Genomic DNA, 57,761 nt, shown 5'->3' on the forward strand with positions numbered 1-57,761 from the left:
ATTTATTACATACAATGAATATTCCCTTGCTGCTGAATTTACTCAAAAGATCCTTGATGGTGGTGACTTATTATGCTTTCTGTTCGAAAGATTTAAGTCTACACTCACTCTTCAAGAATAGCTTAAGTATTTTACTATAGCTTTAAATCTTATCCTTAATATAACTACTCTGGGTCTGTAAAAGGATTGTGAATTAAAATCTGCATTTTTCAGCATAGTTACTTAATGTGTCTTATATGAAAAGATCATATGCCTATTTATTTGTATTTCATTTCATCTATACCTATTACAATATTATTGGCAAATATAATTGATTTTTTTAAACATACAAGTTGTACAAAATGTTTGTTGTGTATCTGTATGCATGTATGTATGTGTGTACACACAGATGAAGTATATATATATATATATATATATATATATATGTATGTATGTATGTATGTATATATATATGTATGTATATACACACACACACGCACACACACGTGTGTGTGTGTGTGTGTGTGTATGTGTATGTGTACTTACACCAGACCAGTACTCAACCTTGACTGTTAATGTTCACATGCCTTTCATCTTGTACCTTGATAGAACATTTTTCTCAGTGACTTGGGCCAAGATGGTAATCCCAGTTCTTCTCCTGGCTCTATGTCTCCAGTGCTGGGCTGTCAAGTGTTCATCTCCTGACCCCAATTTAAATATTATAGATTTTTTATGAGAAAAGAGTTTTTTCAGATAATGTAGTCTGATTAGGGTTTTCCCTTTCCCTATTCCTTCTAGTTCTTCCTCACCTCCTACTTCATGCAGATCCACATCATTTTTTCTCTGTTAGAAAACAAACAGGCCACTGTGCACACATGTGCATTACCGGTGCCCACAGAGGTGAGAAGAGTACATGGGATTCCCTGAAACTGGACTTACAGCTGGGTATAAGGAATAATTCTGCACAGTGCCAATTAATTCTTTCTAAAGTACAGCTTTTAAAAAACTCTATTCGTTCAAGTAGTAACAATGAAATAAACAGGACCTGACACTAGAAATAGAGCTGCTTGCCCCCTCCTCTCTCTCTTGGCCTCTCTTGCCTCCTGGCTCTCTCCTACCCCTCCTCTTCCCCTTCCCTTTCCCCCCCTCTTTCCACATGCTCATGGCTGGCCTCTACTCCTCTATTCCTCTCTCTTTCTCTGCCTCTACCACCCTCTTAACTCTCCCATGAACTGAATAAACTCTATTCTGTACTATACTATTGTGTGGCTGGTCCCTCAGGGGGAAGGGATTCCCAGAGGCATCCCCGTTACCCCCAGGCATCACCACACCTCCATGGGCCATATGCCTCCACTCTCTTCATCCTTCCCCTAACATTGGTGCCGAAACCTGGGATGTCATCTTTTCACAACATTGGTGCCCCGTGTGAGGACATTAGATTTCCTCATGACCAGATATCTCTTTCCTTTCATTCCATGACTTTTAACAACATTGGATTGGTTCCGCTCGACTCAAGAAAATGCAGGTTCGCATCCCAAAGCTCACTAGCCCAAGACCTGGTAAGCTCCCTCCCCACATTGGTCAGAGTAAGCATCCAAGAGGTCCCAGGGAAGTGTTCCTGAGCTACCCCTGAGGACAGATGCTTTTACTGACCCTCATTCTAGGACTTTTGCCCTTGACAGCCCCCATCCACTTTTTACTAGACCCAGGCCAGGCCTGGATCTCATTCTGGATCGGCCTCCGAGGAGCACTGCCTCTGAGTTTAGCGCCCCTATGGCAGCTATCCCTACCCTCACCCATGGGCTTGTCTTTGCTGCCTTTATCCCTATTTCCTGGGATGTGTTGGTTTAATTTACAATAAATAGAAACCAATAAACTGCACTCCCTTGCTAGATATCTATTACCTAGTTTGCTGTGTGAATAGAGGGTCTGGCCCTGCCCCTAGCCTCCGCTTCAGACTGTTTGCTAGACCTAGCTGTTCCTATCCTACGTGTGCTTTCTCAGCCCCAGTCTCTGTCCCTGACTCTTTCTGTCCGATGGGAACAGATGGGCACGCATCTGGTTTGGGACACAGTGCCTGCAGGACCTGGGGGTGTGGGAAGAGTGCCCCAGGCTCTAGCCACTCCCTGGGCCTGTGAGGATGGTGATAATTGGGTTTCTGCAGGGATCCTGGCCCTGCTGTCAGTCCCTAGGGAAACCATGAAAGCAGGCCTCCTAGTAAGCAGCCACCTGCCTAGCAGATCACACACATGGTCTGCCCCACCCCTGCCATGGCAGCAGCACAGGTAATTCTCTGCCCACCCACCGAGGGGCGGCATGCCCCCCTGGCTGGAACTGCTAGCCTTGTCCTGCTGCCACAGTACCAAATCCCCTCCCTGTATGAGTGCCTCCAGTGCCCCAACTGCACTTTCTCACCTGTATGCAGTAGTGCCTGTCTCAAACAGGTTTTGTTTCCATTTATTATTTTCAATCTTATTCTTTCTGCTAGATTAAAGTTTTATTTATTCTAAGTCAGATTTCTGACTGCATTGACAGCTAAGGTAACTGCAGCTTAACAACTAAAAGAAACAAATTTCTATGTTTTAACAAGTAGTTCAGGTATATGGTTACTTTCTCATGTAATCTCAGGTTTCATTAATACTTCATGTTTCCACTTGCTAAACTTCCTTTTCCACTACATATAATTCTTGCTCCTTCTGCTCCATAAAGGCTCATCGTAAAAATGTTTATGTTGTTAACTCATGTTGTTATCTCTCATAAACTTATAAGCTACAGGAAACCCAATCAGATCTACCTCCAATGGACCAAATAAGACTCCACCCAGATAAGTACATCTGCCTAAAGCTTACTACCTATTCTAAAGGATGGGATTCCTCTAGATTTCAAATGTGGGTTTCAAATGTACATCTAAGAATTTTTCTTTCTTTTCATGACTATTACTCTCGCAGCATAGGCCACTGAGACAGTTTAGCCAAATGCCAGAGGGTTTCACCTTTCCTGATACCTGATCATGTCTAAGATTCCCGCACAAACATCAGCAAATTGGTAGAGATTATCACTCCAGTTGGCAGAGAGAATCCCCCATTTCCCAAACAAGGCCTGGCCAGCCTTTGCGGGCAAAGAGGGTTAATTCTCTATAGCCACAGTTTTGAGACACACATTGACCATTGAGAAGGTCCCTTTGGGAGTGCCCTTCACTTTACCCCTTCCCCCAGGGCTCTAGCAGCCAGTTCACTCAGCTGAAGACCAGGCCTGGCAATGGCACTCTCTGCCAGATCCTGGATCTGGCGATGCCACCAGGAGTCCGAATGATGACTCTCGACCCCAGCGCATAGGTGAAACTTTCCTACCAAGTTTTATCCACTGGGATGATGGTTTGTGATTGCTTGGTAGCCCTTCCCTGTACCTTCCCAATGGACAACTCAATGTCTCAAAACGTGTCACCAGGCTCCCAACTGGGATGTCTGCTGGAAAATTTCAAATCTCCAACACTAACACCTCAGCTAAAGACATCTAAATCGATACACCTCTACAACAATGTTTGGACTCAGTATACACTAGAAAATGATTCAAAATGGCACACTAGACTCATTAATTTTATGACACATCCACTTATACTGCCAATGATCTGGTAAATGGAAAGAGGTTCCCTGTGTACAGGCATTTATCTATCTCCACTCTAATCGTTCTCTGTGTTCTTCTTGTAACCCCACCCACCTCCTTTTAACAATGAGGCAATAAGGCAGATGACACCACAGCTCTCTATCCAGCCAATGAGCCATCCTCTCTCTGCCGCATAATCCAAACCTCTACCTCCACTTCTACTCATGCTACTCTAAGCTTTTCAAAACTCTCCCCCTTCACGGCCAGTCTCACATGTGGATGTGGACATGCCACCCAGCCTCAAGCACCACTGCCAATTCTCCTTCCCTCCCTATCTTGTCCTTTTCAGTGCCACAATCTTATAGTCTGACGTTCCATGCTTTACATATGAGTCTCACTAATAATTTACTTCCTGAGGAAAGCCAGCAGGTTGGGAGCAAAAAGAATGCATGTAGATGAGATCCATCAAACAGATAGACACTAACTTAGACCCTGAAGAAGTTAAACAACTTCTAATGACCTATTTCTTTTCCCAGAGCTACCCAAAATAAGAGACTAGCTTAAAAGCTAGAGGGGACCCCTAACTCCACAGGCATAAGTCTTGGTGCTGGCCTTTAAAGTGTACCATGGGAAAGGTAAAAAGGCTCACAAATACCATATGCTGACAAAGGCTTCCCAACCAGCCCCAGCCACTGCTATACCACCGGGCCCCTGCTACAGATGTGGTCAATAGGTCATTGGGCAAAAGCTTGCTCCAGCCCTCACAAGCCAAGGGGCCATGTCCTAAGTACGATCCAGAGGAACATTGGGCCGTCAATTGCCCTGTGTCATGCAGGACAGAGAGACACCATGCCTAAATAACCCTCCAGCCTTCTAGGCTTGGCTATGGACAACTGAAGAGGCCCAGGCTCCCTTGACCTGACCACTGCCATCACGAACAGGGAGCCACGGGTAGCTATCATGGTATGTGAGCAGCCCAACTCCTTCCTCTTGGACACTGGAGCCACTTACTCGGTCCTGACAGATTTTGGGGACCTACTTCTCCCTCCCATTTTCCTATTGTTGGGAAAGTGGACACCTTACCCTCCTCACCAGATTCTAGCACTTACATTTTTAGGGGTGTACCTCTCACACATTCCTTTTGGTAGTGTCAGCATGTCCTGGTCCCTTATTGGGAAAGAGATCTTCTAGCTAAGTTGGGAGCCTCTATTTTCTTTGCTCCCCCTTCCCATTTACCTGAACCCAAGCTTGCTAGCAACCCCTGTGCTTCTTCTAGCCAGTCAACCTACTAACACAGACATGTTTCCTTTACCAGTTTCTTAAGTAGGCCCCCGGGTCTGTTGCTAAACACTCTTCTGTTGTCATCCAATTACGAAACCCTACCAGGACCTTTTTTAAGTGATTCTTGAGATGCCTAAACCTCTTTATCCACATACAAGATCCATGAGATCCCAGGTGGGAGACAGAAGTTGTTGGTAAACTCTACTGTAAAAAACCAACCAGGGTCCCCAGTAAGTACTGTCAACATTCAGCTGCCCTGACTCTGACATTGCCATGACTTCACACGTTTCCCCTATCCTTCTTCATGGCATGACAAACTGTTTTAAGACAACTGAAACATATTCTGTAGAAAATTGCTCCAAACCTTATCAATCTTCTGTCTACTTCAATGACAGACAAAAAAAATTCTAATCAAACTATTAATTAATTCCTGTTACAGGATTACCATCCATTGTCTATAGAGGAGCCTGATGTAAATGTTTGCCAAGTGGACCCTGATGGTGAAAGCCAGCTTCACCCCCAACGACACACCAAGACAGCAGGAAGTAGCCAATGAGACTCTCACCGTCCCTATTCCCCTTTCACCATCAGCCCCCATCCCCTTTTTCTCCTTTTTCCAATAAGAAAAGGGGAGGAATGGCAGCACTAGGACTGCTCCTGAAAAGTTTTCTTTCAAACCGAGTTGCTTAATTTCTACATCTAATGTATACATGTGTGTTCCAGCATCTTGTCAAGTCCAGGTGCTCATTACATCTAGAACAGCTCCAGAGAAGCAACACATACAGATGCTGCAGCCTTCTCTCGCAGACACAGATGCTTCCACGGGACCTGTTACTTCTGACCTATCCTCAGATGGTTCCACAGACCCTGGACAACAAGAAAACAGCCAACACTTAAGACTGGACAAACATCCCTACCCCCACTTTTCTGGACTGTCTAGAAACGTTGCCCCAAACAAGCGTGAAGCAGTCAAGAGATCAAAACGACCCTATTCCTGGTCCACTATCACCTCCAATTTTTCCTTTTTAATTAAACCAAGACGGGGGAATTTTGGGATTCTGTAAACCCAACCTCTCAATTAACTGGCAGTAGCCAGGAAATCTCCACCCAAGTGACCTGACACTATAAAAGGGGCTGCTTGGCCCCTCCTCTCTCTCTTGGCCTCTATGCCTCCTGGCTCTCTCCTACCCCTACTCTTCCCCTTCCCTTTCCCCCTCTCTCTCCAGATGCTAATAGCTGGCATTACTCCTCTATTCCTCTCTCTCTCTCTCTCTGCCTCTACTACCCTCTTAACTCTCCCATGACCTGAATAAAATCTATTCTGTACTATTAAAAAAAAAGAAATAAACAGCAGTAAGATAAAAGAAAAATAAATAAATAAATAAGAATAGGACAAAAATATGGAAGAGAAAGTGCCAAAGTGTCACCACATCAAACAAACAGAATCATACAAGTTCACAAACACAAGGATCTCAAAAATTACAAAACTAAAATTAGTAATATATATGCAAACAATCAATAGAGACTCTATTAAGATTTTTTTTTCTTTTTTTTGGTGTTGGCCATGTACTTCAGTGCATGGAGCCTACCATTAAAAGTGATTTGTTTCTACAGAGAGACATTCCTGAAGAAAATTATTTTTACTTGCAAGTAGCTATAAAATAGAGATAGCTTCTGGGTTTTGGAGGAGGCACATGTCCACTTCTGCTTTATGACACCATAAGGTGCATATCTGTGCATGTTGCCAGTCTTTGGGTTTACATGTGTGTGTACTGGGCTGTGTTTAGAAGGCTTTGTTTTCTTGGTGTCCTTCATCCATTTTGGCCTTTCTAGTCTTTCTATCACTTTTTCCACAGTGTTCCTTATGCTCTGAGCTTTGATAGAAACTTCCCATATAGGGATGATTGTCTTACTGTTTCTCACTCTGCTTATTTTCTACCTTTGGGTCTTTGTATCTATTCCCATCTTCTGCAGAAGGAAGCTTCTCTGATGATGACTAAGCAAGTCTCATCTACAAATTAGCAATATACCATAAGGTGTCATTTTATTTGCTATAAAAACACTAGTATTTGGTTTTCTCTTTGGTCCCAGGTCTATATAATCTCATGTTCTTGACAACCCGAGGAGTGTGAATATGGTTTCAATCAAATGGATTGCATGCTTTAAGTCAAATCCAAGATTGGCTGGTTACTCCCCTAATTTTTGGGCCACTACTGCACCAGCACATCTTACAGGCAGGTCATCAATTTAGACTGACAATTTTGTAGCTGGGTTGGTGTTTACCTTTGTTAGAGTGCATGGTATCTTCCAGTACCATAACCTCTGATCCAAAGGGGTGTAGGTACAAGATAGTCATAAGCTTAATTTCTCCATGCTTAAAATTGTTTAAGTGCTATTTTAAGGAATAGTGCCATAATTAACAATATCTTGTATTATTTGGAAGTTCCTTTAGTTAACAACTACATTAGATGTAACCAATTCCCAGGAATGGAAGGTTAATGTTTTTTTTAAATTAAACAACTTTATTTTAAAAATCAGAAGTAAATGTACAGATTTTAAATGCATTTTTGCATAAAACTATAGAAATATATTTTATTAGTACTAGTTACAATGAGCATAAATTACATGTAAAACAAAATGTAACATGGAAATAGTCAAAGTTTTCTAGGTGTATAAAGATTAAACATAATGATTTTTAAATACCGAGAATTGCCACAGGGCTACATTCTTAGCTTTTGAATTATTAATGTTTTAAAGTCTAGGTGTACCACACTCAGAGAGGGTGCTATACACTTTTTTTTTCTGAGAAGGACTGAGGCTTCCACTTTTTGACCTTTCTTTCTTTCTTTTCTTTTCTTTCCTTTTTTTTTCTTTTTTTTTTTTTTTTTTTTTTTTTTTTTTTTTTTTTTTTGCACTTCTTCATATGGTCTGAGAATTGTTTCTTGGGTTTTCAGAGCTTTCTGGGGCTAGTATCCAATTATCAGTGAGTACGTATCATGACTGTTCTTTTGTTCCTGGGTTACCTCACTCAGGATGATAGTCTCTAGATTCATCTATTTGTCTAGAAATTTCAAAAAGTCATTGTTTCTAATATTTGAGTAGTACTCGATTGTGTAGAACGTTAATTTAATAATGAGAAATTTCATTCTGTGCTCTATTTTTCATGTTACTTGGTGATTTTATTTAGCTTGCTTATATATGTATGTATATATTTTTGAAAATTAAAGTGGGATTGAGTTTCTAAATGACCCTTAATGTCCCTTAGTTTAAACTGTCCTTCCAAGCATTTCTTTTCTTGCCCCACTTCCTCCTCCCAGGTTGATACTCCAATTTCAGATCCCTCCCATCCATCGATAACTTTCTATTTTATAAGCCCTTCCTAGCGAGATGCATCATTCCTCTCCTTTACGTATTGCTATAGAATCATTTGGCTTTGAAAGTTTACCTTGAAAAATTAGTTGTTCCTAGTCAACAGTTTTCCTGGAATTATGAAAATTCACCCATCCATTTGCTTGGATTTCTTTATTTGTGACTTGTGTTTTTCTTTCTTAGTGATTTCAGTTCCCATTTTAGTTCTTTATGCTTAGTGTTTTATCTATAGGAAAATTTTGATTGTGCTCTTGAGTTATTGTTTATTTGTGTGTTTTCTGTGCTGCTTGTTATATGAGTGTGTATTTGATTCAGTTTTATTTTATAATCTTACTAAATTTCTTCTGTTTGCCATTTGAAGTGGCATTCATCTCTCTCATCTGAGCTTATATTTTGAAAGTTTAGTTTATTTCATTGTCTTCCAAATATATAATACTATCTAGGCATGTGCTCTACTAATTGAGCTACAACCCCATCCTCACAGCTCAATTTCTGCTGATAACACAGTTACATTACTTCACTTCTGTATGTCATTTAGGAAAGATAACTTTCCCCAAGTGTGTTTGGGGGAGGTGACATTTTCTTAATTTTAGAAAAAGAGATGTTGATTTCAAGGTGAGTCTCTGAAGCCACTCTCAGGTAAATGTGTAGGATACCACAAGCGTTTTGGAAGGAGGGAGGATCCTTTGGGGAATCTAAATGGTCTTCCCACATCTTTTAAGTGGGATATTATTATTGTTAGTTTTGTTCTGTTCACAAGGACTGGGATCAGTTAATCCATACAGACAGATATAGTCTGGGGAGAATGGCTCACCCATGGACACCCAAGCACAGCTGTTCTTACTCCACTGTTCTCATGAAATCAGGGAAGTTCACTTTTCCATTTGATGATGCCACTTTGTCACAACCTCAAGGTCAGAAGTGCCTTCTCCACATGACATAATTGTGGCTCTAGAAGGGAATTAAGTATGACATTTCTTCCTTATAACTACTTTTTAGAGCTTCATTCTACAAGGATATTTATCAAAGGCCCCGCTGGGTAAGGATTTCTTTTTCTCATCATTAATAATGAGAACAGTCAGTAGGTGGCAGAATAAATCAGCATGTTTTTAATAATTTATTAGAGAATTCCTCACGTAAAATATTACTTTTGAGCCATAATATATAATAAGCAGTCAACAGTTGCTTGTGGACATAGATGTATAAATGTAATGATTAATAAAAAATATAGATTTTACTGAATGTGATCTATAATTATATATATGACAGTAAGAGAGGGATATTTGAAAAAGGACAGGGCCAATCAGAAGGCTAGATAAAGAAAAGGCTGATCTAGTTAAGATCTTCAATACGTATTATATTTTAATTAAACATATCATAAAACCCATTAGTGTTTATGTGAATGTATACTTTTGCATATGTAAAAAATAGTCTCAAATGCAATATTAAGAAGCATATCTGAGTTATTCTTACAAAACTGGAAACTGAACTAGTTTAGTAGATACTTGTGTGTATCAATTAAAATAAATTCAGTTTTAACATCTCAAGTTTTCTAACTTGAACTTTTAGACATTGATACTGCTAAAATATTGAGTTAGATTTTCATTAGTAGTGAGAAAAATATTTTCAGTTTCTGAATAATACAAAAGTATTTAAAATTATAATTCCAAGGTTTCCTACAATCCTTCCAAATACATTTTTCATTAAAATATATATTCACAAAGAAATGTCATCCAAATTTTAGTTTACAAGATAAATCTTATAAGCCCATTTCTATTTTGTTGGAATATTATTTTATTAGTATATATAAGATTAGAGTGAGAAATTAAGAAAGTTTTGGTTCTACACACCTATTATCCTAGCACTTTCAAAGCTCAGACAGGACCATTTTGTGTTTGATTGATGTCATTCAGAATTAGAGGGTGAGATCCCCCTCTTTTTCTTACACATACACATGCATACACAGACACACACACTGAACAAAATTATACAAGAAAAAAGATAATATAGAATTATAAAAATATTTTCAAGCAACAGAAAAAAATGACTATTTTTATTAAGTTACTGGTCATAGAGTTTCAAGACCACAAAAATCTATGGGCATCTGCCTTTATTTTTGTTAGGCTCTGGTAGGGCCTCTCAGGCGACAGCTGTATCAGGCTCCTGACAATAAGCACTTCTGTCTGTGTTTGATGACTGTATGTGGGATGGATTCACAGGTGGGGGCAGTCTCTGAATGGCCTTTTCTTCAGTCCCTGCTCCATACTTTGTCTCCATAGTTCCTCCTGTGCATATTTTGATTCCCCCGCTAAGAAGGACTGAAGTATCTGCACTTTGGTTTTCCTTCTCCTTGAGCTTCATGTGGTCTGTGGATTTTTATCTTGGGTATTCTGAGCTTGTTGGTTAATATCCACTTAACAGTAAGTGTTCTGTTGTGTCTGGGTTAACCTCACTCAGGATGATATTTTCTAGCTCCATCTCTTTTTTTTTTTTTTTTTTTTTTTTGAGTTATTTTTATATCCATCCAGTTTGCTTAAGTTGTTTATCAGGTTTAGGAGTACTCTGGTGGATTTTTTGGGGTCAGTTATATATGCTATCATATCATCTACAAATAGTGATATATTGACTTCTTCATTTTTAATTCGTATCCCTTTGATCTTTTGTTGCCTAATTGTTCTGCTGAAAACTTCAAGTATTATATTGAATAGATAGGGGAAGAATGAGCAGCCTTGTCTTGTCCCTGATTTTAGTGGGGTTGCTTCAAGTTTCTCTCCATTTAATTTAATGTTGGCTACTAGTTTGCTGGATATCACTTTTATTTTATTTAGGTATGAACCTTGAGTTACTATTCTCTTCAATACATTTAGCATGAAGAGATATTGTATTTTTTCAAAGGCACTTTTCAACATCTAATGAGATGATCAAGTTGGTATTTTGCTTTGAGTTTGCTCATGTTATTTTTATGAATTTCCATATGTTGAACCATTCCTGCATTTCTCAGTTAAAACCTACTTGATTGTGGTGAATGATTGTTTTGATGTGTTTGTAGATTCACTTTGAAAAAATTATAGGGTATTTTTATTTATATTCATAATGAAAATTGGTCTGAAGTTCTCTTTCTTTGTTGAGTCTTTGTGTAGTTAAGATATCTATGTAACTGTGGCTTCATAGAACTAATTAGGTAGTGTTTCTTTTGTTTCTTTATTGTGGGGTAGTTTGAAGAGTATTGGTATTAGGTTCTTTTTGGAGTATTGATAGAATTCTGCACTAAAGCTATCTGTTCTTAGGGTTTTTGTTTGTTGGTTTGTTTGTTTGTTTGTTTGTTTGAGGGACTTTTAATGATTCTTCTGTATTTGTAAGGTGTTATGGGACTGTTTATATAGTTTCTCTGATACTGATTTAATTTTGATAGCTCATATCAGTCTAGAAAATTCTCCATTTCATCCAGATTTTCCAGTTTTGTTGAGTATCGACTTTTGTAAAAAGATCTGTTTTTTTTTTTAATTTTCTTGGTTTCTGTTGTTTTGTCTCCCTTTTTATTTCTGATCTTGTTAATTTGGATACTCTCTGTGTGCTCTGTGGGTAGTTTGGCTAAGTGTTTATCTATCTTGTTGATTTCCTCAAAGAACAAACTCCTGGTTTTGTTGATTCTTTATAAAGTTATATTTGTTTGTAGCTTTGATTTCAGCCCTGGGTTTGATTATTTTTTCCTGTCTATGGCATCTTTTATGCCTGGGTTCTCCTTTCTATCTCTTGTATTCTTTTGGTGATGCTTGCATTTGTGACTCTTGATCTTTTTCCTAGGTTTTCCATCTACAGGGTTGTCTCCCTTTGTGTTATTTAATGTTTATATATTGATTTTTATATCCTGGATAGTTTTTATAGAATTCTTTCTCTTATTTAATTGTGTTTTTCTGCATTTCTTTAAGAGATTCATGTGTTTTCTTTTTAAGGGCTTCTACTTATTTACCTGTGTTCTATATTTCTTTAAGGGAGTTATATATGCCCTTACCAAAGTCCTCTCTCATATTCATAAGAAAAGATTTTAAATCAGAATCTTGCTTTTCAGCTATGTTGGAGTATCCAGGGTTTCGTCTGTTTAAAGAACTGGTTTCTGATGTTGTCAACTAGCATTAGTTTCTCATGCTTGTGGTCTTACGCTTCCCTGGTTTCTGTGTGGGGTCACAGTTAACATTGGTTTTGGGACAGATTTTGTGGCCTCCACTGTGATCCTGGGTGTGTCAGACCACCTGAGACTGGAACTTGGGTGTTGTAAGAATGGGTAAAAAGATGGCACCCTGGGTCCTTCTCTATAGTATTTAAATAAAACTTCTGGTATACTTATACATTCTTTTGTTATTTCTCTTCCCACAAAATAAAGAATTCTTTACACTCATTAAACACAATAAGTTGATATTCCCACATGAATTCTCTTTCTTTGTTTCTTTCACTGTATAATATAAATGTTCACTTGATGGTGAAGTTATTCAAGAAAAGATCCTTGCTGATACTGACTTTTTAAGTTTTTTTTTTTTTTTTTTTTTTTTTTTTTTTGGAACATGTTTTAGCTTACTTGAAATCACCAAGACTAGTTTATATTTCCTATTGTAACCTTAATAGTTTGCTCTAATTATTATTATTTATTTTCTCTTACATTACTTTCTGACTGCAGTTTTCCATCCCTCTACTCCTCCCAGTTCCTTGCCACAAAACCTCTCTTCCAAAAACATCCTCTTTTTACCTTAGGAAAAAATGGCAACCTCCCAGGCATATTGGCTGAGCATGGCATAACAAGATACAATAAGTCTAGGCACAAATCATCATATTAAGAATGGACAAGGGAACCCAGTAGGAGGGAAAAGAACCTAAGCACAGGAAAGCATCAGAGACGGTTAACTCCTAGTGTTAGAAGTCCTACAAAATTACCAAACTTAAAAATTATAATATGTACACATAGGATATTGTTTAGAGCCATACAAGGCCCATGCTTGTTGGGCTAGTTTCTGTGAGCTTCTGAGATCTCTGTTTAGCTAGATTTGTGGGTCCTGGTCTATCTGTGCACTCAATCTATCTGGCATTCTCTTTGTTTTTTTTTTTTTTTTTTTTTTCTTCTTCTTATGTGGGATTCTCCTGGCTCAACTTAGTCTTTGGATATTGACTTCTCTGTCAATATGTGCTATATGATACATCTCTGGTAGCAATTGGGGTAGGTACCTATCTCTGAATACAGCAAAATATCAAAAGTCAGTTTCATTGACTTTTATTTTGACCATTTGTGTATGATGCTGTCTTAAATATGTGGGAAGCCCTGCCTCTTTCTGGCCATCTAGACAGTGTCAAACTTGGGTTACCTCTAGTGGCTTTGGTCTAAATTTGGACCAGTCACTGGTTGGCCACTTCAACAAGTTTTCTGTCAGCATAATTGCAGATCATTTTGCAGAAAGGAAGGATTGAAATAGAAGGTTTGTGGTTAGTTTGGTGTCCCAGTCCTACTAGTGTGAACTTTGCCTGATAACAGATGAACAGTTTCAGCTCCATATTCCACATTACTAGGAGATTTTCCAAGATCCCTCCCATAGATTCCAGGGAGTTTCTACTTCACTGTCTACATTGCTTTTTTTCAACTGCCCACTCCATTTGCATTGGTGTCTTCTAGTGCTCTTGCTTTACCCCGGCACGATCCTTTCTGTTTTCACCGCCACCTGCACTGCACTCACCGCATAAAGTCGATTCTTCTGTTGAGGAACATCTAATATAAAATTTGGGAAATTGTGAATAAAGCTGCTATAAACATAATTGAGCAAATGTTCTTTATGTATAGTTGGGTATCTTTTAGGTATATGCCCAAGTGTGTTATAGCTGGGTCTTGAGGTAGATTGATTCCTGATTTATTTTGCAGAACCACCATAATGATTTTCATGCTAGTTATAAATGTTTGCTCTCCTACCAGCAATAGAGGATTGTCCCACTTGCTTCCTCCTTTTGTCATCATATAGAATCACCTATGAAATTGATCTTAGTCACTATGATGGATATATGGTGGAATCTTAGAGTCACTTTGATTTGTCTGTGAGTGTTTTGTTCTCTTTTCTAAGAAGGACTAGAACATCCACATTCTAGTCTTCCTTCATTTTAAGTTTAATAAGGTTTATAAATTGTTTCTTGGGTATTCCAAGCTTTTTGGGCTAGTATCCACTTATCAGTGAATGCATACAATGTGTGTTCTTTTGTGACTAAGTTACCTGACTCAGGATTATAGCTTTTAGTTTCATTCATTTGCCTAAAAATTTCATAAAGTCATTAATAGCTGAGTAGTACTTCATTGTGTATATGTACCACATTTTCTGTATCCACTCCTCTGTTGAAGGGCATATGGGTTCTTTCCATCTTCTGGCTATTATAAATTAAGGCTGCTATGAACATGGTGGAGTATGTGTCCTTGTTATATGTTGGAGTGTCTTTTGGGTATATGCCCTGGAGTGGTATAACTGTTCCTCAAGTAGTATTATGTACAATTTTCTAAGGAACTGCCAGACTAATTGCAAAGTGATTGTACCAGTTTGCAATCCCACCAACAATGGAGGAGTGCTCCTCTTTTTCCACATTTTTGTCTGCATATGCTGTCGCCTGAGTTTTTTAATTTAGCCATTCTGACTAGACTGAGGTGGACTCTCTGGTTGTTTTGATTTGCCTTTCACTGATAACTAAGGATACTGAGCATTTCTTTATGTGCTTCTCAGCCATTTGGTATTTTCCAGTTGGAAATTCCTTGTTTACCTCTGTACCCTATTTTAAATAGGATTGTTTGATTGTACTAAAACTCTTTTTCTTCTTTTCATTTTTAAATTTTTATTGTATATTCTCTGTACTTACATTTCAAGTATTATCTCCTTTTCCTTCACTCTCCTCCTCATCTTCTTGTTTTCACGAAGGTGCTCCCTCTCCCAACTCAGTGCCTTGGCATTCCCCTACACTGGGAAAATGAGTCTTCATTGGACCAAGGCTTCTCCTCCCAATGTTGCCAGACAATGGTATCCTGTGTTACATATGTAATTGGAGCCACTGGTTTCTCCATGTGTACTCATTGGTTGATGTTTTAGTCCCTGTGAGCTTTAGTAGGTTCGGTTGGTTGATAATGTTGTTCTTTCCATGAGGTTGCAAACCCTTTCAGTTCCTTCAGTCCTTTCTCTACATGCTTTATTGGAGTCCACGTATTTAGTCTGATGGCTAGCTGCAAGTACTCTTATCTGTATAAGTATGGTTGTGGCAGAGCCTCTGAGGTGGCATCCATATTAGGCTGGGTTTGGTGGCTGCATATGGGAAGTATCCCAAGGTGAGACAATCTGTAGCCAATCTTTTCTTTAGTCCTTGCTCCTTTATTTGCCCCTGTATTTCTTCTCACCAGTGTTTTGCTCTCACTTCTAAGAAGGACTGCTGAAGCATCAATATTCTGGCCTTTTTTTTTGGAACTTTGTAAGGTCTTCTGTGAATTGTATCTTGGGTATTCTGAGCTTTTGGGCTAGTATCTGCTTATCAGTGAGTGCATATCATATGTGTTCTTTTGTGACTGGGTTACCTCACTCAAGATGATATTTTCTAGTTCCATCCATGTTCCTAAGAATTTCATGAAGTTATTGTTTTTAAGAGTAGAGTAGTACTCCATTGTATAAATGTACCACATTTCTGATTCCTTTGCTCTATTGAAGGACATCTGGTTCTTTCCAGTTTTTGGCTGGTTCATTTCTGGGTCTTCAATTCTGTTCCATTGATCTACCTGCCTATCTCTGTACTAATACCATGTAATTTTTATGACTATTACTCTGTAATACAGTTTGAGGTGAGGGATGGTCATTCCCCCAGAATTTCTTTTATTGTCGAGGATAGGTTTTACTATTCTGTTTTTTTTTTTTTTTCTCCAAATGAATTTGCAAATGGTTGTTTCTAACTTTATGAAGAATTGAGTTGGAATTTTGATGAAGGTCTGATAGAATTTTGTACTAAATCCATCTGATCCTGGGCTGTTTATGGTTGGGAGACTTTTGATGACTGCCTCTGTTCATTAGTGTTTATGGGATATTTAGATGGTTTATCTGATACTGATTTAACTTTGGCCTCTGGTGTCTATCTTGGCAATTGTCCATTTTATCCTGATTTTCTAGTTTTGTTGAGTAGAGCCTTTTGTAGTAGGATCTAATGATTTCTTTAATTTCCTTAGTTTTTATTGTTATGTCTCACTTTTTATTTTTGATTTTGTTAATTTGGATACTCTTTCTTTGCCCACTGGTTAGTCTAGATAAGGAGATTGGTTGTCATTTAGGACTTGAAATGCATTGCTGCAGGCTCTTTTGGCTTTGAACGTTCATCATCAAAAGATTCCTACTGTTCTCTTTTCCAAAAGTTATGAAAGTTCACTTTTTCATCTGATGGGTCTTACTAATTTATTACTTGTGCTCTTTGTTTTGTTTGTTTGTTTGTTTTTTCTTTTGCATTCTGTGAGCTTCTTAAATTATATGGTTGGGTCCATAGTGCAGTTTTTCTCTATGATTTTATTGAAGTTTTTATGTTTGCCATTGACTTGGAATTCTTGTTTCTCTCCTTTTCCTATAATTTGAAGATTTGATTTATTTCATAATCTCACACACATACAATACTTTTTCGGGATGGACTCTATCAACTAAACTAGCTACATTTCCAGCCCAACAGCTTGATTTCTGCTGTTAATACGACTACACTATCTCTTGACCATGTGCTTTTTAAAAAAAAACTACTTACCCTAATTATGTTTGGAGGAGATTATATTTTCTTAATTCCTTCAAAAGTGTTGTTAATTTCTAGGTAAGACCTTGAGTACAGAAAACATCATGAATTCTTTGGAAGTGGGACAGGTACCTTTGGGAACGTAAAGGTTTTTCTATTTCATTTAAGTGGAATGTTATTATTGTTACTTTTGTTTTGTTCCTGAGGACTGGGATCACTTAATCTACACAGACAGAGGTGGTCTGGAGAGAATAGCTCACACACAGGACACCCAGAGTTCATTTGCTCGTACTCAACTGTTTTTCTTGAATTAGAAAAGTTCACTTTTCCATATGAGGGAACCACTTTGAAACAAACTCAAGATGAGCACTGCCTTCTCCAGATGACATGATAATTATGGGTCTAGAGAGAGATGAGCTCATGATATTTGTTCCTTATAACTACTTCTTAGTGCCTGATTCTACAAGGATGTTCATCAATGGCCTAGCAAGGTGAGTGTTTTCTGTTCATTATAATGAGAGCTGTAAGTAGGAGGTAGAAAGATTCTGGAGTCTTTAATAAATGAGTACAGAATTTTATGCTTAGAATTTTACTTTTAATCTAAAGTGTTTCATAAGCAAACACAAGAGATGCTTATGGACATACAAGACCAATAAAACAATTAACAAAAGAACATAGATTTAACTAAATTTATTTTCTTATTATAAATGTGACAGTAAAGGTGGGTCTTTGGAAGAGGACAGAGCATAGTAAAAGATGAAGACAGAAAAGGCTCATAAGGTGAAGATGATTCATATGTTTTATATATTAAATAAAATATTATGAAACCCATCACTTTTTTCAGTAAATATATATATTATATATATATATTTATTTATAAATATATATATTATATATATATTATATATATATTTATTATAATATATATATTAAATCATATATATATATATATATAATTTAAATTAACTTTATACCCAACCTTTTAAGGAGCAGACTGACAGGATTTTACTTAATGTGTACTCTAATAGTTCTACAATCATAATTCCACCTAGGTGTGATCAACTTCCATCCCTTTAACAAAACACATGATATAACTTAGAAGGTGAAAAACAAATGACAGCCATTTATTGCTTTGCAGAAGTAGATTTTTAGTATTGACACATTTGAGTTATGCTAGTATTTTCCCAATTTACACTTCTATCATGTTAAATGACTGCATTCATTTATTTATAAAAAACTCAAGCTATTCAACAAAGATTAACTAATTAGTGTTTATTAGTAATTTTCAAGTGTATTAAATTTGCATATACTTATGAATTGCTAGGAAAATTTCAGTTAATGACAAATTAAAATATGAAACTCTCTTAGCATCAAAAGAGTTTTAAATTTTTTACATAGATTTGTTTAATCTATTGTAATAATTTCTGAAAAGTAGACATTTTATAGTCACTTCAAAAATATTTGGAAATCTCAACTCATTTGTAAAATTATTCTTATACAAATGTAATTTTCTACAAGTGTTTTAGTAATTTTATTATAATGCATTTTTTTCTTATTTCATGTATTTTAAATTGAACCTTGTAGCATTTAAACTGAATAAAATTGAGTAAGCTTTTCTTGGCAGTGAAAAGTATATTTACAATTCTTGAATAGCATAAAATTATTTAAAGTCAAAATTTTTAATTATAAAATTTCAATTAAAATATTCAACTCAACCTCTGTGTATTTTTATTTACATCTGTACTAAATTTAATTTCCAAATAAGATTCCATAAATTTAAATTATTTAAGAGTATTAGTAAGAGGTATGAGTCACTAGTTTATTAAAAAGTATTAAGTATTCTTGATAGCATTCTATATTTTATGAAAATTCAGTAGAACTAATTTTGGGGTCAAGATTTTTTTTGTAATTTGTGATATTCCTTAAAATGTCTTTATGTAGATGACAGTGGACAGTACATCAGTCAACAATTTCACTTTTTACCTGAAAGTCATATATTCACTTTATGTCCTCTCTGAGCCGTCATATAGCTTTTAGGTCATTACTTACCAAATGAATGAAGCTTAAAATAAAAATGATACTTTCAATTTACTATACTTGTATGTTCCCTATATTATTAAATCTTCACAAACAGAATACAAAGATCATTATATGTGCATAAAACAAACAGTTTTAGAATCACATACTGTTATCATAAAGAGGCGAAGTGACTGTTCACAGGAAAATGTAGAACTGTGCATGAAGACATCCCCCGCCCTGTCTGTCTGTCTTTGTTGCATGTTTCTTGACTGCAGATAGCTCATACTTTTTGTCTGGATCAAGTTAACAGTAATATCTTCTCTACTATTATGAATGTTTTAAATATACTCTGGGCTTTAGTACTTATAACTAAATATTGCATAAATATGTCAGTTTATGAATTAGAATGTGTCATTTTCTGTATGTGATAGACATTTACAAAGCAATGGATATAAAATAGAGAGGTTGAAGTGCATTATCTTTGGATTAAAAATTATTTTACAATACTATTCTTATTTATTTTATTGTTATATTTTTATATTACTTATAATACTTGTGCTTATATTAGTAAATTATTTATGCTTAGTTAATAATAAATGATTATGTGTATATGGCTTGCACATTTGTATTTTTAAAATTATAATGTGGAAACAGTCCTGAACAGATTGCAGATCAAAGTTTGAAGTAAATATTATCCTGGAGCTTTATTTACTTATTATATTTTACATATATGCATGCTTTGGCTACATATCTCTTTTGTGCACCACTTGCCTGATTGGTCAGAGAGGGCAATGTATCTTCTTGAATTAGAGTCATAAATGGTCATGTGTTTGCTGAAAATGAAACCCAGGTCTTTCAAAAGTAAAGTGTTCTTCACCAGTGAGCTACAGATCCAAGCCACACCTTGTAACTTTTTTTTTATTTAAACAACTTTATTTTAAAAAAACAGAGATAAATATATAGATTTTTAAAAGCATTTTGCATAAAACTATATGAATATATTTTTGTCAGTACTTGATCTTTTTAAAGGTTTGATAGTATGCATTTAAAAACAGAAAATAATGGTAAAAATATTGTAAATGTGACAGAGAATTAGATGTGTGGCTCTGGTAATTGGGATGAATCCTTTACAAGATTAAATGTTTTAGAAACAAAAAAAAACATGTAAATGTAAAATGAGTGATTTATAGCATCATATTCATGAAAACCTTGTAGGATGGTCTCAGACACTATTGCATTCTTTATACATACATGTATGCATGTATGCATTCACCTAAATGTGTAGATTATGCTAGTGAACATGAAAATATGATTAAGCACATGTTTTTCTCACAAAATCAGGATCAATATGGTTATTTTCTATTTCTGTACTACAAGCTAATTTTAAACTAATAAATTAAATTACCCCATTATAAGTTGATCCTAGAAACCAAGCCAGATAACTAACATGGGCAACAAAGTTAAGAATTGATTAAAACTGTAAAAATCGTGTGGGTGCTGGTGATGTATGATGATACTGGAGACATTATTATTCACTACATGAGAGGGAAACTCTTTCAAAATAGAAATCCCAAACAGCATCACTATGTGGTCATTTTTCTCAAGTCCATTTTATTCATAATAAATGGAAAATAGTGATTGTCTTAATGTCAAACATCCCCTCTTCTTGGAGGCTTCTTGCCTCATATCTTCAGGAGTGATTATGTCACATGAAGTAACTCCAGAAATCAGGAAAGGGAAATGGAACCATTGCAATAATACAGTTGGACATGGGTGCCATAAAAAACAGAATTGCAAGGTACAAAAATTTCATCAGGAAAAAAAGAGTGAGAACATCTTAGATAATGAAGGGAGATGAATACAGAATTCCTTTTGCTGTCTAATTGCTCCAGCCAGGACTTCCAGTACTGTGTTGAATAGGTAGGGGGAGAGTGGGCAACCTTGTCTAGTCCCTGATTTTAGTGGGATTGTTTCAAGTTTCTCACCACTAAGTTTGATGTTGGCTATTGGTTTGCTGTATATTGCTTTTTTTATGTTTAGGTGTGAGCCTTGGACTCCTGTTCTTTCTATGTCTTTAACATGAAGAGGTGTTGAATTTTGTCAAATGCTTTCTCAGCATCTAGTGACATGACCATGTGGTTCTTTACCGTGAGTTTGTTTATATGGTGGATTACATTGAAGGATTTTCATATATTAAATCTTCCCTGCATCCCAGGGATGAAGCCAACTTGACTATGGTGAATGATTGTTTTGACATGTTCTTGGATTTGGTTTGCAAGTAATTTTTGAATATTTTTGCATCAATGTTCATATGGGAGATTGGTCTGAAGTTCTCTTTTTTCTTGGGTCTTTGTGTGGTATAAGAATGAGGGATATTGTAGTTTCGAAGAATGACTTGGGTAGTGTTCCATCTGACTCTATTTTGTGAAATAGTTTGGAGAGTATTGGCATTAGGTTGTCAATAAATGTCTGATAGAATTCTCCATTGAACTCATCTGGTTCAGGGTTTTGTTTGGTTTTTGGTTTTTTTTTGTTTTGTTTTGTTTTTTTTGTTTTTGTTTTTTTTTTTGGTTTTTTTTCTTTTTTTTTTTTTTTTTTTTTTTTTTTTTTTTTTTTTTTTGGCTGGTGGGCTTTTGATGACTGTTTCTATTTCTTTAGGTGTTATGGAATTGTTTAGATGGTTTACCTGATCCTGGTTTAACTTTGTTATCTGGTATCTGTCTAGAAATTCACCCATTTCCTCCAGATTTTCCAGTTTTGTTGAGTATAGGCTTTTGTAGTAGGATCTGATGATTTCTTGAATTTCCTCAGTTTCAGTTGCTATGTCTCCACTTTAATTTCTAATTTTGTTAATTTGGATAGTCGTTGTCATCTAGTTAATCTGGCTATGGGTTTATCAATCTTGTTAATTTTCTCAAAGAACCAGCTCTTGGTTTTGTTGATACTTTGAATGGTTCTTTTTTACTCTAATTTGTTAATTTCTCCTCTGAGTTTGATTGTTTCTTGCCATCTACTCCTCTTTGGTGTATCTGCTTTTTTTTTTTTGTTCTAGAGCTTTCAACTGTGTTGTCAAGTTGCTAGTGCATGCTCTCTCCACCTTTTTGGAGGCACTAAGAGCTATGAATTTTCCTCTCACTACTGCTTTCATTATATCCCATAGGTTTAAATATGTTCAGCTTTCATTTTCATTAAATTCTAGAAAAACCTTAATGTCTTTATTTCTTCTTTGACCATGCTATTATTGAGTAAAGCATTGTTCAGCTTCCATGTATGTATGGGCTTTTTGTTCTCTTTGTAGTTATTAAAAACCAGCCTTAGTCCATGATGATCTGATAAGAATCATGGGATTATTTTAATCTTTTTATATCTATGGAGGCTTGTTTTGTGCCCAAATCCATGGTCAGTGTTGGATAAGGTGCTATGACATGCTGAGAAGGTGTATTCTTCCGTTTTAGGGTGAAATGTTCTGTAGATGTCTATTAACTCCAATTGGTTGTTAACCTCTGGTAGTTTCACTGTATCCTGTTCAGTTTCTGCTTCCTTGATCTGTCCATTGATGAGAGTGGGGTGTGAAGTCTCCCACTCTTATTGTGTGTGGTGCAATGTATGTTTTGAGCTTTAATAGGGTCTCTTTCATGAATATCAGTACTCTTGTATTTGGAGCATATATGTAAAGGATTGAGAATTCATCCTGATCAATTTTCCCTGTAATGAGTACAAAGTGTCCTTCCTTATCTTTTTTGATATCTTTTGGTTGATAATCTACTTTATTTGATATTAGAATGGCTACTTCAGCTTGTGTTTTGGGGCTGTTTGCTTGGAATATTTTTTCCCCAGCCCTTTACTCTGAGATTGTGTCTGTCTTCATTTCTGAGATAAATTTCCTGTATGCAGCAAAATGCCAGATTCTGTTTATGTATCCAGTCTGATAGTATATGTCTCTTTATTAGGGAATTGAGTTTATTCATGTGAACAGATATTAAGGAATAGTGGTTGCTGTTTCCTGCTATTTTTGCTTTTAGAGGTAGAATTATGTCTGTATTTCTTTCTTCTTTTGGATTTCTTACTGAGTTATTTTCTTGCTTTTTCGAGGATGTAGTTTCCCTCCTGGTGTTGGCTTTTCCGTCTATTATTCTTTGTAGGGCTGGATTTTTTTTTTCAGATATTGTGTGAATTTGGTTTTGTCCTGGAATATCTATCTATGATGATTGAGAGTTTTGGTGGGTATAGTAGCCTGGGCAGACATTTGTGTTCTCTTAGCGTCTGTATGATGTCTGTCCAGGCTCTTATAGTCTCTGTTGAGAAGTCGGGTGTAATTCTTTTTGGTCTGCCTTTATATGTTAAATGGCCTTTTTCCCTTACTGCTTTCAGTATCCTTTCTTTGTTTTGAACACTTGGGATTTTGACTATTATGTGTCAGGACAAATTTCTTTTCTGGTCCAATCTATTTGGAGTTCTGTAGGCTTCATTTATGCTTATGGTCATCTCATTATTAAGAGTAGGAAAGTTTTTTTTCTACAATTTTGTTGAAGATATTTACTATGCCTCTTAATTGATAATCTTTGCCTTCTTCTATCCCTATTATTCTTAGGTTTGGTCTTCTCATTGTATCCTCCATGTCCTGGACATTTTGGGTTAGGAGCTTTTTAGTTTTCGCATTTTCTTTGACTGTTTTGTCTATGTTTTCAATGTTGTCTTCAGCCCCTGAGATTCTCTCTTCCCCCTCTTCTTGTCTGTATGAGATGCTTGCATCTGTGACTTTTGATTTCTTTTTTAGGCTTTCCATCTCCAGGGTTGTCTCTTTTTGTGTTTTCTTTATTGTTTCTATTTCCATTTTCAATTTCTTGAGCTCTTTGCTTGTGTTTTCTTATAGTTCTTTGAGTATTTCTTGTGTTTACTCTTTAAAAGCTTGTATTTGTTTATGTGTGTCCTCCTGTACATTTTTAAGGGAGTTAATCATGCTCTTCTGGAAGATATCCATTATCATCTTGAGGTATGATTTCAAGTCTGAGTCTTCTTTTTCTGGAGTGTTTGCCAAACCACTGCTTGCTCTGATGGGAGAGCTGGGTTCTGATGTTGCCAGGTTGTCCTGGTTTCTGTTGATTAAGTTGTTTCATTTTTCCTCTTGCTATTCTCTTGTCTGTGATCATAAGTGGTCTTGTTTTCAGTGATTGGTACCTGTCTCTCCCATGTACCTAAAGGCCTGTGGGTTCAGGAAGAAAACTGCTTATGAGTGTTTGGCTTTTAGTGGGCAAGCACTGAGTTCTGGTAGCAGTGACTCAGCTCTGTCTTTGTGGGAGCTCTTGTGAGGCTGTTCTGGCAGCTCAGCCCTGTGCCCACAGGTCCTGATTACTACTGGCAGAGACCTGGCTCTTTCTCTAGACCACGACGGAGGATTTTCTAAATAACACATTACTTTCTGCTCTCTGAGGACTCCTGATTCACTCTCCCTGCCACTATGCATCAGACACCAATCTAGTCTAGGTGTAAGAGGGTTTGTAGAGTTGAACTTCAAGCACTGCCTTTTCCGGGTAAACCCTGGCTCCCACTGACAAGGGCCTGTGCTTTACTGTGGGCCTGTGTGTCTAGACTTTGACCCAGGGCTTTTTGGGTGGATCCTGATTCTCTGTGCCAGAGGTCCACCTCTACTGAACTAGAGAGCCACATTTTACGAGTGCTTCGACTAGCTCTCTCTGAGCTTTAGTTACTCACAGAGCAGTGTCACCAGGCCTTTGTCCCTGGATCTCTGCTGTTTCAGATGCCAAAGTGCTCAGAGCATTTATTCTGTGCCCACAAGCTTTCCAGGCAGATTCCGGGTCTCTATGCTAGAGTTCTGGAGGGCCACATTTCCTGCATGCTCCACCTAGCCCTCTCTGCACTTGTTCATTCACAGCGCAATCTCACCACTGTTCCAGGTGCCCATTTTCTTTTCTTCATTTTTGTTCTTTTGCTCAATCAGGTGTTAGGCTGCAATCATCTGCATCTGCACTAAGGCTCTGGCAGAGACTCGTGAGACAGCTATCTCAGGCTCCTGTCAAAACTGTGAAGCTTCTGTACAGCAAAGGACACTGTAAATATAACCAAAAGGCAGTGTGCAGATTTGGAAATGATCTACATATGACAGAAAGTGAATTTCTAAAATATACAAGAAACTTTAGAAGTTAGACATCAACAACCCACCAACAATAACCTAAATAAAAAATGGGGTATTGAGCTACAAAAAATTCTCAGAAATGATTGACAAAAAGATAAGGAAATGTGCAAAGTCCTTAGTTGTCTGGGAAATGCAAATTAAATAACTCTCAAGTACCATTTTTTGTTTAAATTATTTTCTATTTACATTCTAGTTGTTGTCCCCTCAGTCTCTCCTCCTAAAGTTCTTCATTTTATTCCTCTTCCCCCTTGCCTCCAAGAGTGTGCTCTCCCCTAACAGACCTCCCTCTTCTGTGGCCTGAAGGTTCTGAAGAATTCAGCACATCTATGAGGCCAAATGAAGGAGTCCTCTGCTCAACGTTTGGGATATGCACTGATTACTGGCTCAGTCTCTGGGAACTCATTGGGGTGTGGGTTAGTTGAGACTGCTGTTTTGGTTTTGTTGTTGTTGTTGTTTTGTTTTGTTTTTATGGGATCACACTCTCTTTTTCAGCTTCTTTGTCTCTTCTCCTAATTAAACCAAAGGGGTCCCAGCCTTCAGTCCAGAGGTTGTATGTAAGTATCTGCTTCTCTGTCACCTGCTGTCAGGTTCTCTGTGAGAAGAGTAACATAGGCTCCTGTCTGTAAGCTCATGATAGCACAGTACTGTCAGACCTTGGTTCCTGCCCACCTCCAAGAGATGTATCTGAATTTGGGCCAATAATTGGACCTCCTTTCTTTCAGTCTCTTCTCTGTTTTTATACCTGCAGTTCTTTTACTTTATTTATTTGTTTGTTTTTTTGTTTTTTAATTTATTTTATTGGTTATTACATTTATTTATATTACTTTTCCATCTCCCTCCTTCCCTGCTTCTATGCAAGTGCTTCCACTTCCACCTTGTTATGATCTATAACAGGACATGCCAATAACTAGCAGGTGATCATCCTGAGATGGCATGTCTCAGATTCTTATATAATCTGTAACTGTTTTGTCCTTACTCAGCAAGGATGTAAGTGATTAAGTTTAGGAAAGATTCCTGCTATTGATATTCTTTTTGTGTTATTATTAAATATATGTAATAATTATTAAGTAATAGAATACCTCTTTGGAGCAGATCTCTTCTAATCTATGATATCTTGTAGTGATGTTATATAGACAAATAAATGACTTCTTAAGTCTTAATGATGATCCTATAAGAATTTCTAAAATTATATCAGTGTTTCTTAAGTTCTTTAATAGTGGTACTGCTATTAGGTCCCTTTGAGATAGTCAAAACTGCAGTAAGAACTCTGAAGTCTTCCAGGTGTCACCAGTTAGTTGGTCTTAGATAGAAACTAGACTTTCTCTTACCTAGAGCACAATAGATTGTAAAACAATTAGCCTGGGCTTTCTGGGTGGTCCCCCTGCCAGAGGTCCCGCCCCACTGTGAGCAGCAGGGGCAAATCTTTTGTGAGCCCTACCCAGCCCTCTCCATTCTCCTAGTCAATCACAGTACAATACCACCAGGCCTGCCTACCGGGATCTCTGCTGCACCAGGTGGCAAAGTGCCTGAGTGTTTGGTCCAAATCCATGGGCTCTATGAGCCTTTATAACCATAATTAATGGCTGTGGGTTGTGGAAAGAACATTAATGGTCTCTAACTGTACACTAATGGTTTCTAACTGTCTCAATGTCTTTAAATCATATTCTAGATTTTTTAGTAAAAGGTGCATAAAAATAGAAGAATTGAGAAGGATATTTTGCTACTTAAAATAGTGGGATTATCAGAATTAGCACTGTGATTTCATTAGAATTATGAGTCAAAACATAGTTGCAAAATGGAGCACAGTAAATTTATGAAGTATGAGACTGATTCTCATTAATTTTTATGTACGTCTTTTGTGACTATTTTCCAGATGAACATAAGTTTTACTCAGTTGCACAAATAAGAATAATATTCTTTGCTTCCAACTACTGTTTTAGATGTTAAATATAAAACAGGACATTTAAATTCAATAGGATTGCATTTCTCCTGCATGAGACTTATGTGTAACACAGGTTTAGAAATTGGAAGTTTTATATATACATATATATATATACATTTATTATTTCTAGTGTTCTACATATACATGAAATACATGGAAGGCATACAGAAATATAGGTTATGGTGTACAGTCTGGATCATCAAAAGTAAAGAGACAAACTATTCAACAACTAGTTTGAAAATAGAAAGATGATAATAGACATATTTTAGTCTATCACATGCTTAATGCACACATTCTTATTTTTTTCAGATATATGAAATAAACTTCCACTATGCTGTTAAGATGAACATACTCTCCACTTATGTCCTCATTCAAAAATGTCTTTTATTTCCAAGCTGGACTTGGAGTCCTTGCTAATATGTCTCTTCTTTGTTTTTATACTTTCATAATCCTAGGTCACAGACCTAAGTCCACAGATATAATCTCCTGTCAACTGGCTTTAGTTCACATAATAATGGTCCTTATTGGAGACTTATTTGAGTTATTAAACATGGAAAATGACTTCAAGTGTAAGGCAACTTTTTACATACACAGAGTGATGAGAGGCCTCTCTATCTGCCTCACCTGCCTCCTGAGTGTGGTCCAGGCTGTCGCTATCAGTCCCAGTACCTCTTTGTTGGCAAAATTTAAGCAAAAACTAAAAAAATACATGGTATATGTTTTCTTATGCATTTGGTCTTTCAATTTGTTCTTTAGTACTAATCGGATCTTTTATGTTGGTGGTTCTACCAATGGGAGTGAGACCAAGAAGATGCAAGTCACTAAATCCTGTTCACTCTTACCCATGAACATCATTATCAGAGGATTGATTTTCACAATATCAACCACAAGAGATGTGATTCTTGTAGGAACTATGCTATCCACAAGCATACACATGGTGATTACATTGTTTAGGCATCATAGGCAATGCAAGTATCTTTATAGCATCAGCCACCTGAGATATTCCCCAGAGAAAAGAGCCACGCAAACAATCTTGGTGCTAGTGTCTTTCTTTGTTGTCATGTACTGGGTGGACTTCATTATCTCATTCACCTCAGAGATGTTATGGACGTATGACCCAGTCATCCTGACTTTTCAGAGGTTTGTAATGAATGCCTATCCCACAGTTACTCCTTTGGTACAAATTACTTCTGATAACAGAATAATAATTATGCTAAAAAACTTGAAGTCAAAGTGCCAAAAGAGATTTGTTTAAAAAGATTTTTTCTTTTCTTTATAATGTATTAATTTAGTTTTCAATTATACCTGAAAGTGTTGTGCCAGTGTGTATATATGTGTGCATTCCTGTTGTCCACAGAGGTGAGAAAATATCATGGGATTCCCTGGACCTTGTTATACAGCTCCTTATAAAGAATTTTCCTGAAGAGCAGCACTTATTATTATTATTTTATTGGCTATTTTATGTACCTACATTTTAAATATTATCCTTTTTCTCATTTCCCTCCTCCCTTTACCCACCTTCTAGGAGGATGCTACCCCTCCAACCCACACACTCCCACCTCACCACCCTGGCATTCACCTACACGATGTACTAGAGCCTTCACAAGACCAAAGTCTTCTCCTCCTATTGATGCCCTATTAGGCTATCCTCTGCTACATATGCATCTGGAACCATGGCTCCCTCCATGTGTACTCTTTGGTTTGTGATTTCGTCCCTGGGAGCTCTGGGGTGTGTGGTTGGTTGATATTGTTTTTCCTATGAGGTTGCAAACTCTTTCAGCTCCCTCAGTTCTTTCTCTAACTCCACCATTGTGTTCTCCATGGTCAGTCTGATAGTTAGCTGAAAGCATCCTCATCTGTGTTGGTAAGGCTCTGGTGGACCCTCTCAGGAGACATCCATATCAGACTCCTATCAACAAGCACTTCTTCTCATCAGCAATAGTGACTGGGTTTGTTGGCTGCATATGGGATGGATCCCCCCATGGGGCAGTCTATGAATTTCATTCCTTTCAGTGTCTGCTCCACTTTTTGTCCCTGTAGTTTCTTTAGATAGCTTCAATTCTGAGTTAAAAGTTTGAGAAGGGTGGGTGGCCCTATTCCCCAATGGAGTCCTTGCCTAACTTCTGGATATGGTCTCTGTAGGTTCTCCCTCCCCTTTGTTGTGCATTTCAGTTAATCTCATCACTCTTGGGTCCTGGGAGCCTCTTGCTTTCCTGTAATCTGGGACTGCCTGGTGGCTACCTCTAGTTCCCCAAACCCCATTGCTATACACTTCTGCCAATTTCCTAACTCACTGTATATTATCCCCATATCCTCTCATACCTGATCCTCACCCACTTTTCCCCTTCCCTTTGCTCTCTTTCTCCCAAGTCCCTGCTACCCTCTACCTCTTATGAGGATTTTGATCTCCTTCTAAGAAGAACTGAAGTATCCACATTTTGTTCTTCCCTCTTCTGAAGCTTCATATGTTTTGTGAATTGTATCTTGGGTATTCTGAGCTTTTGTGCTAATATCTATATAGAAATTGTCTTTTCATACCTAAAATATTTTTTCCAGATAATAGCAAGGCTTGTCTACATTTCAACCAATTAAAATGTACTTATATGTAATAACTTATATGACATAAACTATCATATTATTTGTGTACAATATTTTCATGCAAAATATAACAATTGACATATTGTTCATATATTGGTTCTTATGGATAGTGCTGAAATAAAAACTGGGAAGAAAATTTTTTGTTTGCAATATTGCAAGATTTTTCTCCCATTCTGTGAACTGTCTTTTCTATATACTCACTGCTTACTTTGCTGAGCAGAAGCTTTGTAATTTCATGAGGTCCAGTTTTCATTTGTTGGGCTTATTTAATCACTACCTGGAGTCTGACTCCAGAAAGCCCTTTTCTATATCTATATGTAGAAGAATGTACACCACTTTTTCCTTTAATATTTTTAGGAATTCAGATCTTATTTTAATGTCTTTAGGAAGTTAATTTTTGTTCAGGATGAGAGGCAGGGCTATGGGTTAATTATTTTACATGTAAAAATAAAGTTTTCTTGCACTATTTGGTGAAGAGGCTGATTCTTCTCCAGTGTTTGTTTACATCTTTGTCAAAAATCAATGGCTTTACATGACTTTTTGTCAGTGTCATCTGTTCTATTCCATTGTTCCATGTGTCAGATATGGTGCCAGTAATTTTCTGTTTTTCCTGCTGTAGATCTGTAATATCGTTTGAATGAATTAATGGGATACCTCATTTTTTTTAAACGCTCAGTGTGTTTAAAATAAATAACTACTTTTCCCTCAATACTATAAGTCTCAATATTTTTCAACAAAATTGAAGTCAAACTAAATCTGTTGTAAAGTAAGCCACATGTCAATAATACCAAATCTCTATGACAAAAGATATCCCAATATGTAATGATTTAATATCACAAATACAAGTACCACAAAAATTATTGCTACATATGAACAATTATGTAGTATCAACTTTTAGTATATTTCTACGCTGTATTATGTTTATTCATTTATTCTATTTTAATAATATAGAAAGCAGATATTAGTAATTTGAATATTATTTAGACAGGATATGTAACGTTCATTTGCCACTTTTTTAGGAAGAATTTACTGCACTTTTCATTCATTTACTGCTGCTACTTTCTGCTTTCTTGATCCAGCCACATAATGTCATCAATATACAATATGTCATCAACATAGTAGACCACCATGATATCTGAAGGTAAAAGCAGCAGATCAGAAGCCTTTGAACCAATTTATGATATAGAACTGAAGAATTAATATACTTTGTGATTAAAATGTAAAGATTTACTTCTGGCATTGCCAAATAAAAAACAAATTGCTTTTGTTTGACCTTATAAACAAGAACTTTTAAAAAGTATTAGTGAGGTCACTATCTGCTTACAGGTATCAGGAGATATGTTAATCTTCTCAAGAAAAAAATCACAACTGGCTTATCAAGTAATTGGAGTAATTTCCTCGCTCTGATGACTCAACAGTCATTTTCTTTCAATTAGTGTTCCACCATGTATTCTCCAGATGTTTTCTATACAGGACAATTTAATGTGATATTGGGGGTAGCCATTACTTCTGTACCTTGTAAATCATTGAGCTTGGCATTGGTTTCTTTAATCCCTCTGGGAATGTGAAACTATTTTAGGTTCACTATTTTCTATGATAAAACCTATTTCAGTGGCTTCCATTTGTTTTTTATTTCCCCACCATGATATCCCTCATACAGCAGGTAAGCGAATAGATGTGGGGATTCTGCTGTGAATGAGAATTCCTGAAAACAGGCTGTGTCTGGCTGTGAACAAAAATCTCCATGGAGGACTTTGTGTTTTCAGAGATAGTTTGGAATTTCAGTACCGTGGAGAGACTGGACTTTTGTGTGATCAGATGCTGATGACTTATCTTAGTCTCTGGACAACCATTCCTTGGCCCACTCTATATCTCAATTACTACCTAATGATGGCAAGTGGAAAACTGTTTTAGAAGCTATTAATTACAATGAACATTTTCAGATAATGAAAACATTCTGCAATTAGTTTAGCAGAATACTAGCTTCTACAATTCCAAGAGCAAAGAATATCATCAGAAAATATCTTGACACTATAACCAGCTTTCCCCTGTATCAGTGTACCCATATCTCTTGTATGTCCATCAATATATTTTAAATTTGTCTTGATTTATACTTGTCTTTTTTTATAAAAGTATAAAACCTTTATAAAACTATGTTCACATTAGAACTTAGAATTGTGGGGTAGCTTCAATTTCTGGGCTTTAGTAACCTTTGAGGTGAGATATGTTTCTTCCAGACTCCCTACTGACAGGCCAAATTTTTAAAATTCAGTCTCTATTTTAGAGAACGTGACCTAAGTTTGAACTCAGGTAAACTAACAGGCCTATACCTAACATTAGCTTCTAAGTTACCCCAAACAAAAATGAAGCCTAGCTTTAGTCCTTAGGTTATATACCAACAAGATTAGCATCTCTAGGTTATCCCCCCAACAAACCTGCATCCCGAGGTTACAAGCCCACTCCATTCATAAAGACCATTAATGCAAAGGAGAGCATAAAAGAAGTTTATGATGTGATTCCCATCACTAGCCAATTATAGTAAAAGTCATGGTAGTTTCCCAATTAGATACTTGTACACCTACTCCCTACTTGCTGCTTACTATAAAGCCTTTCCCCAGTAGACATTTTTTGCTCACACTACCAAAATTGTCCTGCATGAAGACTTGAGGTAGCTTAGATAGAATAAAAATCCCTAATGTGACAGATCAGCTACTTTCAGTTTTGGGCACGGGGTGGGGAGTGATCAAATACTTCCCTGGCACTACACTACCATCTTCTAAGACAAATATCTCAATTGTATATTCTGGTATTGTAAAAATAAGTACAGTGTGAATTTTGGCCCCACTGTGAGTCAGATCTTGGGTACAATTCCATCAATCACCTGATATCCATCATCCCATATTTCACCTGGAAAGAAAGCCATAATGCTTTTGATCTCTCCTAGAATCATCTTTAATCTAAACCAATAATCACTAGGCCTGGAAAATCTAATAGTCTTTTTTTTAACTCGGTGTATCATCTGGAGTTGCTTGAGAGTAATAAAAAAAGGGTGATCAGTAAAATTCTTGCTTCAAGCTGCCAAATATGTGTGCTAAGTACTGAACCTAAGTTCTCTGAAAGAGAGCAAGGGTTTTTAATAACATAGCCATTTCTCTCTTACCAGGACAATTAGATTCTAAACAGTGTATCCACTGAAATATAACAAATGTTCTAACATTAAACATATTTTTATTAATAATAAACAAAGGGATCTCAGGCATCAACTTATCCTTCTCAGTAAGCCATGTTTTGAGAAATAACTCAGTAAACTCTTGATACTATGAAGTTACTGTGGCTACCATGTTGAGTGGATAGATCCTGCAGCCTCCCCTACTCTGCCAGTACTACTCTTGCTTAGATGCCCTGTCAAGTACCTCTTCATTTGCAGATCTCTTGCCCAAGGCCCTGAGGAATATTTGATCCAGAGATAACAGTTTTCAGACCCAAGTCTCAATAAAGCAGTGCCAGGATGTAACTACTTTCTATGCTCCTTTCATACCTACAAACCCAGCACCATCGTGTGACTTTTACAATACCAAGTTCATCTATCAGTTGAGCTGTATTTGGAACACAGATTGTGTGGTGATTCTCAGGAGACACTTTAAAGATTTTTAACTTATTGTTGCTGGTCTCTTCTCGATCACCACAAACTTAGTAGAAGGTTTTATTTTAGTAGTTCTGGTATCTTGTTAATAACAACTGATGCTTCTCCTCCAGCTCACTAGAACTATGGAATCTTAATTTACTAACAATTAATGATTTGAAGCTGTTTTTTGTTGGTTCGTTTGTTTTGTTTTTGTTTTTGTTTTGTTTTGTTTTGTTTTTGGTGGTGGTGGTGGTTTTTGTTGGTGGTGGTGGTTTTTTTTTTTTTTTTTTTTTGGCTGTTCCCAAAAACTCCTACCTCAGAACCACTCTCCAAGCTGAGGCTGGTCCTTAGCATTCCTAACTCAGAGATTCAGATTAGAAATGGGGTCTTCCAATTTCAAATGATTTAATTAACAAAAGCTCTCACACAGGTGTATGTAGTCATTTGAGTTTTAGTTAATTGCAGATGAAGTTGACCAACATAAATGCCATCACACTATCCCCGAAGCATCTGAAAATGCAGATACTTTGACTCCTACCCTTTTTGTACAGACTCACGGTCCCTCACTTATATTATTGCTCTGTTGAGACTTCTATTATTGCTTTGGGCCAACTCAAGCTTCCCTGAGCTGCCTAATATACCAGTGGGATCTCTATTCTCTCACCACCTTTTCTCCACCTTAATCAGACCTGGGACTCCTGAACAATAGAGGTAAGCTTCCTTTTCCCTACCCATCACCCCTGCTCTCTGAGGCCTGTGGGCCAAGCCAAACTACCTTGATTGACCTGCTATCCTAGGGGAAATTCATTCTCCTGCTACCTCTCCACCCACTTTCATTGGACCTGAAGCTCCTGAACCATACAGACCTGCAGGTCCAGTACTATGCAGCCCACAGTTAACCTTCAGAGGCCTGTCCCACTAGGACTATTGAGGTTCACCCCCTCCCAATACCTATTACAACAAGGACATCCAGGAATTAAATACATCTGGATAGCTAAAGGCCCTCGAAAGAATGTCATCAACAATAGCCAGGCAAAGTTGACACCTCCATAGCATAGCTGCCCCACTGCCGCAAACCCTGGGTATCCTAACAAAACCAAAATACAAAAATGACCTTAAATACAATTTTATAAAGGTGCTAGAGGCCTTTAAAGAGAAAATTATTAAGTCCCTTAAATACAATTAACTAGATAGCAGTCTTTAAAGAGAAAGCAAATAAACCCATTACAGACATACGGGAGAATACAATCAAAGAAGTGAAGGAAATGAATAAAACTGTGCCAGAACAGAAAGTTTAAATAGAAGCAACAAAAAGAAACCAAACTGAGGATGTCCTGGCATGGAAAACCTAGGGAAGAGAACAGGAACAACAGATGCAAGCATCACTAACAGAATACAGGAGATGGAAGAGAGACTCTCAGGCATAAAAGATACATTAGCTGAAGAAGATATTAAAGCTAAAAAAAATCTTGATACAAAACATCCAGGAAATCTGAAATACCATGAACAAACCTAACCTAAGAATAATAAGAATAGAATAAGGGGAAGAATACTAGCTCCAAAGCTCAGAAAATATTTTTAACAAAATCACAAAAGGAAACTTTCCCAGCCTGAAGAAAGAAATACCTATAAACATACAGGCTTATAGAAAACTAATGAGACTGGAACAGAAAAGAAATTTCTCCTGCCACAAGATAATCAAAACACAAAATATACAGAACCAAGCAAGAATATTAAAAACAACAAGGGAAAAATGCCAGGTAACATATAAAGGCAGACCTATCATAATTACACCTAACTTGTCTTCAGACTCTAAATTTGAGAAGGGCTAGAAAGATTCCTTGTAACCTCTTAAAAAAACCCACAGGTGCCAACTTAAACTATTGTACCCAGCAAAATTCTCAATCATCATAGATGGAGGAAACAAGATATTTCAAGACAAATCCAAATTTTAAAAAAAAACAATTCTATCCATAAATTCTGTCCTACAGAAAATGCTAGAAAGAAAATTTTAACCCAAGGTGGATAGCTGTATCCAAGGAAACACAGGAAATTAGTAATTCCATAATTAAAGAAAGCCCCCCCCCAACTCCCATCAACAACATCAAAATAACAGAAAACAGTCTCTGGCCATCTATATCTTTCAATAACTATTTACCCAATAAGAAGATGAGAAAACAGGATCCATCCATCATTCTGATGTATACATGAAACACACCACAGCAATGAAGGTAGATATTACCTCTGAGTAAAGGACTGGAGCACCATTTTCTAAGCATACAGATCCAAGAAGAAAGCTTAAGTAGCCAGTGTAGTATCTAATAAAATAGACTTTCAACCAAATTAAACAAAAAAAAAAAAAATACAGGGAAGGACACTTCATAATCAACAAAGGAAAAATCTACCAAGATGATATCTCTATTCTAAACATCTGTACCCAAAACACAAGGGCACCTGCATTTGTAAAAGAAATATTGCTAAAGCTTAAAACACACATCAAACTCCACACATTAAGCATTGAAGACTTCAACACCCCACTCTTATGAATTAAGAGGCCACCAGACCAAAACTAAACAGAGAATTAACATAACTAAGAGACATTATGAATCAAATGGACCCAACAGACATATAGAGAACATTTCATTCAAGCATAAAAGAATATATCTTCTTCTCAGCAACCCACAGGTTCTACAAAAATGACCAGTCACAAAGCAAGCCTCAGCAAATACAAAAATTTTGAAATAGAACCATGTGTCTCATCAGACCATGATGGATTATCTTTCCACAAATCCAGCCCTACAAAGGATAATAGATGGAACTCTCCAACACAATGAGAGAAACTACACCCTAGGAAAAGCAAGAAAATAATCTTGCAACTGAAAGAGTTAAAATTTTAAGTTAGGCCTACTGACCCTACCTTGAGGACAAGTATGTCTTAAGGATAAAAACAAAATAACATGTTCAAAGAATTGGCTTAACCCCAGACCATCTAGACTCAATAAGTTCTGGCTCTGCAGTCCTGAGAAAAACAGCTACAAGGTCAGTGTGCCCCAAAATAAAGTGGACTAGAGTTGAATCATGTCCAAAATAGGCAGTGTGTGCCAATTTGAATGAACCAATAAAACTGCTATGCGCTTGTTGCTAACTGCTTATGTGATTTTTCCCTATAAATACTTCTCCCCATTTGAGTTCAGGGTCAACTCCTCTATCTTCTGTGTGAGATACATGCCATCCCCAGAGATCTGGAAGTAACCTCTTGCCTGATTGCAGCAAGATAGGCTCTCCGTGAGTTTTGGTTCTCGATCTCCCAGTTCTTGAATGAGGGGCATCCCCAATTCGGGGGTCTTTCACAACAAACAAAAAAAGAAGATACCCACACAAACATAATTCCACCTCTAACAACCAAAAGAACAAGGAACAACAATCACTATTTGTCTTATTCATGGTTTCTATTCCTGTACAAAATACTATGACCAAGAAGCAAGTTGGGGAGAAAAGGGTTTATTCAGCTTACATTCCACATGCTGTTCATCACCAAAGAAAGTCAGGACTGAAACCCAAGCAGTTCGGGAATCAGGAGCTGATGCAGAGGCCATGGAGGGATGTTTCTTACTGGCTTGTTTCCCCTAGTTTACTCAGCCTGCTTTCTTATAGAACCCAGGTCTACCATCCCAGGGGTGGTACCACCCACAATGGGCTGGGCCCTCCCACCTTGATCATTAGCTGAGAAATGCCCTCTACCCTCCATCCTCTGATCTCTGAGACCTCTGCCTCTCTCCACCTCCATCATCCACCATTTCACTTTTTTTTTTCAAGTTACTTGAGTGTGTGAGTTTAATTACATAAAATATAAGCTAGGAATAGGCAAATCTATTAACTGATTTTATCAGTGATTTTTGTAATCTATTATGTTTGCAGACACTTAGAAATTTTTAGGCAAGTATAGTCATGACCTTGAAAAACACAAGCTATTGTTAACATCATATAATATTTTTAAAAAATTAGAGAGATTTTTATCCTATTGTGATTTACAATAAAGTAGATATTTTTTCTGTATATTTAATAAATCTAGAAATTTCACTTCACTTATAAATGTCAAGTTATATGTGGGGCGTTGCCTGCACATTCTCCATTATAAGATGGCGCTGACATCCGGCTGGAGTTAGCAGTAAACAAGTCATGTGCACACGTGCTGGGTAACTTTCCACTCCTTGAGCTCTGCCTCTCCCGTGGCGTCATAGGACCTGATGAGTTTCAACCAATCAGGGGGCTCCACATCCAAGGCGAAGACTGATCCCTTTATAAGGGGATGGGCTAGATAGTTCAGGGTCTTCGTCTTCACGTGTTGCAAGCTTATGCTCTGCCTCTCGAGAGCATTAAAGCTTTACCGCAGAAGAATCCTATTTCGTGTGCCGCATTGTTCTTGCTGGCGAGATGGTTGCGCAGAACATCTGGTGCCTGAACCCGGGAACTCAGACCACTCCATCGTCAGCACCAGTGAAGAACCCCTGTCTCCGGGCAGGGAGGATCCAGAACTGTGGGGAGATAAGTTCGGCAAGGTATGTCTGACCCTGGATCTTTCTTTAAATTTGGTTTAAATCTTCCACGGCCGTGGGAAGGGTCCGTAGAGGCTCTGGTTTTGTCAGTGCAGTTTTTATTCTCTTCCTGTTAATTTCCTATTGTGTCCATTGGGGCTGGTGTTAGTTTTGTGCTTACTCGCCTTTCAGTTTCACTTTGTGCCGCAACGTAAATAAGCCTCGGGCATTACATCACTGTGATGGGCTCTTCACATTCTTACAGCCCTGCAGTCAATTCTTAAGCAGAGAGATTTAGAATTGCCCACCCGCATCTTACAGCGTTTCATAAAAGAGGTAGAGCGTTCTGCCCCTTGGTTTGCGGTCTCTGGGTCTCTCTCACCAGCCTCATGGAAAAAATTGGGTAGAGATTTAGACTGTGCACAGACTGCCAGAGACCTCGGGCCCAGGACCATGGCCATTTGGACGATGGTACAAAATTGTTTAAAAGATGAGAGTTATAGGCCCGCTGTCGCTGTGGGGCAAGAGACATTGAGTGAAGTCCAGGATAGACTATCAGAAGCCAAACAGAGCAAGAGGATGGGTGCATGCAGGAAAAGATATTCCCCCCTTAAGGAAAACAGACCTCCAGGTACACTGCACAGTGGGAGAGTTGTTACCCACAAATCTTCAGATTTTCATTCTTTTATGCCCTCCAATATTAAGAAAAGGGGAGTCAGCTTGTACCCTGTAGATGACCTTGAGGCTCTTAACATTGATAGCCCCGAGACTTCAGATGATGATGAGCAATAAGGCTTGGACCCAAAGAAAGGCAGGGTCTGGGCTTTTCCTAAGCGCCATTGAGGCAGTACGGCCCATATTATAGAAAACAGAGGATCCGGTATGGGTTCCTCAATGGCCCTTTACCTCCAAAAAATTAGAAGCTGTTACCCAATTAGTTAGAGAACAACTACAATTGGGTTATGTAGAACCCTCTACTTCACCTTGGAATACCCCCATTTTTTGTGATTAAAAAGAAATCAGGAAAATGGCGATTGTTGCATGACTTGAGAGCCATCAATGAACAAATGCATTTGCTTGGCCCTATACAATGTGGCCTACCAGTTCTCACAGTGCTCCCAAAACATTGGCCTTTAATGATAATAGATATTAAAGATTGTTTCTTTTCCATATTTTTACATTCTCAAGATAGGCCTAGGTTTGCCTTTACCATTCCTTCTATTAAGCAAATAGATGTTATCCACGTCTCCTCCTTTGGTAAGCTACAATATGTACATGTATCCATTGACACCTGTTCAGGTGTAAATGCAGCCACTCCCTTATCTGGAGAGAAGGCCTTGCATGCCATCCAACATTGCCTAGAGGCCTGGAGTGCCTGGGGTAAACCAAAGTTCTTAAAAACAGATAATGGTCCTGCTTATACCTCACAAAAATTCCAACAATTTTGTAGCCACATGGCCGTGACACATCTCACAGGTTTGCCTTACAACCCACAAGGGAAAGACATCGTCGAACGTGCTCACCGCACCCTCAAATCCTATTTAATAAAACAAAAACGGGGAATTATGCAAGCTCTACCCCCTGTGCCTAAAACTGCAACTTCCATGGCACTATTCACCTTAAATTTTTTAAATCTTGATGACCACGGCCATACAGCAGCTGAAAGGCATTGCCTACCCATGGACAAACCAAGAGAGATGGTGAAATGGAAAGATGTCATAACTAATAAATGGAAAGGACTGGATCTTGTGTTGATCAGATCCAGGGGAGCTGTTTGTGTTTTCCCTCGGGATGAAAATAATCCCTTCTGGGTCCCCGAGAGGCTCACTCAAAAACCGGTGGAGACTCCTGATGACAGCCCTGCACCTGATGCATTGGAACCAGAGAGTCAGAGGAGAGGCGAGATGGCCGATTCTGTTGGCATTCCAGTAGAACATGATGCTACAGTCTTCCCTAAGTTTTTCGCCACCGATATCAACTTGGGTGGAGGTGGGACTCTTTGGAGCAATCCTTTGCTGCGGACTTGTGTTGCTTCTCTGGCTGGTTTGTAAGCTCAAGGCCCAAACAAAAAGAGAGACAAGGTGGTTATTGCCCAAGCACTTGTCACTCTAGAACATGGAGCATCAGCCGATATCTGGTTGTCTATGCTTAAGCAGTAGGTCACCAGCCAGACAGCTCTTGCACTCCTAGAACTTCAGTTCATTGCACAGGATTAGAGTGTCTGGTTTGAGCAGCCCATGAGGGATGCCAAGCAAAGCATCGCACTGAGAGCCCCTTGTCGCGGGGTATCTCTGGGAGATATGTCATCTGGCATGAGGGTTGCCTGCCCCAGTGTTCCTCCCTCAGAAAAATGGCAAAGTGACAGGTCAAGAGTACTACGGGCTACAAAAAGCCTAGCGGTTACTCCTGTATATGGTCTTTATACACCTTAATGAAAATTTGACTTCTGTCTCCGCCCTCCTAATATGGGTGTCCTACTTTGCTTAAAGAATAAAAGAAAGGGGAAGATGTGGGGCACTGCCTGCACATTCTCCATTACAAGATGGCGCTGACATCTGGCTGGAGTTAGCAGTAAACAAGTCATGTGCGCATGTGCTGGGTAACTTTCCACTCCTTGAGCCCTGCCTCTCCCGTGGCGTCATAGGGCCTGATGAGTTTCAACCAATTAGGGGGCTCCACGTCCAAGGCGAGGACTGATCCCTTTATAAGGGAATGGGCTAGATAGTTCAGGGTCTTCGTCTTCACGTGTTGCAAGCTTATGCTCTACCTCTCGAGAGCATTAAAGCTTTACCACAGAAGAATCCTATTTCGTGTGCCGCGTCATTCTTGCTGGCGAGACGGTTGTGTGGGACAGTTATATTTACAAAAATGCTAACAGGATAATACTTTGTAGGTTTTTGTGTCTTTCAATTAAGTAAATTCACTTTTATTATTTCAAGTTCTCTAAATAAACCTTGTAACATGGCCACTAGTATAATATTGAGAAAACTCCTTATTAGCAGTGAGGAAATATTTTTTTGTTTTTTTGATTTAATTAATTTATTCTTTTTTATATCCCCTTTCTACCAATCCCAATCCCCAACTTTCCATTGCTTCCATGAAGGTGCTCCATCTCCCAAACTCCCTCTCCTACCTCAGCATTCCCCTACACTGGGAAAACAACCTTTTGCAGGACCAAAGTCTCCTCTCATTGATGCCAGAAAATGATATGCTCTGCTGCATATGAACCTGGAGCCATGGGTCGCTCCATAACAACTCAATGGTTGGTGTTTTAGTTTCTGAAAGCTGTGGTGGGATTTGTTAGTTGATAATTTTGTTTTTTGCATAGGGTTAGAGACCACTTCAGCTCTTTCAGTCTTTTCTCTAGCTCCTTTATTGGGATCCTTCTGTTTAGTCTGATGGTTAGCTGCAAACATCCTTCATTGTATCAGTATGGCTCTGGAAGAACCATATCATGTTCCTGCCAGTAAGCACTTCTAGGCAACAGCAATAGTGCTTGGGTTTAGTTGATGGATAAGGGGCGGATCCCCTGGTGAGGCAGTCTCTGGAGGATCTTTTCTCCAGCCCCCAATCCTCTATTTGTCTCTTTATTTTCTCCCTTGAGTGTTTTGTTTTCCTTTCTAAGAAGAACTGAGGCATCCACCTTCTGTCATTCCTTCTCTTTGAGCTTTATAAGTTGTGTGCATTGTTTCTTGGGTATTCAAGGCTTTTGGGTTAGTTTATGTTTATAAGTGAGTACATACACTTTGCAAATACAAAGTAGTCCTTTGTGACTGGGTTACCTCCCTCAGGATGATCGCTTCAAGTTCCATCTATTTGCCTAGGAATTTCATAAAAGCATTGTTTTTAATAGCTGAGTAGTACTCCATTATGTAAATGTACCACATTTTTTGTATCTATTCCTCTGTTGAAGGACATCTGTTTTTTTCCCAGCTTCTGGCTATTATATATAAAAATGCTATGAACATAGTAGAGCATGTGTCCTTGTTATATGTTGGAGTGTCATTTGGTTATATGCCCAAAAGTGGTATAGCTGGGACCTCAAGTAGTACTATGTCCAGTTTTCTTAGGAACTGACAGACTGATTTCTAGAGTGGTTTTGCCAGCCTGCAATCCCACCAACAATGGAAGAGTGTTTCTATTTCTCCACCTCCTTACCAATATCTGTTGTCAGCTGAGTATTTGATCTTAGCCATTCTGACTGGTATGAAGTGGAATCTCAGCATTGATTTGATTTCGATTTTCATGATGACCAGGAATGTTGAACATTATTATAGGTGCTTCTCAGTCATTTGGTAGATTGCTTTCAGCCAGATGGCCATTTTTACTATGTTGATCTGCCAATCTATAAACATGGAGATCTTTCCATCCTCTGAGATCTTCAATTTCCTTCTTCAGAGACTTGAAGTACTTGTCATACAGATCTTTTACTTGCTTGGTTAGGGCCACACCAAGGTATTTCATATTGTTTGTTACTATTGTGAAGAGTATCTTTACCCTGATTTCTTTCTCAGTCTGTTTATCCTTTGAGTAGAAGAAGGTTACAGATTTTTTTTTTTTGAGTTAATTTTATATCCAGCTACTTTGTTGAAGTTCTTTATCAGGTTAAAGTGCTCTCTGGTAAAAATTTTCAGGTCACTTAAGTATATTATCATATCATCTTCAAATACTGATATTTTCACTTCTTCCTTTCCAATTTGTATCCCTTTGACTTCCTTTTGTTGTCTTATTGCTCTGGCTAGAACTTCCAGTACTACGCTGAATAAGTAACAGGAGAGTGGGCATCCTTGTGTAGTCCCAGATTTAAGTGGGATTGCTGCATGTTTCTCACTGTTTATTTGATGCTACCTACTGGTTTGCTCTATATTTCTTTTACTCTGTTTAAATATGTTCCTTGAATACCTTTCCTTTCCAAGACTTTTAACATGAAGGCGTATTGAATTTTGTCAAATGCTTTCTAAACATCTTATGAGATGATCATATTTTTTGAGTTTGTTTATATAGTGGATTACATTGATGGAGTTCCATATATTGAACAAACCCTGCATCCCTGGCATGAAGTCTACTTGGTCATGGTGAATGATTGTTTTCATGTGTTCTTAAATTCAGTTTGCAAGAATTTTATTGAGTATTTTTGCATCAGTGTTTACAAGGGAGATTGGTCTAAAGTTCTCTTTCTTTGTAGGGTCTTTGTATGATTTAGGTATGAGCATAATTTTTACTTCAAAGAAAGAGTTGGGTAGTGTTCTCTCCATATTCATTTTGTGGAATACTTTGGAGAGTATTGTTATTAGTTCTTCTTTGAAGGTCTGATAGAATTGTGTACTGACTTTATGTGGTAATGGGCATTTATTGGTTGGAAAGCTTTTGATGAGTGTTTCTTTTTCTTTAGGCATTATGTGACTGTTTAGATGACTTATCTGTTCCTGGTTCATCTTTGGTACCTGGTATCTGTTTAGATTATTATCCATTTCCTCCAGATTTTCCAGTTTTGTTGAATATATGCTTTTGTATTAGGATCTGATGATTTCTTTAATTGTCTTAGTTTCTGTTGTGATGTCTCCACTTACATTTTTAATAAAAAGATTTATTTATTAAATTCAACAAATTTTAAGGTTTAAAAATTTTAGAATATTTTACTGAGAAAATTAATCTGAAAATTTTGAATGATCTCATTTTATTTATTTTTTGAACAACTTTATTTTAAAAAGTAAAGATGAACAAATTTTAAGCATTTTGCATAAAAGTATATGAACACATTTTTGTCAGTGCTTGGTTTTTTTTTCCCAAAGGTTTGATATTTGCATTAAGGTCTTACTAGTTACAATGAGCAAAAAGTACATGTAAAACAAGATGTAACCTGGAATTAGTCAAAGTTTTCTTGGTATGTAAGGATTGGGCATAATGGTTGGTTTTTTTTTCCTTTTTCTTGAACTTCATGCAGTCTGTGAGTTGTTTCTGGGGTGTTCAGAGCTTTCTGAGATTAGTATCCCATTATCAGTGACTGCATATTATGTCTGTTCCTTTATGACTGGGTTATCTCACTCAGGATGATATTCTCTAGATGCAACCATTGTCTTAATAATTTCATAAAGTCATTGTTTCTGATAGCTGAGTAGTACTCTATTGTGTAAATGTACCACGATTTTTGTATACATTCATCTACTGAAAAACATCTGGGTTCTTTCCAGCTTCTGGCTATTATAAATAGAGCTGCTATGAACATTGTGGTGCATGAGTCTTTGTTTTTATATTGGAGTGTCTCTGGAGTATATGCCCAGAAGTGGAAAAGCTGGATCTTCAGTTAGTACTATGTCCAATTTTCTAAGGAATTGCCAGACTGATTTCCAGAGTGGTTGTATCAGTTTATAACCCCACCAACAGTGGAGAAGTGTTCCTCTTTCTCCACAACCTTGCCAGCATCTGCTGTCATCTGAGTTTTGGATCTTGGCTAATCTGACTGATATGAGGTAGAATCTCAGGGTTGTGTTCATTTGCATTTCCATTATCGCTAATGATGTTGAGCACTTCCTTAGATGTTTCTCAGTCATTAGATATTCCTCAATTGAGAACATTTTGTTTAGCTCTGTACCTTATTTTTAATAGGTTTGTTTGATTCTCTGGTGTCTAGTTTTTTGAGTTCTTTGTATACCTTGGATATTAGGCCTCTATCTAATGTGGGGTTGGTAAAGATCTTTTCCCACTCTGTTGAGTGCTGTGTTGTTTTCTTGACAGTGTCCTTAGCTTTACAGAAACTTTGCAATATCATTAAGTCCCATTTGACCTTAGAGCTTGTGCCATTGGTGTTTTGTTCAGGAACATGATGTGTTTTGTTCATGGTGTTTTGTCACTCCTCTAGAATCCAGAATACAAAAATTCTGGCACATATGTAGCTGGTAAAAAAAAAAAAAAAAAAAAAAAGGTTTTCCATTCTTAAACTGTCTAATATGTCTCTATGATTGTCTCTTTCTCCATGTAAAGTTATTTAGCTGATGATGTCCCATTTACTAATTGTTGTCCTCAGTGCCTGTGTAAATACTATTCTGCTCAGAATATTACTTTTTCCCATAACAATGAGTTCAAACTTTCCCCCATGTTTTCATCTATCAGGTTCAGTATATCTGGCCTTATGCTGAGGACTTGATCCTTTCGGACTGGTGCTTTGTGTAGTGTGATTACTATGGATCTATTCTCTTTCTTCATATTCAGGCTTTAAGTTTGATCACTACTATTTGTTTAAGATAAAGGCACTTTATCTTTTAGGTATTTCATATGTTATCAAAAGTCAGGTGTGCATTGGCACATGAACTGATGTCTGAGTCTTCAATTCCATTTCTCTAATCAATGTCTTCTTTACTTTATTTTTTATTGGTTATATTCTTTATTTACATATTAAATGTTATACCCTTTCACAGTTTTAATCAGAAATTCTTCACCCCATTTCTCTTCCCTTTGCCCGTATGAGGGTGTTCCCCCACCCAAACATCCACCCACTCATTCTCAACCTTACAGAAACTTTGCAACTTGATGAGGTCCCATTGTAGATTCCTGATATTAGGGGGAAAGAAGCATTGTAGGGGCAATGAATAACATTTGACAATACATAAAATATCCAATAAAAACATTTTTAAAAAATTAAAAAGGGAGTATTTAGCCATCAATAAAAAAAATAGCCATGTACATAAACAGAGTGGTATCCTCCACTCAGAATCTGATGAAGTGGCCTTGGAGGGGTGATACTACCTTGGTTTTCCTTGTTCCTTCAGTCTGATTGCTTACAGAACCCCAAACCACAAGTCCAGGGATCATACCACCCATAATGAAATGGTCCCTTCGACACTGATCACTAATTGAGAAATTGCCTTACTGATGGAACTCATAGACGCATTTCCTCAACTGAGGTTCCTTCCTCTCTGATGGCTCAAGCTTGGGTCAAAATGAAAGAAACCCAGCCAGTACTAGACTGATACACAAATTATATTTAAAAAAAACATAATATCAATAACACAAATAAAACTATTTAAATGTGTACACAGATCTAAACAAAGACTTTAAAAAAACAAACAAACAAACAAAAACCCTCAAATGGCTGAGAAACTTTTAAAGAACCATTCAATATCTTTAGTCATCAGTATAATGCAAATTAAAGCTACATTGTGATTTAACCTTATATGAAACAGAATGGTCAAGAAGAACAATACAATTTGCAATTAATGTTTGGACAGATGTTGAGTAAGAACACTCATGAATTACTGTGAGAAGTACAAACATGTACATTCATGGTGGAAATTTCTGTTGTGGTTCCTCAGGAAGTTGGGAACAGATTTATTCCAAGAAGCAGCTATACCACTATTTACACATACACTTCATCCTACTACAGAGATACTGAATATTTATAATATCCAAAAATTGGAAACAACCTAGATGCCCATTATCAAATAAGATGAATGAGCAATGGAAATGTGATATTTTTATGTAATAGCACATTACTCAGCCATTAAATTAATGGCATTCACAGGTAAAAGAATAGCATTATAAGAGCTCATTCTGAGTTATGTAACAGAGATCCACAAAACAAATGTGGAATATGTTATTGCTTATATGTGATTTTTAGCTATTAATCATTCATAATCAAGCAGTAATCCACATAAAACAAAAATTTGGTATTGAGTAAGAGAAGGAGGGGGAGGATGCTGAGAGGTCAAACCTATTCTATCTGGGAACCAGCCTCTACCTTTAAAAAAAGAAACCCTAAAAACTAGACCTACATCTGAACCCATACTGTACCAAAGTACTAGGAAGGATCCCACCATTTGTCCTTGACCCATACCCCAGAGTTATGCCCTAGCTACTTCCTAGCAACAGTTAGTGTCCCACCAGAGAACTTCTACAGCTGATAAACACCTTCAGCGAAGTGGCTGGATATAAAATTAACTCAAACAAATCAGTAGTCTTCCTCTATTTAAAGGAAAAAGAGGCTGAGAAAAAACTTAGAGAATCTACACCGTTCATGATAGCCACAAAGAATATAAAATATCTTGGTATGACCCTAACCAAGCAAGTAAAAGATCTGTATAACAAGAACTTCAAGCCTCTGAAGAAGGAAATTGAAGAACATCCCAGAATATGGAAAGATCTCCCAGGCTCATGGATTGGAAGAATTGGCATTGTAAAAATGGCCATTCTGCTTAGGCAATCTACAAATTCAATGCAATCCCCAGCAAAATTCCAATTCAATTCTTCATAGAGGTAGAAAGAGCAATTTGCAAATTTATTTGGAATAATAAAAAACTCAGGATAGCAAAAACCAATCACAACAATAAAATGACTTCTGAGGGAATCACCATCCCTGACCTCAAGCTGAATTACAGATCAATTTGATAAAATTTGCCAGCTACTGGTACAGAGACAAGCAGGTAGACCAATGGAATAGAATCAAAGACCCAGATATGAACCCACACACCTATGGTCACTTGATATTTGACAAAGGAGCTAAATATATTCAATGGAAAAGGGACAGCCTCTTCAACAAATGGTGCTGGTTCAACTGGTGGTCAGCATGTAAAAGAATGCAAATTGACCCCTTCTTACCACACTGCACAAAGCACAAGTCCAGGTGGAACAAAGACCTCCACATAAAACCAGGTGCACTGAAACTAATATAACAGAAAGTATGGAAGAGGTTAGAACACTCAGGCACAGGAGGAATTTTTCTGAACACAACAATAACTTATTCTCTAAGATCAAGAATCGACAAATGAGACTTCATGAAATTGCAAAGATTCTGTAAGGCCAAGGACCCTGTCAAAAGGACAAAACAGCAACTAACAGATTGGAAAAATATCATTACTAATCCTATTTCTGATAGAAGGCAAGTATCCAAAATATACAAGGAACTCAAGAAACTATACTTTAGAGAATCAAAATATCTTATTAAAAATGAGGTACAGAGCTACAAAGAGACTTCTCAATGGAGGAATATCTAGTGGCTGAGAAACACCTAATGAAATTCTCAACACCCCTAATCATCAGGGAAATGCAAATCAAAACAACCATGAGATTTCACCTTAAACCAATCAGAATGGCTAACATCAAAACCTCAGGTGACAGAGATGCTGACAAGGATGTGGAAAAGGAGGAACACTCTTCCAATGTTGGTAGGATTGTAAACTGGTGCAACCACTCTGGAAATCTGGCAGTTTCTCAGAAAATTGGACACTGTGCTACCTGCGGATCCAGCTATACCACTCCTGGGCATATACCATAAAGTAGCTCCAATGTCTAAGAAGGACAAATTCTCAACAACGTTCATAGCTGCCTATTTATAATAGCCTGAAGCTGGAAAGAACCCAGATGTCCTTTAACAGAGGAATGGATTCAGAAATTATGGTATATATACACAATGGAGAAATACTCAGCTACTAAAACAATGAGTACAGGAAATTCCTAGGCAAATGGATGGCACTTAAATCTATCATCCCGAGTGGGGTAAACCAATCGCAAAAAAAAAAAAAAAAAAAAGAAAAAAACCTCATAGTATGTACTCACTTATAAGCAGATACTAGTCTACCCACCAAAGTAAAAGAAAGAAAAAGCAAAAAGAGCTCAGAATACCCAAGAAAACATCACAGAACTTATGAATCTCAAAAAGAAGAAAGACCAGAATGCAGATGTATCAGTCCTTCTTACAAGGGATAACAAAACGGGAGGAAATATGAGGCCAAATAGAGCAGCAAAGATTCAAGAAAAAAATCTGCAGAGACAGCCTCACATCAAGAACAACCCCATTTGCAGCCAGCAAACCCAAGCACTATTGTTGATGTCAAGAAGTGTTTTCTTGCAGGAACCAGACATGGATGTCTCCTCAGAGGTTCTCCCAGAGTCATATAGATACAGATGGGGATGCTTGCAGGTAAATATCAGATTGAACTTGGTGACCTCAGTGAACAATTTAGAGAAAGAACTGAAATAGCTGAAAGATTTGCACCCTCATGGGAAGAACAACATCATCAACAGTCAAGGCACTGAGGGAGAGAGGGTGATTAAGAGATTGAGCAACTTCATGGAAACAAGTTCAGGGTGAGGTAGAAGGGAAATTGAGGGAGAAAGGTATAACATTTGAAATGTAAATACAGAAATTATCAAATACATTTCTTTAAGGTTTTAAAAAAAATGACTCCTTTTTGGTTTCAGGGGTTCGCAAATGCTTCCTGTCACAATATTGCATTGACAGAAGATGAAAATAATGGGATGAATGGGAACAAATGGATGCGGGGTTCAGGGGGACTGAAGCAAAAGTATCAAACAAAAAAAAAGAGGAGGTGGAAAACCTAAAAAGAATGTATTATATTGTTAAATTAATGGAAGATGGTGGTAAACACTTGTGGTCCCAGAGATGGAGAGGATAAGACAGGAGAATATCTGGGACTACCAAATTGGTCCCAGTAACAGAGAGAGGTATACTATCAAGAGACTATATTAAGACAGCTGAGATCCAGGGAAACAGGCCTGGTGAGACTGTGCTTGGAGTAGCCTGAGCACAGAGAGGTCTGGACCGAGCAAAGTGAAACCATACCCCCCTCATTGATTCAGTGGAGCAAGAACTCTGCCATAGGGCCTCGGTTTCCACCCATTGGGCCCTGGCATGCAGAACAAAGGCTCAGGACATTTGCCACCAGGAACAGCAGAAATCCAGGGAAACAGGCCTGGTACACAGGAGAGACACAAACCAATAACTGACAACAAAACCACATATAAACACAGCCAAAAAGATGGAAAAAGGAAAGCAAAAGAACTCACCCAGGGGAAACCAAGTCAACCTGGCAACACCAGAACCCAGTTCTCCCATCACAGCAAACAGCGGAATGCCAGACACTCCAGAAAAAGAAAACCCAGAATCAAAATCAGACCTCAAAATGATGAGAGGGATCCTTAAACAAGAACAGGAGGAAAAGATTAAAGAAATAGCACCTTTAAAAGAGGAAACAACAAAAACACTCAAAGAAATAAAAAAGCTAGAGGAAAAAAGAACCAAAGAAATAAAGGAATTGAAGGAGGAATATAAAATGGGAACAATAAAGAAAACACTAAAAGAGACAACCCAAGAAGTAGAAATCCTAAAAAAGAAATAAGTAGACACAGATGCAAGCATTTCCAACAGACTACAAGAGATGGAAGAAAGAATCTCAGGAGCCAAAAACAACATTGAAAACATAGACAAAACAGTCAGAGAAGACGCAAATGCCAAAAAGCTCCTAATACAAAATGTCCAGGAGATCCAGGACACAGTGAGAAGACCAAACCTAAAGATAATAGGAATAGAAGAGGGCAAAGAATATAAACTAAGAGGCACAGAAATTATCTTCAAAATATTGTAGAAAAAAACTTTCTTACCCTTAAGAATGAGATGACCATGAGCATAAAACAAGCTTACAGAACTCCAAATAGAGTGTACCAGAAAAGAAATTCCTCCTGACACATAATAGTCAAAACGCCAAGTGCCCAAAGCAAAGAAAAAATACTAAAAGGAGTAAGGGAAAAAGGTCATGTAACATTAAGGCAGACCAATCAGAATCACAACTGACTTCTCAACAGAGACTATGAAAGCTAGAAGATCCTAGACAAATATCATGCAGACCCTAAGAGAACACAAGTTTCAGTCTGCTATAACCAGCAAAACTCTCAATTACCATAGATTGAGAGACAAAGATATTCCAAGACAAAACTAAATTTACACAGTATCTGAACACAAACCCAGTACTACAACGAATTATAGGTGGAAAACCCAGTACAAGGAGGGAAACTAGAAAAAAGAAGAAAATACCTAAGCAAGAAAACCAAAAGAAGAAAGACACAGAGGCACAATTTTACCTCTAAAAGCAAATATAGCAGGAAACAGCAACCACTATTCCTTAGTAACAGTTAACACAAATGGACTCAATTCCCCAATAAAAAAATATAGCCAATCAGACTGGATACATAAACAGAATCCTACACTTTGCTGCATACAGGAAACTCATTTCAGAGACAAAGACAAACACTATCTCAGAGTAAATGGTTGGGAAAAAATGCTTCAAAAGAAAAGGCCCCAAGAAGCAAGCTGGAGTGGCCATTCTAATATTGCATAAAGTATATTTTCAATCAAAATTGATGAAAAACGATAAGGAAGGACACTTTTTACTCACTACAGGGAATATTTGGCAAGAAGAATGCTCAATCTTTAACATATATGCTACAAATACAAGAGCATCCATATTCATAAAAGAAACCCTACTAAAACACAAAAAATACATTGCACCCCACACAATAATAGTGGGAGACCTCAACACCACACTCTCATCATTGGACAGATCATGGAAACAAAAACTGAACAAGGACACTGTGAAACTAGCAGAGGTTATGAACCAATTGAAATTAATACATATCTACAGAACGTATCCACTAAAACAAAAGAATACACCTTCTTCACAGCACCTCATGGCACCTTCTCCAATATTGACCATATAATTGTTCACAGAACAAGCCTCAATAGACATAAGAAAATTGAAATACTCCCATGCATTCTATCAAATCACCATGGTCTAGGCTGGTGTTTAATAACAACAAAGACAACAAAAAGGCATATACATATGTAAATGAAACAATGCTCTATTAAATGATAGCATGATCAAAGAAAAAATAAAGAAATTAAAAATATTCTAGAATTTGATGAAAACGAAAAAACAACATAACCAAAACTGTGGGATGCAAAGAAAGCAGTACTGAGAGGAAAACTGATAGTTCAAAGTGCTTCCAAAAAGGAACTGGAGAAAGCATACACTAGCAACTTGACAGTACAGTTGAAAGTTCTAGAACAAAAGGAAGCAGATACAACCAAGAGGAGTAAACGGTAAGAAATAATCAAACTCAGAGCAGAAATAGACCAAATAGAAACAAAAAGAACCATTCAAAGAATCAACAAAACCAAGAACTGGTTCTTTGAGAAAAATAACAAAATTGATAAAACCTTAGCCAGACTATCTAGACTGCAAAGAGAAAGTATTCAACTTAACAAAATTAGAAATGAAAGTGGAAACATAACAACTGAAACTGAAAATTCAAGAAATCATCAGATCCTACTACAAAAGCCTATACTAAACAAAGCAGAAAAATCTGGAGGAAATAGATGAATTCCTAGACAGAAACCAGATACTAAAGTTAAACCAGGACCAAGTAAACCATCTAGATAATCCCATAACACCTAAAAAAATAAAAGCAGTAATCAAAAGCGTCCCAACCAAAATAGTCCCAGGTCCAGATGGAATTCTATCAGAAATCGATTGACAACATAATACCAATACTCTCCAAAGTATTCCAAAAAATAGTCAGATGGAAGATTACCTAACTCATTTTTTGAGGCCTCAATAACCCTCATTCCTAAACCACATAAAGACCCTTCAGTGAAAGAGAACTTCAGACCAATCTCACTTATGAATATTGATGCAAAACTACTCAACAAAATACTTGCAAACCAAATCTAAGAATACATCAAAACAATCATTAACCATGATCAAGTAGGCTTCATTCTTGGGATACAGGCACAGTTTAATATATGGAAATCCATCAGTGTAATACACAATATAAACAAACTCAAAGAAAAACAACACATTGTCATCTCACTAGATGCTGAGAAAGCATTTGACAAAATTCCACACCCCTTCTTGCTAAAAGTCCTGGAAAGTACAGGAATCCAAGACCCATACCTAAACATAGTAAAAGCAATATACAGCAAACTAACAGCCAACTTCAAAATAAACAGCACTACAACTAAAATCAGGGACGAGACAAGGCTGACCACTCTCTCCCTACCTATTCAACATAGTACTGGAAGTCCTGGCCAGATCAATTAGACAGCAAAACAAAATCAAATGGATACAAATTGGAAAGGAAGAAGTAAAAACATCACTGTTTGCCAATGACATGATAGTGTACTTATGTGACCCCAAAAATTCCACCAGAGAACTTCTACAGCTGATAAACAAGTTCTGCAAAGTGGCTGGATATAAAATTGACTCAAACTAATCAGTAGACTTCCTGTACTCAAAGGACAAACATGTGGAGAAAGAAATTAGGGAAAAGGACCCATCACAAGAGAGACAAACAATATGAAATACTTTGGTGTGACTCTAACTAAGCAAGTGAAGGAACTGTATGACAAGAAATTCAAATCTCTAAAGAAAGAAATTGAGGAAGATCATATAAAATAGAAAGATCTCCCATGCTCATGGATTGGATGGATTAACATTGTAAAAATGTCCATCGTACCAAGAACAATCTACAGATTCAATGCAATCCCCATCAAAATTTCTACCCAATTCCTCATAGAGTTGGAAAGAGCAATATGCCATTTCATCTGGAATAACAAAAGACCTAGAATAGCAAAATCCATTCTCAACAAAAAGAAAATATCTGCAGAAACCACTATCCCTGACCTCAAGCTATATTAGAAGGCAATTTTGCTAAGAACTGCATGGTACTGGTACAGAGATAGGCACATGGACCAATGGGTTAGAATAGAAGATCCTAAAATAAGCCCATATATAATCACTTGATTTTTGACAAAGGAGCTGTAGACATTCAATGGAAAAAGGACAGCCTCTTCAACAAATGATGTTGGTCCAACTGGCACTCAGCAAGCAGAAGAATGAAAATAGAACTTTCTTATAACCTTGTACAGAGCTCAACTGAAAGGGGATCAATGATCTCCACATTAAACTAGGTACACTGAAATTAATAGAAGTGAAAGTAGGGAAAACCTTAAAACAAATAAGCACAGAAGAAAATTTCCTGAACAGAACACCAAATGGCTCGTGCTCTACGGTCAAAGATTCACAAATGGGACTTAATGAGATTGGAGATTCTGTAAGGCTAAAAACACTGTCAAGAAAACAAAACAGCAGCCAACAGATTGGGAAAAGATCTTTACCAACTCCACATCAGATAGAGGCCTAATATCCAAGGTATACAAAGAACTCAAGAAGTTAGACACCAGAGAATCAAACAACATATTAAAAAATGGGGTACAGAACTAAACAAAACATTCTCAACTGAGGAATATTGAATGACTGACAAGCATCTAAGGAAGTCATTTACATCATTAGCCATCAGGGAAATGCAAATCAAAACAACCCTGAGATTCCACCTCACACCAGTCAGATTGACTAAGAACAAAAATTCGATGATAGCAGATGCTGGCGAGGATGCAGAGAAAGAGAAACACTTCTCCACTGCTGGTGGGGTTGTAAATTGGTACAACCACTCTGGAAATCAGTCTGCTGATTCCTCAGACAACTGGACATAGTACTACCTGAAGACCCAGTCATTCCACTTCTGGGCATATATATACCCCAGATAATCTCCCACATATAACAAAGACACATGCACCACAACATTCATAACAGCCCTTTTTATAATAGCCAGAAGCTGGAAAGAACACAGGTGTCCTTCAGTAGATTAATGAATACAAAAATTGTGGTGTATTTACACAATGGAGTACTACTCAGCAATCAGAAACAATGACTTTATGAAATTCTTTAAAAAATGGATGCATCTAGAGAATATTACCCCTAATGAGATAACACAGTCACAACAGAACAGACATAATATGGAGTCACTGATAATTGGATACTAACCCCAGAAAGCTCTTAACACCCCAGAAAGAACTCACAGACTATATGAAGTTCAAAAAAAAAGCCAAAAAAAAAAAAAAAAAAAAAAAAAGAAAAGAAAATGAAAAGCCATTGTACTTAATCTTTACACACCAAGAAAACTTTGACTATTTCCAGGTTACATCTTGTTTTTCATGTACTATGTGCTCATTGTAACTAGTAAGATTTTAATGCATACTATCAAACATATAAAAAATCAAGTACTGACAAAAATGTATTCGCATACTTTTGTATATAAATGATTAAAATTTGTTCATTTATCTTTTTTTTTAAAATAAAGTTGTTCAATCTAAAAAAAAAAAGAAAGAAAATTGTCCTTTTATATGACAGGTCTGGTGACTATTGTAAAAATAAATCTTAGAACACTAAAAAAAAGAATTAGGTACTGTGGGGTATATGTGGCTGTTCTCCAATTTGCATCATGTAGTCTTGTACTGGTCAATAATTCTGGATAGAAGTTTCTGATGGGCAGGAGAGTCATGGTCCATGCTGACCGGAGATCTTCTCAGGATCCTCAAGTCCAGGAGCCTGTTAATATGAGGTCTGATCACCTCCAAGCCTCCTGCGACATGGGATACTGGCACATGAATATCAGGATAGCTGTGGCCTTCAGCTCTACATGAATGGGGGACTAGTTAGTGGTCTTCCCATTGCATAATGTCTCAGCCCAGGCCTGGAGTTACTTTAGGAGCCTTCCAGTCCAGGTTTTGGGGTATCTCTCTGATATTCTCAAACAGTTCGTATTTATCTTACAATATTATGATAAGAGCCTATATAGGTTCCCTTTTGGAACCTGTGATGGTAGAACCCTTTAGGAGAAAGTGAATCTGAATGCCCATTTTAGTTAAAAAAAAGAAAGCCTCAGGTATGACCATAAAAAAAGGGGGGGGGCTACACCTAGATCAGCAGACCTTCAGGTACTCCAGGAATAGTGTATATATCTGCAGCACTTGGACCCAAACATTCTCTTGGAGAGGGCTCTTCTGTTTACACCTGTATCCACCATAAATTGGGTTGGTTTCCCCTCTACTTACCGAGTTACCCTGTGTTCGGGGAGGGGTTGTGAACCCCATCCTCCTTAGTTACTCTCTTCTCCCAGAGTTAAGACTCTTGATGTCTGTGAGCCATATTTCTTATTTCTTGCCTCCTCTCCCTGCTTTTTCTTATTGAAACAATATTTATCCCAGTGGTCACATTCTTTGCAATAACCACACTGATATTTCTCAAGTGGAGTTCTGTCTCCTTACTTGTAGTTGAGGCTCAGGTACCTTCTGTTTTCTCTAGCCAGTGGTGTCATGATCTTTTTTAAGTTCTTATCTTGGCACTTTTATGTTTGCAGTTCCCTTTCCTCGCCTTCTTTATGCTTCCATTCTTTCTTTCCTCTTCTTTTTCTCTCTTATTGGAAACTTTCTCGGCTACCTGTACTAGCTCTCTCAAAGACTTTCCTTGTAAGCTTTCTAGCTTCTGGAGATTTCTCATTATGATCTAGAAATGCCATAATAAGTGTGGACTTATGGTGATTAGTACGAGGATCCTAGGGTGTGTAATGAAGGAAAGCTTCCATGAGCCACTCAGGGGAGGCTAAGGGAGTCTCCTCAGGGCCTTGCCTTGCTATTCCTGTCTTAATCAGAATAGTAGTTCACTTTGCTGTATTCTTGAGACCTGCCAAAAAAGCCTGGCAGGAGACCTTAAGGCACTTCTTACCTGATGCCTCATTGTAGTCCAAGTTAGGCTTCCTGAGGGGAAATCCCTCATCTATATCAACAGGTTTCAGTGTTGGAACCCCATTATTCCCTGGGACATTCTTTCTGGCTTCTAGGAGATTTGGTTTTTTCTCAGTGGTAAAAGAAGAACTTGCAAAACCTGCTGAAAGTCATGGCAAGTAGGCTAGTATATAAAAAGAATGGACCCTATTAAATAAGTGAGGCCTTTGTGGTTATCTGAAAAGGGTGGATGCTGGCTTTTCTCGTTATAGAGGTCAGAGGTGGAAAAAAAAACAATATCACATAGCCTGATTCCCAGTTGTGGATGCAGGGCAGAAGGTCTGAAGGGGATGGGCCAATGTAGTATCAGGAAAGCAAAACTCAAGGTCTTCCTGTTTCCATGATAGGACTGACAGCCTCCTCTAGGGCAAAGGTGTGCAGGGTCCAGAATCCAGTAAAGCCTCAGCTTCGCACAGTTTGGGACTCCCACAGTTCACTCTGAACATGAGCAGCCAGATATGGTGGAGGGGCATCTGTAGGCCCCGTTTTCTGGAGAACCCCAGTCTTCTTCCAGCTGAAGTCTCAGACTGTCAGAACCATGCTAGAAGGAGAATGGCAGTACCAAGCAGAAAGATTAGTTATAATTTCCCGACACTTATGTAGGAGATTTGGCCTGGGTGACTGGAAGATCCAGATTCAAGTCCCAGAATCATATGTTTGACTGCCATTGTTATAGGAAGATTGAATGTCCCCTCCTGGAGCCAACTAAACCAAAAAACTCGCCATTCAGATATGCACAGGGTCTGGAGTTTCATTTTCTTTATATCTACTGACAATTTTTGTGCACATCCCTTAACCCCAACCAAATGCTCTAGTACCAGACACGGGGGGGGGGGGGTGGTAGAAATTTTCTGCCCCATGTCCAAAAATTTTGTTATTGCAAGTCTAAGAACACAAAGAAAAAAAAACAAACAAAAAGAATTGGCACAAAGACTAAGTGCCGTGTTCATGGGCAGAATACATATAGACTAGTCATGTCACAGATGAAATGATATAAAGAAACACGAGGAGGACATAGACAATTCATTCCTGACACAAACAGAATAACTCACACAATTTGCCTCTGCCACAAGTGAAATGCACACAGGTACTTTCCCTGCTTAGGTAAAATAAACACAACTCTGGTAACATTGCTGACTTGAGCAAGAACCCAAGGTCCTAGTGAGTATGTGAGGTTGAATCAAACTCCAAGCCCCTCCATAGTAACTGTGACTCTCCATGAGCCTTCCTGAAAAAGCCTGCAATCGTGAACCAAACAGAAAACAGAACACAAACCAAATAAAATTACAGATATTGTAATGGCTGTTTTTTTTATGAACTTGACACAAACTGGAGTTATCACAGAGAAAGGAGCTTTAGTTGAGAAGATGCCTCCATGAGATTTAGCTGTAAGGCATTTTCTCAACTAGTAATCAAGGTGGTAGGACCTA

At 37.6% G+C, this 57,761-nt stretch overlaps 1 protein-coding gene across 1 annotated transcript; it reads left to right on the top strand.

The window, feature by feature from the left end:
* Positions 1–27,465: 27,465 nt before the first annotated feature.
* On the top strand, positions 27,466–28,359 carry LOC308432228 (vomeronasal type-1 receptor 90-like; the record flags this gene model as incomplete). The annotated part of the gene is made up of 1 exon (XM_080931998.1): positions 27,466–28,359. The coding sequence occupies one exon, from the start codon at positions 27,466–27,468 to the stop codon at positions 28,357–28,359; it is 894 nt and encodes a 297-aa protein (XP_080788124.1).
* Positions 28,360–57,761: the final 29,402 nt, after the last annotated feature.

This window comes from Micromys minutus (genome assembly GCF_963924665.1).
Source record: "Micromys minutus genome assembly, chromosome: 18".
Classification (NCBI taxonomy): domain Eukaryota; kingdom Metazoa; phylum Chordata; class Mammalia; order Rodentia; family Muridae; genus Micromys; species Micromys minutus.